A 60,948-nucleotide genomic window follows, 5' to 3' on the forward strand; every position below is an offset into this window, starting at 1 on the left:
ACTACGGCGTCCGACATTGTTTTTGATATATAAATGTAATTTCAATAGAGAGAATGTTGGAGAGGAGCAGGTCTTGCGGCGAAAGCTGCAGAGGAGAAGGATGAATAAAATAAAAATGGCATAAAAACGGCTCTCACACCATCCCAACAAATAATAACTACACTGGACTTTTGCTCTCTGTCGGTTGGATCACCTTCTGACTTTGTGACATGCCTGGCTATAAGATGAGACTGCTGTTCACTCATGACGGACAAATATGGACACATGTGCAGACGCACAGGTAATCTGTATGTACTGTCTAGAGCTGGACTTCAGCTCTGTATACTACCTACTGCTGTAACATGTTATGTCAAAATGTCATAAGTAAAAGAAAATGTTATGTCAAAATGTGAAATGCAAAAGATAAGAAAAGATGATGAAGATTTTATCCTGTGGGTAATGGGGGCGGGACTAGATAAGCTTTGGCTTCTCCCGCTTTCCCTTTCGGCCATGTGTATTGTATTATTTGAACAAAGATGAACTGTGGTGATGATGATGATTTAATTGACATGCCCGAAATAAACAAACAAATTTAAAAAAAAATGCTTCACTTGTTTTTTGTTAATATATGCACATCATTTGCACACAAACACACACACTTCTTCTGCCTCTTCTCCCTATTTTTTGCTGACTTTCTCTGAATGTTTAAACGTGTGCACTGCATCTCTCTGTCTTCCTCACTTGCTTTTACATGTGTTTCTTCTTGTTTCATCGTTAATGTTCAGGTTTAGGAGTGTATCTTCTGTGTCTCTTCAAAATACTGTACTGCATCTTGGTCAACACCTGTAAATTTAGAGCCAAGGGATGATGATCTTCTCCTCCACAGATATTTATTCTCCATTGCTTAAGGCTAAACCGCCAAAGTTATGTCACTTTTTTTCTGTCAGGTTTTCAGTAAATCACTCTGGTGATAAAATAACGCGTTATTAGTCTCTAGCAGTGTATTATCCATTACACAGAGACCACAAATAATTGGCTGAACTTCCATGCTTCAGAGTGGTGAATTTCATTGTGAAAACATTTGAGCTAATGTCCATCCAACTGAGAGAACATCAAACGGTAGCCTACCCATCATCTACCATGTTCAGCAGTTTATATCACATCTTGTTGTCAACTTACTGACAGTTCAAGGGGCACAATATGTTTATTATTGTTTGAAGCATATGTTTTGTTGATAATGTTCTTACTGTGACCATAATTAATGCAATAATACTAGTTGCATATTTCACTTTATTGCACCAGAGAATAGGTGTGTATTTATGTAATAGCATTCTGGCAATCTGATGGACAAGTCTGGGTTTGGAGGTTGCCAGGAGAACAGTACTTGTCTGATTGCATTGTACCATGTGTAAAGTTTGGTGGAGGGGGGATTATGGTGTGGGGTTGTTTTTCAGGAGCTGGACAATTCCATGATCCCAACTTTGTGGGACAGTTTGGGGATGGCCCCTTCCTGTTCCAACAAAAACAAGGTCCATAAAGACATGGATGAGAGAGTTTGGTGTGGATGCATAGAGTCCTGACCTCAACCCGATAGAACACCTTTGGGATGAATTAGAGTGGAGACTGAGAGCCAGGCCTTCCTGATCAATATCAGTGTGTGACCTCACAAATTGGAAGAATTGTCAAAGATTCCCATAAACACACTCCTAAACCTTGTCTTGAAGAGTTGAAGCTGTTATAGCTGCAAAAGTGTGGACCGATGTCATATAAAACCATATGGATTAAGAATGTGATGTCACTTAAATTCATATATGAGTCAAGGCAGGTGAGCGAATAGTTTTGGCAATATAGTGTAAATGCTTTAAATATTCAGCCATGATCGACTATCAGCACAATGCCAGCAGAGGAGACTTTAAGTCAGAGGGTGTGTCTCCTGTTTGACTTTTATCAAAGCAGAAGTTGGTCAATATTAACTACAGTTAAATTGTACAGACAAACACAGCAGCTTTGTTTGCGATGAAGATAAATTTCTTGCAAACACACCCTGTTTTGTCTGTGTCTACAGCGAGCCAGTTAGCACCTGCTAGGGCCAATCCCTTTTATACAAGGGTTTATTCTCCCTCTGTGCACATTGGAATCAAAATCATGGCAAAGCTCTGGCACGTTGTGTATCTAAGTTTCTGGCATCTTCAAACACTTAATGTTGCAGCTTTCAATGTGGACAGCCAGCATGTGCTGCAGAGAAATGGAGATCCAGGAAGCCTGTTTGGATTTTCTGTTGCCTTCCACCAGCAGCTGATGCCGGCCAAGAAGAACCTGTGAGTGAAATGTTTGACTAAGCTTGGGTAAATTAAATGAAAGTTCTTTGTCTAATTAAGGTATTTTCTGCAGATTGCTGGTTGGAGCTCCACGATCAAAACCCCAGAACCAAGAGAATATTACGGGTGTTGTTTACCAGTGTGATCTTATGACAACATCCGAGCACTGCCAGCCCATTGAGTTTGATCATGAAGGTTTGTTGTGTTTTATCTCAAATTGTATCTTGTATGTTTAATGTGATGTAAACAATTACAATGCGTACATGTCATTTTCTTGAGTATATTCATTCTACCTATATACACTAGTTAAAACCAGCTCAGTATCAACCAGCTACAAGAGTGAAATACATTTGACTGCAGAACAAGTTCTACATTTTTTGATACGTGAAGTATATTTTGCAGATATTTTGCATTTTCTCGAGCAGGATTTTATATGCAGGACTTGTCCTACTGTAATATCAGTACCTTTAAAAGGGGACATATTATACTGTTTTTGATCAATTTCGCACAGCTTTCAGAGGTCCAACAACACTGGATTCTATATGCATCGCCCCAAACCCATCCATGGTCCTGAATTTCAGCTGTCTAAAAGTTGCTCAAATGAGCTCTGCTGAGCTCTCCTTAGAACAGGCTGTTTCTGTGCCTGCACCTTTAAATGCTAATGAGCTCCGTCTGTCATCACCTACTCGGAGAGCTATGGAGACGATGCTTAAGCTACACGGCAGCATGCGGCAATGTTTATGTGGATGTATCGCTATGGCTCGCCTATGTGGCTCAGGTGAAGTTGTTGGGTCCTGTATGGTTGGGACAGATCCTTTTACGAGGGTCAGTGTCGAGGCAAAGCCAGCTTTGTACTGACCCACGTTACTGAAGCAGTCCGATGTGAAGTGGTTAGCACATACATAGAGCTAACACAGACCGTAGCCGGCACATACATTGTAGTTAAAAATGAAATGCAAGAGACCAGACCCGGACCGCCATCCACGGCGCTGTCGGACACACGCCCCCGGGTTCTGTCCGACCGGAGGCAGCAGTGAAGAAGCACCAGAGCGTGTGCGACAGGGAGGACTGTCTCCAGCTTCACCCGCACCGGGATTTTTTCACGGAGCACCAGCCGGATCACCCAGCGCCACAACTGGTAAGTCGGGCTGCATTCTCCGCGCTCTCCAGAGCGCCGTCAGTCAGCGCTGTCCGCCGCGCTGTTGGTCGGGCCGCGCTGTCGGTCGGGCCACGCTGTCAGTCGGGCCATGCACGCTGTCGGCTGCCGGTCGGGCACGCTCTCCGCTGGCTCTCTGCTGCGCTTGCTCTCAACATTGTCGGTCAGGCCGAGCTCGCTCTGCTGTCGGCTGTCGGCTGGGCTGCGTTCTCAGCGCTGTGTTGCGAAACGCCCCCTCTCGGATATCTCCTATCATCGTGCAGAGGACTTCGGCCTATGCAAAAGACCCTTATGGTTACGTCAGGAAAGGAGCTGAATCTGAACAGCCTGTAGGAGCACCGTTTTACCGGAGGGTGGGCTGCAGAGACCATGCAGGAGTTGACAGGCTCAGGGAGGATCAGTTTATAGGTGTAGAGACCAGAGAAAACCTGTTTTTCATAATATGGCCCCTTTAAGTAAAATATACTTAAAGGAGTCATCACCAGGAAATCGCAATTTCTCTTGTTAAAACATGCATATCTGTGTTTGACCTCAGTTGAAACTTGCCTGAAAGGCTGGAGTTTGAAAGTGGCGCCGTTTTTTCGCTTCTGCTCTTTTTCCGAACAGGAATAGCACACAAGGGTGTGCATTCCTAAAGCACGAGATTTTGATTCTGCGCCTTCGGTGACGTCACCGTGGCGGCTACTTGCATAAGCCCACCCCTCTTTCACCACCCAACCCCGCCCCGTCCGCTACCTGAAATCGCCGAAGCGCCGCCATTATGTTTTGGAGTCTGCATGCAGGCAAGCCCCCCCCCGGCTCTGTCCTTCCTGCGGCGAATCAACGCGCGCCTCATTACATATTATACAATGCACATCCGGACCAGTCAAAACCTCGCGCGTAATCTCGCGTGATAAAATCGCGGTACGAAAAAGGGTCAGAACAAGCTCAATGTTTGATTAAATTTTTTTTTTTTTTTTCTAATAAGTTTTACGAATTGATCCAAAGCGATCCAAGGGGGGTTGGATACGTATAAAACCAGGTTATGACTCCTTTAAGTACTTAAGAGTACTGTTTATGTTTGAGCTTTACCTTTTTATTTTTCTAGAGTTCCTCGATAGTAAAGGCATAAACAATCAGTGGATGGGAGTTAGAGTGACGAGCCAAGGTCCTGGTAAAAATGTGATGGTAAGCAAAACACTGCACGTTTAAAAAATGAAGAAAAAAAATCTGTGAAAAGCCAAGCAGTCATTTTATTTTCGTTCCATGAAGGCATGTGCTCATCGATACCAGCAGTGGAGCCCGAACCCGAGCCTTTACGTCCCTCGCTTGGTGACGGGTCAGTGTTACCTCCTAGGAGATAACCTCCAGGTTGGGAAGGAAGAGAGGACGTGGAGGAGGGTCGTTTGTGACGCTGAACACCTAATCAAACGTCCAAAGAACCAGGACTGGTTTGCATATTGCCAACAGGGTCACGGAGCATCTTTTGCAAAGGACAAGGCATCTCTTTTATTCGGAGCACCAGGAGCGTATCAGTGGAAAGGTCAAATAAAACTCTGAGCAGCACCTCCAGCTGTTTGTTGTTTTTTTATCAGCCCAAATTAAAAAGCATGTACAGTAAATGCCAAGTCATTATTAAAGATGTATTGAAATTAAGCTTTTTAAGATTTTTAGCATTTAGCATTTCAGGTTTAAAGATCAGTTATCATTTTTATACATTTACTGTTTAAACCTTAAGGCAGGGATACTCTATTTACTTTATAAAAAAACAATCATATTTATCAGATAAAATGAATACGGTCCATCATTTATTTATTTTGAAGTGATTCGTTTTTTTTTAAGGGAAAAAATGTTTTTTATGCACATGTAACTCACAGCCCCAAACCCGCTGGTGCCTACTGAAGATGTAAATCTTTACAAAAAAAAAAACAAATATCAAATATATACTTTCAATTTTTTTTTTATAAATTGTTTGGTTATTTTCACCCACAATGACAGGCATTACAACTTAAAAACATGTTAAAACATATGTTCAAATCCTGTATATTTCCCCAAATAAAACCTCTGTTTGCTCGCTGTTTGAAGGAATCGTACGAATGGAGCTCTTGGACGACCAGGACTTCTCCGGTGCAGATTCTCGTGAGACTGGAGATATTGACCAGTTTAATCAGAAACTCATTCCACTCCTAAGAAACAGCTACCTGGGTCAGTTTTTATCTGGTCTGACTCAGTACCAAAGTATATCTGTATTGCTTTTGTAGCATGTAACTTAATAAATACACGCAGCATCATATTCTGTCCGCCAGGATTCTCCACTGACTCTGGTATGGCCCTCATCAGACAGGGTGAGCTGACCGTCGTATCAGGGGCGCCCCGAGGAGGCTACAGCGGTCAGGTGACAATGCTTAAGGCAGACCCCGTGGCAAAGAGAAATTTGTCTGTTGAGCTGGTCCTCTCTGGTCCGGGCCTGGCCTCCTCATTTGGCTACGATGTGGCTGTTGTGGATCTCAATGGTGATGGGTAGGTTTACTTTAGACTTTCTATTCAAATACTTACTGCTCTTAAAAGTTAAATCCCATTAATAGGACTGTCTGGACTGACGTGATATTTTGTATGGCTATTCATAGTTAACAGAGAACGCGATTTATTTAATTTCACACAATGATTTGCCAGGTTTCTGTGGAATCTCCTGCAGATGTTCCTTAGTGGATGAATCATGACAGTTTAGGGACCCCATGATTTTCTGTGTGGCACAACCATTTCTTGTCACTGGCACAAAAGAAATATCCAAATAATAAGGGCCAGTCTCTGATATTTGCTTATCGCGTCAGAATGTATACACCCTCTCAATTTTGCTCTTTGAGCTTTATTCGAGCAAAACATTACATGTAAATTTTTCACCACAAAAATCTAATAGCCAGTTTGCAGTCAATGCTCTGTCCTTTACTCCTGTGACAATTTAAGATGTTATATTTTTAGCCGTACTAGTAAGGATCTAAAATGATATATGAAACGTATTTGTAATTGTGTTATTCAGAGCATATCACTCATTGTACTGCCCTCGCAGTGCGTGTAGCTATGCAAAGCTAGACAGTCAGTTAACGAAACGGATAGAAGCTCCCCAAAAAACCACAAGGCTTGAACTTTTCTTGTCCTTTAATGGAGTCCTCTATTTCTCCTTCTCCGTAAAACTGAAATTATCACAAACAGAAACACAATTTACTTACAGTAGCATTTATGAATACATTTCAATTAGCATCCATAGGTTAGCAAAATGAAGAGTTAGCATATAAGCTACTGACAGCTAGCAAAGTATATTTAGTGTAAACATAACTAATCATGTCTTAACCATAAATACACAATTACATAACACTATTCACATGCTATACTCACAGATATATATTCCCCAAGGCAAAAGCGTCCAACAATATTATTTGGCAGTCTGTTTAGCCGTCTGTGCTCACTTTTACACCTTTTGCATGAGAACTAGCATGTAACGGAAAAAACACAGCATAGCTGGTAGGTTGACGAGCCGAGCGCTCACTCCGACGCGATTTCGCTGAACCAAAGAGAAGACCACTCACTCTGACGTGGTTTCTTTGAACCAAAACACACACTTTTTTAGACCTGCTTAATTATGAACTTTAACTTAACATTTCAACTCTTAAAGACAGTACACTCCCCGCTTGATATGATTACATTATATCACTCCAGATACACACAAATTTAAAGGGGAATGTCTTCTGGAATCCAGACTGGAAACAATACACATTAAGTCTCTGAAAGAAGGACTACGATCTCTGAGACCGGCCTTAAGAACACCTTAGCTGTCCCATCCTTCACAATCCGCACCTCTATTTTGCGGACTCTGTTGTCACTGCTTGGGAAAGTCTTAACAACCAGTCCCATTGGCCACTCATTCCTGTGGGCTTGGCTGTCTTTCAGCAAGACGACATCTCCTTCTTTGACATTCGGTTTGTCTTTTGTCCACTTCCTGCGGCTCTGTAGCGTAGACACTCATTCCTATCACTACTTCAGCATTCTGCCACAAAAACATCACGACTTGTTTGTTATATTTATCATGAGACTGCCGTGAGTGTTGTGCATTGTGTGTTTTGGCATGTGGAGTTGGGAGGACCTCGCTGTAGGAGCGCCGGAGTTCTTTGTTAAAGATGGTTTGGTTGGAGGAGCAGTCTACATCTATATCAACAGCAAGGGGAAAAACTGGGAGAAGATTGTGCCAATTCAACTTCTCGGACATAAGGAGTCCATGTTCGGCCTCGCAGTGGAAAACATAGGAGACATCAATCAGGATGGTTATGGAGGTTGTAAAATCTGGACGTCTAATGTATGTACTGATGTAACCGACAGCTGAAAGTAATAAATGTACCATCTCACTTTAATACTAGCTTTTTCTACTCAACACTTCAGTGATTCAATGTAACTTTTGCTGAACGGCGTCCTCTGTGGACACAAGGGGAAATGACAGCATATATACTAATACTCAAACAGAATATACATGCACACAATATATATATTTTTGACTCCACTTTGGGACTTTTATTTATATATATTTACTATCTTTGTCTCCAACTTGTGAAGTTTTCATCCCCCTTTGTCTTCATGTTACTCTCTGACAGATATTGCCGTGGGGGCACCATATGATGCTTCGGGTCGAGTATACCTTTACTACGGTTCATCAGATGGCGTCCACCAAAAGCCAGCGCAGGTGAGGTTATGAAAGCGTCACCAATTCAAATCTGTGGTTGAAGGGCAAAACCAGACCTTTACATCCTCATATTTTGACCCCTTCAGGTACTCTCATCAGCGTCCGATAAAGTTACTCTCTTTGGATATTCTCTCTCTGGCAACTTGGACGTGGATGACAATCATTACCCTGATCTGGCTGTGGGATCTCTGTCTGATTCTGTCTTTGTGTATAGGTACTTGCACAGCACAAACACAAAGAGAAGTATATCATTTAGATGTTTCCTTTTCAGTACAGCAGGCGCCTATTTAAATTAAAAATCATTTTTGTTGTCTCTGTTTCAGATCTAGGCCAGTGATCAGTGTCAGCAGCTCCCTGAAGGTAACACCGACTGAAATAGACATCACAAAGGAACAATGTGACAAACGCACATGGTAAGGTGTACAAACACACAAATGTCAACATGGTCCAACTGCAACCTTTTTAGTTTTTATCCAATTTGTCTTTACACAAACTTCTGTAAAGTTATTTTGCAGTTCGTGCGTGCTTTACCTACACGGCCCATCCTGCATCGTTCAACCCCAAACTGGGTATGTTTCTTTTTTGTCAGCTCGGTATTCTTTAAACTAAATTTAAGGGTTTAGGTTATTTAATATCATTGTAATATATGTGATTTTGGAAGTAGATGTATGGGTATTTTATATTTAGATTTTATTTAAGTATACAGTAAAAGTGGTAGTGGTCAGTTGATGTCATCTTCTGTTTCTTTCACAGTCCTCAACTACACTTTTGGGGCTGATGTTGAGAGGGAGAAAGCGAGGCTTCCTCTCAGAGTGGATTTTCTTGGTTTGTCTCAAGGAAAACTGGAGCTGCCTGGTCAGAAGAGTCAAGTCTGTACTGACACCCAACTCGGACTTCTGGTACTGTTTCATGGTGCAATGCCCCCTTTTTTAGAGGCTCCAATGACTGCACACACAAAACCAAGACAAAACTCTTCTGTTGCAGCGTGATATTAAGGACAGGCTGCACAGTATCCCAGTCTCCATCACCATGTCCCTGTGGAGCTCCGGTCACACAACCAGCACAAGTGCAGATCTGCCCGTTGTTACTCCTGTCCTCAACCTCTTCCAGCAAAAGAGCACCGTCTCAGAGGTATGACTGTATGTCTTCATCATAGCTCTTTGTCAGGGACACTGAGAGTATTAAACTCCAGGGAGTGTGTCTTTGTATGAGGAATATACTGCATGATAAGAGGATATTGGAAGCTAATTCAAGATTTAATAAATCTGCACTTTCTTTCCACAGATTATTTTAATAAACAAGGGCTGTGGCAGGGACAACATTTGCCAAAGTAACTTAGAGTTACAGTACAAGTTCTGCTCCAGGAAAAGACAAAATAATCTGGATATTTTCAAATCACTCACCAGGTAAGGAAAAAAGCTGGGTAACTTTGGGTCCTACTAGACAGAGTTATATGTTTGATTGAATCCGAACCCTCTGAATCCCCGCTGCACACTCACATGGGGTTATGTCATATCTGTAGAGAGGATGGTGTTGCAGTCATCACTCCTTCTGAGGAAGACATAGCTTTGGAGATCACGGTGACTAACAGAAACGGGGATGACGCACACCAGAGTCACTCAGTCATCAGCCTCCCGGATACTCTTCATTACACCTCCATTGTCTTCAGTACAGCATTAGTAGGTGTACAAGTACTTCGTAGGGGGATAACAGTATTTAAAAACATGCAGTGTGGCTAATATGAAATATCAGCTGATTAAGGAAGGGAACTGTTGTGGGAAAGGTTGAATCGTAACATTATTGGGATTACTGTGCAATGTGTTTTTGTGAGGATTACATAGTTGTGTAAAACCCACTGGGCTCTTTTACTCGGCTGCATTCAAAACTGTACTTAAGTAAAAGTATTTCAATATATTAAAAGTACTCATTATGCAGAAAGGTGCCTTCAGAGTAGTGCGTGTATGTGTTCATTACCCTAATTATGCTAATTTGAATTAATTTACCTCAAACGAAGTCATCTTAACTTAGAATACATCATTATTTGTTTCATAATTTGTTTATCAATATATCTGCAAAGTAATAAAGTTAAGTACAGTAGTTAAGACAATGTACTTGATTACTTTTCACCACTAGGATTACCTAAACACTTCTTTGTAATTCCAATACAGACGACTGTCCTTTATTTGTTCATAGGAAACCCAAATAAGTTGTACAGCCAATGACAACGGAACACTCATAGACTGTGAACTGGGAAACCCTCTCCAAAGAGACGCAGAGGTGAGTAGCACTTTGCAGTTTTCCTCTACGTGTTTGTACTACTAAAGGCATGTGCTGTATCATCTCGTTCCCTTCAGGTTACTTTTTATGTTGTACTTGCAACATCAGGCATCTCACTGAATACAAAAGACGTCAACGTCACCCTGCAACTGGAAACGTGAGTAGGATCAGTGAGATATACACGCTGGTGGTGATGACGAATAAATGTCATGTTCCTCCTGTGATGCAGGACGAGTATGCAGACGATACAACCGGTTGAGGCTTTAGCCAAAGTCATTTTTGAGCTGGAGCTCCAAGTAAACGGGTAGGTTCTAGATTGACAATTGCTTTTGTCATTCAACAGGGAAAAATTACCCAGCGTTTTTGTGTATACTATCTTGTAGTGGAGAGTGGCTTTTTTCTTCTTTTTTTTTTTTTTAAATGCTTCTAATGATCAAAAAATAACCACATTGACATATTTGTTGTCAGACTAGCCAGGCCCTCTCAAGTGTCACTTGGGGCAAACTTGAGGGGTGAGAGAGCCATAAAATCAGTGGAAGAAATCGGAACTCCAGTTGAATATGAATTTAGGGTGAGCTGTCATTTGTTGCTCTCTTACTGAAATTGCCTTTTTTTCCGCAAGTAAAGGGAAACTATTCTAATATATTCTTGTTCTACCAGATAACAAACTTGGGCAGATCACTGAAATCTTTTGCCAATGCATCACTAAACATCCAGTGGCCAAAGGAGAACTCTGTTGGGAAGTGGCTTCTGTACTTGACTCAGATTAGCAGTGAAGGTGTACAGTCTGTCCCCTGCTCACCTGTGGATGAAGTCAATCCGGTAATAAACACGTGCACCTTCTTGTTTTATTGTTCAAAATATAAACAATGCCTGTAATAATAAAAACGTCTAGCCTGATGTCATTTGGAATGAAGAGTTGGCATGACCCCACAAGGAAAAGGTGTGAAGCTGAACACGAAGCTCTCTCTACTGATGGATTTCCATTTCTTCCAAAAAGAAGGAAATACAAGACCTTGGTAAGAATGTGTTTGTTATAGTTTGAGTGGAATTATTGGTGGAAGAAAATGCTGTAGCCAATTTGAGTTTGCTTCCACTGCCCCATGTGAGAGTCGGGCATGTTGTGCTCCCTTTCAGACCTGCTCAGATGGACTAAAGTGTGTGCAGATACGCTGCCCTCTGCTGGGTTTGGACAGTACTGCAGCGATGATTCTGTATTCACGCCTCTGGAACGCCACTTTAACAGAGGTGTTTAATTTTTTTTGTTAAAATGCTTTAAGATCTTGTTTCCAAGAATGATTAATAATGACTTTTAGATGTGTGGCTCTGTAGCCGGCTTGTCCAACAACATTACTCATTTTGCCTCTCACACTCAGGATTACAGCTCTTTGAATTACCTAGACATTGTCGTGGATGCTACACTCAGTTTGACAAACTTTCCAGAGAACATTGGACTTAAACCAGAGAAGCCTGGGACGAAGGTAAAACCATAAGTTTAAAATAAAGATTTGGTCGTGTCTGACATGGCAAACAGGTGAACACACTGACATCTCTATTTCCACAGGTAAAAGTGACAGTGTTCCTCGAGAGGAAGGCTGAATATTTCACCAGAGTTGCCTGGTGGATAATCTTCCTTACGGTCATCGCATTGCTCCTGTTGTTGGCAGTTCTTGGCTTCTTGTTGTGGAAGGTAACAACAAAATCCATCATTAATGGTGTTTTATTCAGTTCTGTGGTGAACTAACTGGCTAAGATAATGCTGTTACCATGTATCCAAGTTTTGTAAATCTTTAGCACTTTGATGCAAAATTCAATTTTCTTTTTTACTTCAGGTTTTCTGTAAGTCTGCAGGTTAATACAGCTGCATTGCTAATATTGTGAAATACATGAATTACCTCATAACTTGAAATCAAATGGTACAGATAACAGTATTATGTATTGTATATTGAAAGTATTGAGCCATTTGTCACTATGCACTATGAATTTACTTAACTAACTTTTGTACAGCGAATGTATTCCGTCAATATGTTATTGACTCGTATGTTTTCCGTCCTTGTCAGCGTGGATGCGTCACCTGCCTCACTCAGAACAAGAATCCCTCGGGTGACGGAGACCCGAGCACAGAGACCTCCCACCTTAAGGGCTAAAAGGAAACACAGGCCTCAGCGGTATGAGACACATGCCATGAACACACTACGTTAAACGTTTGATTCTGGGTCAAATACTATTTACTTCTAGCGTAGAATTACATGCAAGAATAAAACGTGTCGACATACAACATTTCTTGTTTCTTTTTTAATGAAGCAGAAAATATCACTCGTTTGATAACAAAAAACGGTTACGACGACATGAAAAAGGTTGTGCTATACTTTCACCATGAGGGAACGTGTGAGTGGTGAGGGTGGATGAAAGGTTGGACTCAACAACAATTTACCTGGAATTAGATGAAAATATTGCAGCCCTGTCCTAATCTGACCGCTGCTCATCCAAACCACATAACTGCAATACTGTTGCTTTTGAAATACTGTGTTTTCATTTGTGTAATGTAATACTGTGTTTGTGGTGAAGTCTTGAACAAGGACCCCACTGACTTTGAAGGCCTTCATTCCAAAATTCTCTTCGACATAAAAACTCAATTAGGTTGCTAGTGATTAAGAGTATTAAGTTCATGTTTTTGGCAAAATTTTAGAATGAAACCCTTCTTTTTTTGTACAGGTGCAATAGCCCATTTGACTAAGTGTACTTCTGCTACAACCAAGTGAATTTCACAATTCCTCATTCAAAATAAAAGTCTCCCTTCACAGCATCTTCACATTCTTTTGATACCCTCCATCTGTTATCTATTAACTGGCTTTCAGCATATTTGGAGAAATAGGTTTATTTGCTTTCAAGAGTTAGAGCTGGAGCTAGTAGCTGTTAGCTTAGCATAAAAAGGGGGAAACGGCTAGTCTAGTTCTGTCCAAAGGTAACCAAGCCCAAGTTAACTGCATATCTTGTTTAATTTGTACAGAAGTCAAAGTATAAAAATGATAATGCATTTCAAGACAAGTAACTTCCTGGAGGCTCTGCTGGTTACTTGGTTCCTGTTACCAGCCATGAAATTGTCTGGTATAATCGTATAAAACCATAATTTAACTTGCCTTGTGCCTTGTTTTGTTTTAATTTGTGAACATTAAAAGGTGTTGATAGGCATACTTAGTTTACGTAGTAGCCTTAGCTCTTTCCCCATTTCCAGTCTTTCTGCTAAGCTAACAGTCTGCTGGCTGCAGTTTCACATTTACTGCATGAGTGCATCCATTAATCTAACTCTCATCAAATAAGTGAATATTTCCCAAAATGTCAAACTAATTATTTCAGGTCACTCTCCTTCATGTCCATGGATGACCACTTCACAAGTTGTGTTTTCTCCCGATAGAACATTCCTTGATTTTTATCTCCACCGAAACACAGCAGTGTATTAAAATTAAGAGCCACCGTCTGTGTTTTGACAGCATTTGTCTTTCCGTTAACATTCAATCCAATGTTAGGCTGTAATCCCTTTTTCTTACAATTAGGAAATAAGTAGAAAAGCACGGTATTAAAAAACATCCCAACATCTTCTCAACATGACTTCAGAGCCTTGAACATACAACAAACATTATGAAACTATCATACAAACATACACACATTCACACACACTGCTCCTTAACAATCTCTGGTTGAAGCTCAAACATCTTGTGGCCCAATATGATATATAATTAAGTGTTTTGTCGTGATTGGTTCAATAACAATTTTTAAATGATTGGTTTACAAAAACATTAATAAATACAACTTGATTTAGCTTTTTTTTTTATCCCAGAGAAGGTTAAAGAAATTGTTCTTTTAAAACATAATATCACAACTCTTGCCTTAAAAATCATACGACCACTGAAGTATTATTACAAATAAATTAAAAACATCAATATATTACATGAATTAACACCTTGTCACCACAAGTCACCGCAAATTAGATACATTCAAAATAAGTCCCTTGTTTGGTTTCAAGAGTCACACTATTGACTTCTTTTAATCTCCAAGCCAAAATAGGGAGGTTCAATTAAGCGAGTTAAATAAATCTTATAAAAAAAGAACCACAACTGGACTGAAATCAAGATCAGTGAAATTAATTAACTTAATTTTATGAGGAAGGCAGAAACCAAACTCATTCAGATCGAATCAGCTGCTTACTGAAATTGTGGTTATTAACCAGCATAACTAACCTCCGTCTCACAGACCCCCGAACCACGGGATCACGATCACCCAAACATGCTGCCAATCTGCTGTTGTACTTTTTGTTTTTTTCACCTCCAAAGACTTATTTGCTCAGGCTGCACACCCTTCAGGATCAAGACTTCAATAGGTCAAATGAATGACATTAAAAATGTGGCAGTACTGATTAAGATATTTGTAATAATGAATGTCTGGTAATACCTCTTTTGTGGCTTGGACTAGGAAAATATTCACTTTAGCCTATTTAGTTAGTGCTGTAAACCAATTATTATTGCTAAATTAGCCTGTTCTTGTCTCTTTTTTCTGCTGGTGTAACCTAATGGAATGACTTTTTTACCCTTAATAATGTGCTTAAGACTCCAGCATGACAGAAAACCCTCACCTCCAAGCTGTAATAACCAGCTATCTCCACATGGGGGCAACAGTTACCATGAAAGGCAGAGACAACAAAGGAACCAGGGAGAAAGAGAGCTGGCTGGTTGCAGATCTGTCCCTTCCGTGACCGTTGTTTCTGTTCCACTTGGACCCGTTTCTTTCTCTGACTCGAGGTGGCTTAACAGGGTTGGATGCAGGATTGCGAGGGGCTTTGTTGTAGGGCGGGGAATAAGGCCCATAGCCGGGCCCGTCGTCATTGTACCTTTCACCCTGATCTCCACCTCCTGAGCCGCTGCCCTCCTCACCTGGAACAAGGAAAAAGGTCATTCTGACTGGTCTGATGGAAATCAAACAAGTTGAATCGGTGCATCACTTAAATACTCCTTTTGGGATTATATATAAATCTATATACTGACTGTCCATGAAGTCCATATCCTGTCCACTCTGAGCGTGTCTCAGTTTGTTGGTCACCACCCTCAGCTCCATGATCAGCTGTCTGGTCCTCACGTCTGGCCTGGCAATGTCCACTTCCACCTCCGGGTTGTTGATCTGGCTAACCAGCCCATCACCCGTCACATCTGGGAGGTACCTGAATGGCGGACACACACACAAAAACAAAAACGTACAAAAACATCATGGATGCACACAAGCGCAGGTCTTTTCTAAGCAGCGTGAGGTGACTTCACATGGTGTGGCTTCAAATGGGAGCAGGGAGATTTAACTAAAACAGAATGAATGAGCATCACACAACCACAAGTGTTCAAGGTGTATTTTGTTAAAACCCAGCATCATTGCAATGAAAGGCTCTCAAGGGGGAGCAACTCACTTCAAAGTATCCTTGACTTATTCAAGCTTAAAGCACCTTTGAATTCCAAGCAAATATGGATTTTCTGAATTAACTAACATTAACAAAAGAGTAAGTGAACAGTTTTTTATGTTATGCCAAATAAATCAGTGTATTGATGTAATGATCAGTAGAGATGCACCCGATGCTTCATTATGGATGAATAAAGAGACCTGTATAGCATTAGGTTAATTCCTATGAAAGTTGCTCATTGGAGCATGAAATAAAAATACCCAGATTTTCCAGCGATCTTCCACACAAAAAATGAGCATCATAAGCGTCAGTGAAAAGAAGGGCGTTGGAGGAGGATGCTGCCAAATGTCCCAATCTGACAGACATTTTCTCAAGAGGACAGACACAAGTGGCCGCTGGTAAAGAGAGATATGGGAGTAATCACCAAAACAACTGTACGTACCTCTCTGTTAAGGAGAATGATGTCACTTTTTTATTTATTTGTTTTATTTAAATTTTAAGCCAGCATATCGTTGAAGTGAAATGGGCTGTTATTTATCTTACTACATCTGGCCCCGTCCAGCTTCTGGTTAACAAAGATAGCTTCTATAATTCGAAGTAAACTTTACAGCTAAGAGTTTAAGTAATCTTAGTAATTGCTTGCAGTGGTTGTGACGGTAGCAAGGCTTCGGTAGCATGCCCTGCTTTATGGTCTATTTTACTCTAAAAGGAACCATAATTCACTAAATGGACATCATGCTGCATCGAAGAAGACTTTAAACAAGAGATTTGGGCCATAAACTCATGGTTACAATGTTTACTGAGAAAATAAATCAAGCGAGAAGTTGGGCCATTTTCTCAAAGACTCCCATGCATTCAGACATATTTTTGCAACCAGATGGGTCGCCCCCTCGTGGCCAGCAGGCAGAATGCAAGTTCAAGGCATTTCCACATCGGCTATACACCATATTTTCTTAAAACTACATATATGCCCCCAAATACATGTTTTATAATAAAGTCAAGTGCTGATAACAACTAGGTAATTTATTAATTCAAGTTTCACGCATTAGCATCGATATATTGTAATGTGCGTGATACGTCATCATTTTAGTAATATAATTATACGAGTATAACGTTTTATATCATCACATGCTTGGCTGCAGTCCCACTTTGCAATTTCACCTGCTATGGTGGGTGTAGTTTAACATAAAACTGTTGCCTAATGCAGCTGGAACATCATAGTCCCTTATGCCGAGTTGTTTTTCTCACAGCACAGTCTCTATATCAGTCCAGATATGTGGTGTTAGACTGTCTCTTGTGTGCATGAAAGCAAACAGTCCAACGCAGGGAGCATGTGGGTGGCTTATGGTGGCAAAATTAAATGAACTAAGTTCTATCGGTACCTCTGCACCACCAACCAGTCGTCATCCACCTCCACTCAACGCTACCCTCTGCTCTGATCTTGCTCACCTCCCACGGGTCTGCCCATTCCAGCAGCGATCCTCATTAGTGACGTCGGCGGCCATCTTCTCATCGTTGCAGATGGTGTGTGGGAGGGACACCCAGAAGCCACGCATGGGCCTCAGTCGCTCCTTGAGCTCGGTAACCTGCGTGGAAGTGGAAAGAAATTGGTAAAGACTCAGATCTGGTTCTAAAGAGTCCTTGTTTGGTATGGCTGGCTGGTGAAAGCATATTGAAGCTGCAGCGCTGACGTTGGCCCAAGTCAAAACCTGACACAACACTGCTCCTGGGTCAGTTCTAAAACCACATGTCTTTTATGTCTTATAAATAGATATGAATGCCTGCCATCCTCTTTCTCCCTCCTCTGCTGTTGGTGTCATCTAGTTTAATTTATTTTCCAGTTCTTCCATCTTTCAATACCACTGTGTGATCACAAGAGTCCTGTCTGGGCTCTGACCGCTGCACTCTGCATTATTACTTTCTGCTACCAAGCTTAGTTTGTTTACTGTTCCTCATCCTCTCTTTGCTTTCAGCTCAGTTGCTATGTCTGAATCCTGACTCATGCACAGTACAAACATTTGACATTTTTTATTGCAGTTCCAACATCATATTGAAATTGCACTCAACCCAAAAATGACCTGCTCAAAATAACATTTTTGAATACAAAGTTAGCAACTAGCTGATGGACATAGTGGAGAATTTAGCAGCTAAAAGCTCAGGTATCTTACAATTTGAGTCCAAGACAGAGGTAGAAAAGAGAGTGAATACTTGATTTTTATAAGAGAATATGTTGTGTCTGGAGTTTGTTGTTCAGCCACCACGCAGCCAAAAATCCATCACTTTTAGATTCACTTTATCAAATGTTATGAATGGATGAGTTCACACAGGATATGTGTCTTCCTCACCAGTCGATCCAGGTTGGTGCCTGCAGCCGTGGTGGGTTTCTCATCGGGGCTGTAGGTGCGGAAAGGCCTCCTGTTGCCCCCTGACTCTTTGGGTGACCGTTTGGACCGTCCTGGAGCTGGCCTGGGGCTTCCACAACCTTGGAACACCTGAGGTAAACAGCAAAGCAATACTAACGTTAACAGTGGTGTAATAAGCATAATTTTAACGCACCATGTGTGTGATACTTCAAGGAAAGCTCCACCTTTGAATATTCTTGCAAAGTTATTCTCTAGACTTAGCTTTTTTTAAATTTGCCCTCAGTTGCCTCGAGGCCGTCTACTTCCTATTTTCGATCATTTTGAGGCACCCCTATGATTCTAGGTTGAAGGCGACTATCACGAACTGCCACCTTGTCCTGTAATGTCTGCGATTCCACCTCTATTGCATTCTTCCCCTCCTTGGTCATTTCCTGTCATCTCTCTACCGTGTCTGAGAACGTGTCTACACAGAAGTGGTTGCTCTTTTTGAAAGTCAATTTCATCTTTACCTTTTCCGATTATCCGTTGCCACGTTGCGGTGGCAGCAGGCTTAGCAGGCCATTCTGTTAATGTTCTGTTTTCAAGCTAACCTTAGTGTTGGTGTGGCAAATCAATGAACTGAAAACATTGTCGAAATTGTTCTCCATAACCTCCGCAATCACACAATGTTTGTGAAAGGTGGCAAACACACAAAGCTGAGCTGTGAAGGAAAGAGCCGCCACCTGTTCCACAAACCAGGAGCTTCTCTGTTTCTAACGAGGTGTGGGTTCCTCTCTGATGGATTAGCTGCCGGAACAGTTGCCATGTTTTAATCATAGTGTGAGGCTGTCATGCTCTCTGTGTATAATTCCTGTCATTTCTACTGCATGCTGTCTCATTAATATTATCACTAAACAATAATCACGATTATAGCTTTGACTTGTAAGAGTGATTTTTTATTTTTTGTAAATGATGCTAGTTATGCACTCACAAAAGGTTCAATACTAGAAGTACTACGCTAAATACTATATTTCTGGGGAACCAAAAAAAGAATGCATCAATGTCATTTTCAATTCCCATCATGTGTGTTTGTGTCCTCTTCCTTGCCTTCGTGGAAATGCTGACACTGTTTTCCTGCATGTGCATGATGGCCTCCGACACTTTCACAGAGATGGAGTCGGCTGCGAGCTCCATGTTGAACGGCCCCTCCAACTTCTCTGAAACCTGGTACAGAGCATCTGATGGAGGACAGAGGGAGATACAGAAATAGGGATGACAGGTTGGTAAAGTCTGCTGTGACTCGATCACCCAAGCTCTCATTGTCTGGTATTGCACGCAAATTCTAGACCGTGAAAAACATCAAGACAGTGGTTTCCTGTGTCTGGATCTATCACAAGCTAACCAGCTAAAAATATTTGATTTACGGCTGCGTATGAGGTTTCAGGACTGGGAGATTAAGAAGCGGCCCAACATCACACAAACAGAGGTGTGAAAAATAATGGTTGGATGGAAAGGGTGCATGGGGGGTAAAATGGGTTCAGGTGTGGTAGACACGGATTGAGTGATGTAAAGTAAGAGGAAGCACTGTGCATGGAAAGGGAAAAAAGGAAGGAACATATGGGTTTGATGAAAGGAGAAAGGAAACATAGGAAGACAGATCAATTGTGAAGGAGCAGAGAAGCATGAATGATTAATGAAGGGGGAATTCATTAGGGGGGGAAGGAAGTGAAAGTAAAATGAGAGCATGAATGGAGTCCACTTTAAGGTATGCTCACTTAAATAATGATAATAATTCAAAAAGGCTTTTAAATGTAATTTGGGCCGACATTTTCCCCCCCGTAAGGATCTGCTGTTATGAAACCAAAGGCTTCTTGTGGTTCTTTGAAATACGAGTATGTCATGCATCTCGTGCACCTGGCCCTAAACCCACTTCAACAACAACAGCGTATTAGGATGTATTGGTCACCCTAACCCTCACCCACCAATAAAATTGTTCCACTCAGTGTCCAGGTCGCCCTGATTGGCTAAGCAGCCCTTCATCACATTAAGGCACAGGGAGTGGCAGGGCCGCAGGGAGGGCATGCCTCGACACAGTGGGCAGTACCACTGACGCATCAGGCCACGGACGCACTCTGAATCTGCAGTCAACTGAAGCACAAATTAACAATATTAGAAAGGTGCTCGTTATCCAGAGCAGCAAACAACTATTTGCAATGTAAAGATACAGATTTCACGGTTGTCAGCATAAACACACCAAATGTGTCTCAGGTTGTTTCCCGTTGCAGTGTATGTGAATTAAATGAGCTGGCAGGAAGTAAACCTGGTCCCGAGCCGTTGACTAGCAATGCAATTTTGTCCTGAGCAGAGAATTAAGTTGCTCTCCCTCTTCTGTTGTGCCCCATTGACCCCTCATTGCCACGGCTCGGCACTGAGCACACATCAACGGTGGTTCCCGCTGATGACGTCGCCCGACCCACAGCGTTGCCACAGAAGTGTAACGCCCACCCTCTGGTAAACGCCGTCACTTCTGTCACAACTGTTGCCGTTGTTTGTAGTGTTAACACCTTTAGCTGCTCTCGCCATGTTTGTCTGCTCTTAATATTGTCTTGATAACCTTTTACTATATCAGGTTACTTCTTGTTGGTGGCTGCGCTTTTGGAGTGCTTTGACTGTTAAGAAAACAGCACTTTCTTATTTTAAGGACCAAATCTGTTATTTGCTGATACTAAAAAAGGACAAAAGAGTCAAATTGTTAAGTTGATTAATCGATAGACAAAATATTTATCTGCAACCATGTTGAGAATCAAATAATGGATCATTTTCAAGCAAAATGCCAAATATTTCTTTGTTCCAGTTTCTCAAGTGTGACGGTTCAATGCTCGGTTCAATGACAATTGATCAAAAAACAAATAAACAGATAAATCATTACTGAAAATAGTTGAAACAATTCTTTGCATACAAATCTTGCCAGTGCAGTTTTAACAGCAGAATGCAGCACACTGGTCAACTCACCTTTGTTGCTTTGTTAACAATATCCCGACCAGTAGCCAAGCCCTGAGATAGAGCTCTGGCTGCAATGAAAGCCCTCGACACCTGAATTTAATAGGAAAGAGACCAGAACAATATTAGTCAATTGATCATAATCAATCATTACTGGAAGTGATGCTGCATCAAGGACATCTTAATGTATTTTTATCATAAGACACATACTTGTACGCGCAGTCTGCGGGGCACATCCCCAAACGGCTGCAGCTGCTCGGCATGTTTGCTGACACACTCCAGGTAGTCTTCACTAAACTGATACTGGGGATTAACCAGAGAGAAGACTCGCTCCACCAGTCTTGACCAGAAATCTGAGAGAACCTCTGATAGACTGACACTGCCTCCTGTGGACACAAGAGCAACTGTCAGCATATGGTATCTAACAGTGACAACACATAAATCATGTTACCCTTGGGATTTCTGAAAGAAAGAGCATACTATTAGCACCTTGTACTTATACAGGAAATAGTTCACCCCAGTTGCCATGTCAACCAAAAACACTGGGAGTTAAATACCCCCAAATAGCCTCGTACCTGACAGCTCTACAGTGCATATGCAATTCCAAGGATTGTCAAGAGATGTACCTAAATGGTTGGGTTACAGTACTGGTAGGCAAACCTCCGGCACAATGGTGGCACGCTGTAGCTCAACCAAAGGCACATGAGCAATAAGTGTGCAAGGGTTCTTCATATCAAAAAGGCTGCCGACCCCTGGGCTACAGTGAAAGTGTTGACTTCAGACACTGTTCAAGCTGTTGGGGGAACTTTGATGAACATAGTTTTGGATATTTAATTCAATGCCTTTTTTGAAAAGAAAGCCAACTTTGAACTCTTGAGCTCATCACACCGGTTTTACACCGGTTTAGCCACACTCAGCAGTCCCACCACGAGTCCTTTTTACTGACAAAGCACTACCAGTTACAGGGAACAACTCTCTCTATGTCAATAAAATGTTATTGTACCCTGTGCACCGCAATACAAGTCTTCTAGGTGCAAGCTGCCACAGGATATTATAATCAAATAAATGTCAGAATATATTGACAACTGCATAAAAGTAAAGAAGTGTCAAACACAAAAGACAGTTTCTGCTAATTTAATATCAATTATGTCTATTAAACACAAAGAGAGAATAATATGTTGTGTTCACGTTTCCCTCATTTACTCCTTCCTTTAAATGCTTGTCAGTCTATGTGCAAGAAGCAACTGGTAAGCCGATGCTGTTAATGCAACTCTCCAATCTGTAGTCTGCAACGCCGCCTCAAATTAGCCATAATAGTCGTTTGGCACACAAAGACAGATTGACTAAGTAGCAACAGCCTGCAGACAGTCTCGCCAGCGAGCGGCTATCATGCCCAAACGGAGCGATCCGGAACAGAAATAGAAACATCCGTGGGATTTCCAATTCTCTCTTTATTTTTCTCCAATTCCTCTCGGCATTTTTTGTTTCTCAATAGACAATACTGATTATTTCCTGCCAAGCAGAGAGGCAGTGGAATTACCAAAACTGGGATGTGGATAAAACTGCCTCTGCAACAAGAATCCTCACAGCTACTTGACTACTTAACCAACCATTGCTTTTTGAACACTTCTGTGCACTGATGCATTCATGGTGTTGATGGAGACTACAACATTCAGGTTGCCTGCCTGAATAATTGTCTCCTTAAATGAGAGTGTTGCCAATTCAGACTCTGTCTCATGACTTTCTTTTTGCTAAAACGTCCAGTCCTTATTTCATTTTTCCTTTTTATTAATCCTAATCTTTTTTTGGGTCATTTTGCACATGGGACAGGGAGCATGGGGAGTGAGAAGGGAGGGGGCATGCAAAAAAAGGTAGGAATTGAGGTTCCTATTATATGCTACGTGTCTCCTAAACCACTGGGACGCCCCTGGTTTCACTGTTTTATGCCAAATTCAACCCAATTGGTATCACTTTGCAGGACCGTTAGACCATCTGAAATGCATCATATTGAAGTGAGGTAAATAATGTGATGGAACTTACCAGAATAATATCTTCGCAGCTCCACAAACAGCTCCTGAAAGACGTGTGCATTCTGGGTGAAGAGACGGCCATAGGTCTTGGTAAACATCTGGTTCATAGACTTCTCTGACAATTCTATAAGCTCTCTGAAGAACTCTGCAGACAGACAGGAAAAGCAGAAATTAGATTTGTATTTGTCACCCGTCTTATTCTCTTCCAGAAGCCAGGTTTCCACGTACTGTACGTAGGAAGAGGCACCCCCTCTGCCTCAAGATTAACAGCTCACAGGGACAGTTACATCAGAACCTGCATCCGGTAAATGAGTAACAATGTGTATTCTATTTAGGACTTTAGGACTCATATGCAGTCTCCCACTCCTTCGGCATCTTTAAATGATTCATCACGTACATTATATAAAAGGATGATGAAGAGAAAAAAAAGGTGATGGCAGTCCAGAGCAGGTAGGAGGAGAAAGTGTAAATGCAGCTCACTGCTGTGGCTGCTACAAAACTGCAGCCGTACATACAGAATTTGAGACAACGTGGGCTGAATTCTCTGAAATGCAGTCTCTAAAGCTGTCTGGGTAGGTTTCCCCACAGTGATCATTTGTGTAAAAGGACATTCCACTGATTTTACACATGAACATGAAGTTTATAACGTCTTCTGTGGATCTGGAGGGAGTGAAAACAAAATCCCTGATGATGCTGTCTACAGATTTATAACAGAAATCACCATTACAAACTGGTGAATGGCCACATTTTTAAAACTGCACATTTCCAATTAGAGACGCTTTGTAGCTGCGTTGTAGTTTCTGTAGTTTAACCCGTGCTAGGGACTAAATGTCAAGATATCTCGACCTCTGCTGCTTGAATCATTTTTAAAATCTGTCTCTTGTGAGCGCCCCAACTTTATGAAATTGCAATCCGTAATTGCTGGAGTACCTCTTTAAATCCGGCAGTTCTTATGTGTTGATTAAACATAAATAAGAACCATGTTAGGATCTCTGCATTATGCACTGCTGTGCTTTTAAATTCCAGTTGATTTTGTGACTCCAGTATCCGTCCATCTGAGAGGAACTGTGCAATCAGAGATCCTAAATAGGTTTTTGATCAGCTAGCACTCATCTCCACCAACTCGATAGCGACGAGGTGAAGCCGGCTCCCTTTTTTTTCTCTTCAAATGTCCCCACTGTCGGATTCAAGAAAGAGCCGTTTTGATAATCCAAAACATAATCCTTGTAATGAATCAGTCTCTCACCATCAAACCTGCGGTGCCTCTGGGTGAAAGTAGTCAAAAGGAACTGGCTGTTCTCCTCGACGGCTTTGAGGAAGTCCCTCTCGCTCTGGAGGGCCAGCGTCTCCTCCATCTGACTGGAGCAGCAGGTGTAGTCTTGAGGACAAAGCCGCAGGTGCTCACCTGGAGGACAAAGTTGAACCAGGCCAGAAGAGAAAGACAAGTTATGTTGCATGTTTTAGAAGGTTCTGTTGAGAAATTAGGTTATTTGGGGTTAATGGTGACGCATTTTTCTGTTTTTGTGGCTAAAAGGGGCTACATTAATAAATGTTCTATTAATACCCGAACAAAAACCAAGGACTGTTCTAAATAATGTCAGTAGGTTTCTTTTATCAGGTCAAAGCAGATGTTTTAGTGAGAAAGTAAATTACTCCACTCATCAGTCTGTTCTGTTACCTTGGGGAAATCTTATCAAAGATAAGGGTGTGATAGAAAATTGTAATTTCCCTGCATGAATTATTCAGCTTCAATCTGTCTTTCTTTGTCAGCTCAGGTTGGGTCTTTGATATGTCAGAAGTAATGATATGCAAAAGACAAGCAGGGAAGAAAGAGGAAAAAACAGCACTGTGACCGGCAAAAAAGGTTTGAATTTGTTGTTTTTTTTTCAAATTTTACATCCAGCATGAATATTGCCGCTGTTCATACAGTCGAAACTCTCCCAACTCCACCCTCGCTGATGTTCCCCTCTGCCTCTTTTGTTCTCTCTGTGTGTCTCACTATTAGCCCTCTCTCATCCCTCTATTTCCATTTCTAAACTGCCTCTCTTCATCCTTAGCTCCCCGGCCATCTGCTCCCCCCTGGCCCACGGGACAGTGAGCCAAGACTCAGGCAGTGATAGCCCAACACACACACACATACACACACACACACACACAAAATCAATCAATACTGCAGTTGTCTCAGTAACTCACACACAGAGCTAAATTGCCACAAAATAAATCATCACACACACTAGAGATCTGCAATTCAGCAAACATATATTTCCCTCATAAATTGTGCTTCTTTTTTTTTTTTACATGAAAGCTCCAGATCTGTCTGAGGCTAACGCACAAGCCATCATTTCAATGATTTAAAAGGCAAAGCTGAACGTCCAAGAAGTAGTAGTCTACTTCTTCAGACACTCAAGTGCTCAACCCTTTGCTCCCTGCAGGTCAGACATCCATATTTAAACACATGCCCACCTACTTCCCCTCTCCTCCATCCCACCCCTCTCACCAAGACTTCAAATCATCCTAAATCCAACAGTTTTGTAATCAACGTGATGTTTTAATTTCGCAGATAAGATTATCACTAGAGAACAGAGCCTATGGGTATATGTAGGGGATTTAACTGTGAGCCAGTAGGCAAAGACTAATTAGGGGCGAGGTTCTTTGTTGCATCGGTGTTGGCAATTTGCTCATCCCCTTAATCATCCTATTTAAACAGCACCGAGGGGAGGAGGGGGCGGGTGTAATTTGTTTTAAACCACACTTTGTTATTTCTCTTGAGGAAAACTCACCATGATATGTCCTATATTGCGTCTCTGGTGGTTATTTGTGAGTTTTGTACTTTTAGAAATCACTTCTTCGTATTTTTTCGTTTTTTTTCCTCTCCTGTTATCTTCTAGTATTACCAACTAATGTTGCCATAAATAATTTGTGGTGGCGGGCAGTGAGTTTTCAGCGACCTTGCATATTATAGTATTTTCATCCCCAAAACAGAGCAAGCTGAAGCACCTACAGTTCTGCTGCGACGTATTACATTTTATTATACTATATATTATAGGCACATATATCCTAACACTTGAGGATGGGACTGTTGTGCACGAGTCCCCTCAAAACTGCCTGATTGTATAATGTATTCATCTTCACCGCCTGCTTGATAAGAGTCTTACCGGAGATTTGAGTCAGCGGAGCGGTGCCAGTGCTGTACCCCTTCTCCGCGTACACCTGCCGGGTGTCGGCGCAGCTCCTCCCCGCAGCCGCCACGGGGCTCCGGGTCCCCGACAGAGCACAGACCGCGTAGAGCACCACGAGCAGCGGGTACCTGGGGAAAGTTAGCCGGGTATCCATCCTCGCGGCAGGGCTCAGAAGAAAAGAGAGCAGGGGGCGGGTGGGTCCTTATAAAACCAGACGGGTGCGTGCAGCACCTTTATAAATGAATTAATGAATGGCCGGGTTAGATGCGGGCAAAAGTACAAAATCCCAAAACGTCAGTCGTTTAAAGCGGTCATAGTTTTCTCCCATAAGTGCGATAAACCTACGCATCCGGGCTGGTTTTTATATGGCATATATGTCCCCATAGACTGTCCAGTTAATGTGTCCTTCCTGGGTGATCCGCTGTTGTACGTAAATGTAAAGGGAGTATGAATGGGGCACTCCCGTCCCTCAGCCACATCCAACAAACTGAGTCAAGCGCGCAGGAGTCGGCAGCATAGTACCGGAAAAGTGACTGTTTTCAAAATAAAAGCGAACAGTGTTAAGTCTTCAAATTTAAATGTGATTTATTATATATTGGATGATCAACATTAAAATGTAAGTTTGAAAAAAAATAAAACAGGCGGAGAGAGCTTGACCTAAGCCTGTTTTTGAAGGGCCCCAAAAAAATGTAGCACCAGTTATGTTTGATAACCTGTGGCCTAATATCTAGGAGTCTTACAGCACTCATCTTATACCCGCAGACACGTTAACCCTTTCCTTCATTTACGTTTGAGAAGCGTTCTCGCTGCATACATGTTCTTCACTTCAAACAGGTGCAATAATGATAAGGTTAAGGCTATAATAATAGCAAATAGTCCTACAATAAACTGTATTATATTCAGGACTAATATCCCATCGCGGGCTTAACGTTTTATGTGTTCGCGTCATTTTCACGCGCAAAAAATTAACTGTGAAACGAGGGCAATAGGTATTTTATTTTAGAGGTACGGGCCAGAAGTTGTGCGTCACCCCGGCAGGTTTGACCGTAGCCCGTCAAACACAGAACAATGAACCGTGCTGAGGAGGACCAACAGGGGAGAGTTGGGTGAGGAGCCTGCGGTGGCGGGGCGGGTAGCAGCTGAGCCGACCACCTCAGGGTCCTAAAAACTGGATACGAAGCAGACAGACTTAACGATTATACACGGATGCAATTTAATATGAGTAGGACATATCCGTGAAGAGGCAAATGAAATGGAAATATTTTACAGGTGTATTCGTAGCCTATATATCCAGCAATAGTTAAATTCATAATTGTAATCGTCTAAAAATCAATGTGGTTTTATTGACGTGCTTATTTTACTACACTGTGCCGTCTACAACTACTTGTTGTGTGAATGACCAATGAAAATAAGTGACCCTCTGGAAGGACCAATCATCGCCTGAGCTGAAGAGGTGCTGGCCAATCGGCACCCAGCATTACTTTGCGTACTTTACGCGCCCTTGAATCTCATTATGTGTTGAAGACGAGAAGAAATCAAGACACGACTCTCAGAAAGAAGCGTTACTGATCGATGTATTATATTATCAGGTGGTATAAATATGCACTTAACATTACTTGCTAGTGCTGTTTAACGTTAATGGTTGATTAAAGTTGTAGTATTAGCTTATAGCCATATCTATATTGAACGAATCGTCAGCTAAAGTTAATGGGCGGTCTGCCTTAGCAACACATTTGCTTCAGGAACGGTAGCTAGCAAACATGTCGTCCTGTTTGTTTTATGTCGTAGCTAGCTAACGTTGACTAATGCTAGGGGTAAGCTAGGGTTAGCTAGGTTTGGTTTTGTAGCTAACGTTGTATTTTCTCCCACACAGTAGCGTGGTCTTACCACTGAAAACGTGCTAGCAAAGACCAGCTAACCTGCGGTTCAAAGCCACTACTAACCGCGGTCTCTTTTACTGAAAATGTCAGCTGGAGACTCTCTTTCGGACAGGTAAAGTCAAACAAGCCGAGCTATTTGTTTTTAATCGGCCATCTTAATGTGGGTTTTTTTTTGCCAAAAAAGCACTAGTTCAGTTATAAGGTATAACCCTAGATATTTTGCAAATTAAAATGTTTAACAAATGATGAGAAACTGTGCTCTTTTCACATATCTCAGTCCAAATTCAAAGTAAATGCATTGGCAGCATGTGTATAGCAGCAGCCAAAACTATCTAGAGAGAGCCCTAAAACAAAATCCAATGCACAGTCAAAACTGTGAAAGAGGATTAAATGGACAAGGAAAAACTGCATAAATACCATAATGATAATAATTTGAGGGACACTCACTCACTGTCCCGACTGTTGGCCACTCCAACACAATGATACAATAACGAGGCACACAAATGAGTAAGTCTTGTGCGCAAATCATAAGCATTTTTTATCATGATACGTGCCTGGCTTTGTTAGCTTAAATAATAATTCTTTGTTGATGCTGAAATTTGTCTTGATTCAGTTTTCTTTCTTGTCTGCTAGTCCTGAGGAGCTGGATGACTTCTCAGATTCTGACAGTGACTATGTTGTCACAAGTAGTGCCACAAAGCGGAGAAAACAGGCATTGACTGAACCTCTGGTAAATGTGTTTGGTGCTCAAACCAAACCTCAAGCAAGTTACATAATTGTTGATCATGTTTAAGTTTTTATAAAATATAAAAAAAAAAGCTTAACCAGAGTCATAATCACTGCAACTCCGTTGTGAGCCTTATATTGCAATGATTACCATAAATTCAGTTGACAACATCAATTCACTTTCTCTGCTGCTGAGCTGCCCTTCCATCTCTTTCATCTCAAGCCACCCAAGAGACTCAGGCATAAAGATGCAAGAGTGTCCAGCCCCATCCCCACTTCTCCAGACTCCTCCCCTCAGCATCCGCACTCACAGGGGACGTCCAGGCAGACCTCATCTAGACCTGTGACGAGAGTGAACGAGGGGAACAAGAGCATCAGTGCAAAGGATATGTATGATGCTATCTGCTCTGGAAAGAGTGCCATGGTGGTGAGCAAACCGTCAGCTGAAGAGCAACGGGGGAAGGGGATGTAGCGATAAACACATGAAGGGAGGGAGGTGCTGAAGGAGGAATGTGTAATGAAAAGAGAAACAAGGCTTGAAGAGCAACAATGAGAGAGATTATTATCTGCTGTCAGTGGCTGACTGATTTGACCCTACAGAATTGGCTTTGATATGCGAAGAGGATGTAATGTTTTCACAGGGTTGTGTAGTCAAAGATTGACAGCATCTGTCACAGCAATTGTTGTGCTGTGCCGAGACTCTTGTGGTTAAAGACTACAAAAAAGGATTGCATAACAATAGAAAGACAAAAAAGTGTGTTGAACAGTAATAACAAAAGAGCCTGCCACTACAGTGTAGAGCAGCAGCACAATGCAGATGGTGATTGTGGGTGAAGGCCCACTTTCATAGGTGAATTCAACAAATGTGGCAAACTGCAGTTCACAAAATTTAAGTCTGTTACACAAATATTTCTCTGTTTTTACTATATTTTCTTTATTTTTACATAACATTATGATATTTAACACAGCATATGTTCTTAAGTAGCTTCGATTTATATGTAATGGTTCCATGGTTGCCAAAAATGATTATGCAAAGGAGATGGTGAATAAAACTGGAATTTAAAATAAGCAGAATATGTAAATGAGGGGGCATACAGACCCACATATGCTACTGAGATACAAAGCCAATGCTAGGAAGAAAGGTGAAAGCTGAAATCGATAAGGTTATTTAAATGATATATTGTTGTTCTATCCATCCACCCTTTGATCTGAGTGCACTGTTCTCATTGGCTGCTGCCTCCCTGTCAATCTTAAGACGGTGGTGGACGAGTGGCTAGACAGCTACAAGGAAAGCCGAGAGGCGGGGCTTCTGGTGCTCATCAACTTCATTGTTCAGTCCTGTGGATGCAAAGGTCAGAGTTCAAGAGGGAGCCCAAGAGAGGGGGATGGAAGTCAAAGTTCAAGAGATTATCTTTCCAATTTCATCTCACGCAATGATCAGCAGTGAACTATTGATCTCCTAATATGCTAATGATGCAATGTGTAGCTGTTCTGTTAATCCTCTGTTTATTGACAACACAATGTATCAATATGTTTGTGAGAGTGGAGTGAAAGTGAAAAGAAATCATGATGCCATTTAGTTCTGGGGGTGAAATACAAGAATCAGACTTATTGTATAATTATACATTCTATGTTCAGGTGTTTCACTTTGATTCCTGATGTGGGACATTTAATTATTTTGTTCAGGTGTCGTTAGCAGAGAGATGTTGGACAGCATGCAGAATGCTGAGATCATCGGCACACTTACCAAAGAGTTCAATGAGGTAAGACATGTTTACATTTATTTAAATAAATCCTAAATAATAATCAAGATAATTATTACAGAACCTCAACCCGGCTTTGAAGTCACTTCATTTATAGTCTTTTCCATCCCTTCTTACTTCTTCTGTCTCAAATAACTACTAAGCATGGTGGGTGATGGGATTCCTTCTTTTTTGTTTTTTTTTCCCTGTCATCCTCCAGGATTCAGTCCGCTACCCTCTGTCCAATCCAGGCCCCCAGCTGAAGCGTTTTAAAGCCAGTTTGTGTGAGTTTGTGCAGGTTCTGGTGAGATCCTGTCGCAATAGCTTCGTTTTTGATGAGTACCTCTTCCCCTCCTTGCTGGCCCTGCTCACCGGCCTGTCTGACTCCCAGGTCAGAGCCTTCAGACACACCAGTACCCTGATTGGTAAGCACATCAGCATAGTACTCTCATATAATATACTAGGAAAGGGGTGGAAACCTGCTCTCCATGCCGTGATAGCATAGGTTTTTCTCCTGTGTATCTGGGTTGCAGAACAAACTGCTCCATTCCGCTGACATTTGTTTCATTTGCTGGATAAGTTATTTTTCTTTTCCGAATGTACTCCTCCAGGTTTTATTGTTTCTCCTTGTTTTCTTTTGAAGTCTTCAGTCAAGAAGATATCGCTAAATGTCGACTCTAGCTGTACCTTTTGTGGTGTAGCATTCTTCTCAATTAAAATGGTAAAATCAAAGTAAATATAACGTGTTCTGTTTCTGTAGACTGTGCAGCTTTATTTAGTATTTCAGATTTATCTTACATCAAAAGCATTTGGATATGATTCAGTTATAATTTTTCAGTGAACCTGGTGGTGAAGTAGACCATTATCATATTTTAACCTACTTGACATGGGAAACAATACAATCAAAATCCTGTGAGACGCAGACACAGATGACATCAAATCAGTTGCGAGTGAAAAACACGTCCGATACGCTTCTGCGCTAGACATGGGGGAATGTTTTGTGGAAAGTGGCAGACCAGAAGTGGTTTTATCCAAAGGGTGAGAGGTGGGGGATTAACATAAAAACAGGGAAAAGATAAAACATACTTATATACGCGCCCTTACTTACAATAGATAAAAAATATGATGTTATACAATATATACAATGCATAACATCAGATGGAAAATAAAACTGGATGACTGAATGATGGAAATATTAACATCAATACCATAATTAGTCATTTTTTTCATAGATAACCGTCTATCCCCCTCTGAAATGCAATGCTGTCAGTAGTATCGAGCCTTGCCAACCTGCATGCTTTTTTCTATTAGCCATGAAGTTGGTGACTGGGCTGGTGGATGTAGCTGTGCTAGTGTCTGTTCAGCTGCAGACCACCCAGCGGCAATACAACATGGAGAACAGCAAGGAGGTGCATGACAGAGCCTCTGGCAAACTGGAGAAGCTGGAGGCCTCCATCAGTGAGGTGACATATACACAAACACTGCCATGAGTACAGACAGCCACTCTCACATACAGGTCAGGATATTAAAGCAGTCCGTCTACATTGGCTTTATAAGAAACATCTTACCTGTGCTGTTTTTTTTCCCCATGGGAAAGGGCACAGTGGAAAATACAACATTTTCCTTGCCTATCAGACACATGTTGTTAATTGAATGTTCCGTTTGAAATTGTCTTCGTCGCACAATTTCCTTCCCCAAACAAAATCAGTGAAAATATATGTTTTACTTTCCAACCCGTGTGATGAGTAGAGACGGGTTAGCCAGAATTCATGCGCTTGTTGTTTTCACACCTTGGTCACAAGCATTATACCACACAGACATTCTGAGGTATAAATATGGGTACCTTGTATCACATTCCAAGTGTTATTAAAGGGTAACTTTTTGGATCCTAGCTTCCCATTTTTTAGTGTCTAATAGACTAATGGGGACCACACTTTCTGGTACGAGTGAGAACGCTGTAGACAGCGTCCACTGACAAGCTGCAATGTAATCCCATCGAGGCAAGCTGGCACCATCATTCACGTCCGCAATGATTATTCTTATACGTGTCTGACAACATTATGGAAAGAGTCGCTCAAGAAGAATTCTCGTTCTGTGACTAGGGTTGTTGTGTTTGTGTTGGAGTACAGAAAGTGTAGTTTAGTGTTATCTAAAATATTTGTTATGCCATGGAGGAATATTTTGATTTCAACAATGTGGATGTGTTTTTTTAATTTGGTGGCCGTCGTATTTATTTAAGTATACAAATAAAGAGCTCGGACTAATTGAAGAGTGGACGAGGAGGCAAAGAGGAGCAACAGGCAGAGTAGGGTGAACCAGCTGCTGCAAGGCCGCGAAGCTCACGAGACTGGTAGTGTCCTTGTGGCTGCTGTGTCACCCTATGCCCAATGCTGTGAAGAGTGGGACCTATTGCTGCCTGATATTCAGATTTCATAACGAGGCTTCTCCTTGAGTGGGACTTAAACACAATCAAAAACAGACTGCATCAAGCGAAAGGCAAAGAAAAACGGTAATTTCTCTGTAGGGTCCTTTCTGCAATAAAGCAATGTCGGGATGTCCCTGACTAAGGATTTACATCGTCAAATGTGATTGGTCAAGTCTTGCTTGTAGTTGACTGATCATCAAATCATCATTTTCTGCTCATTGATTACTCTATTTAAGCTTTATGCTTTATTTATTGAAAAATAGTCAAAATAACATTGACCAAGTTACATGCAACGATCGCTTAGCAGCTCATTTCATGGTTGCAGGTTACAGCATGAACCTTCAATGCTGTAACAATTAAAAAATAATGTCTCCATTAGTCCACTTTGCCACAATAACATGGGAAAATAGAACCCAGGTTGAAAATCACAGAAGTTATTGCTTAAGATTGGTAAAGTATTGGGAGTAAAACAAACTATTGTATGATTTGGTGTGTGAATAGTTTTGTGTCCATGACGATATGCATTTATAATTAGCACAGTCCCTGTAACATCCAACATTAAGGCCCTACTTTTTGTGCAATCTGTATTCCACAAAAATGTGCACGTTATGTAGTGTATCAATATTGCCCTACGTCCCTAGTTTTATGCGTATGTGTTATAGCTGCGGGAGAACCGAGAGGAGGTATCCTCCATGATGAACGCCACGTTTCGTGGTGTGTTTGTGCACCGTTATCGAGACCGCCTGCCTGAGATTCGGGCTGTGTGTATTGAGGAGTTAGGCATGTGGCTGAAAACGGACCCCGAAGACTTCCTTAATGATGGTTGTCTTAAATACCTGGGATGGACCCTGCATGACAAGGTAACACACACACACACACACACACACATATATATATATATATAGACACACACAAAGGATGAGACAATAGAAAATACATGAGTGTGTTACTGTGATCTGTGGTTCCATCCCCGCCTGTAACAACATATTCTCTGTCACAGAGGAAGCAGCTGTCTGTCTGCAGGCCAGCAGTGGAAATAGAAATGAATGAAAGACTGCAGTATATAGGGAATTATGCAGCTTTTTTATTTTATATTAATGCTTTGTAGTCTTTGACAGCCGCTCACACCAGGTGGTGTTGTAGCATATCTGCACACACAGACACCAGAAGGATTGCATACTTCCACTTGCACAAAGAGAATTGTCTAATATGAACTGGCCTGGGTTTCATTCTGTATGTAGGTTATAGAGTGTGTTACTGTACTCTCTTGTTCTTTCCTTCAGCAAAGTCCAGTGCGTCTGCAGTGTGTGCGTGCCCTGCAGGGTCTGTACCAAGAGAAGGAATTCATTGGCCGCCTGGAGCTTTTCACCAGCAGATTTAAAGTGAGTCATCCCACTGGATTCGAACCCCATTTAATGCCCAAGTACTCCCTTCGTGTTTCTGTCTGTCTATCTGCACAGCATCTCTCTTTAATCTATTGTTCCAGTTTATTGTGTTGTTTCTATTTTGTTGCCCCCCCCCCCCCCCCCCCCCCCCCTTTTTGCCTTTCAAAAAAAAATGTTGTGATGGTCTCATCCTTCGTCTGGGCATGTGTCTGGATGCATTAATTGCTGCCAATTACTGATGGTTAATAAGCTTTTCTCAAACACATAAAAATCCTCCTAAGCCACATGTGCTGCTGCAGATAAATGGTTTTCGTGGCATGGCTTAGCACCTAATCAGTGCATTTGTGTGCCTGCTTGCATGTCTGTGTGTGCGGGTACATTAATGTGTGTCATTTTTATGCATTGTTGTCTGCTGGCATGATTTATCACCATTTTTCTCATAGGAGAGGATGCTTAGCATGGTACTGGACAAGGACCCAGAGGTGGCAGTGGAAGTGGTCAAGCTGTTGCTGCTGATCCAACAGTGAGGGGTTTCTGCGTCTCTGATGGTTTCTCTGTGCCTCTATCTGCAGCATGCAGTACAGGAAGCTCATTTTAGTAGATGTCATAATACCAAATATAGCACATTTTATGTAATTTCAGGCGGATTTTCTTTGTTGCATCGGACATTTTGAGCTTTATTTACTGAGAAAATCTATTAAAAGGCAGTTTTGAGCATTAGTGCTTTCAAAATAGTCCTGAATGAGAGACAGAAAAGGACAAAATCATTTTATCTCCTGGAAAAATAACCAAATATACTGCAAATATATCCCGGTTGTCCTCAAATAATTCAGTCCAGTTTCTCAACAATAGAAGTGTAATGGTTACTCATATCTGTGATGACACTCGTCATGAATGCTGATGAATCACAGCACGTTTGGCCAACATCTTGGACCACTGACTCAAGTTTCTTGTTAGTTAGATGATTAATTAACAAAAGAGATGACAATATGGTAATGGCTTTTAAAAATTCAACAGATTTTTTTTTATCATGCACAAAATGCTGCAAAATGGTTTAGTCAGATATCATAACAAATCACCAGACAAGAGTAAATGCAGTGCTTGATGGCGAATTGTTTTTATGTTTCATGTCTTGTCTTGTGTGTGCACATATGCAGGAAGACAGAGGAAGGTCTGAGAGAGCAGGATTGCGACCACATCTATCCCCTGGTTTATGCTTCAAACAGAGGCCTGGCATCTGTAGCCGGCATCTTCCTCTTCAACAAGTACATTTTATCCTTCGTTTTTGCATGTTGTCAGACTAAAGCCTTGTTCAGTCTGCCAGCCCAAATGTGTTTTTGGTATAACACGATTTATTTTAGAAAGTCTGGACAACAGAAAATACACATGAAATGTGATTTTTGTAAATTGGATCCAAACCACATTTGGAGGTGGTTTAAAATGCAATTAAAACTTATTTCTACAAATGCGCCTCTGTTCGGACTTTGGCCGCTCAAATCGAATTTCAAAGTCTCCGAGTCGCAGTGTTTCACATAACAATGTCAAATCCAGAGTGACGGAAGTGCTGAGCAGAATCCATGCTGCTTCCAGCAGAGCCCTATAGAGGACAACATGGAGAATAACAGGCCATGGATAGACTCGCGACTTGACGTGATTTTTAGGAGGGCAACATGACGGACCTCCATTTCTCATGCTTCCGTGTTGGAAAGCCGCGTCATAGCTATGTAGTTATTGAAGTCGACTCTGCGTGGTTACCACAGAAAACCTTGCAGATAGGTTGATGACACAACCTGATCTGATCATTTGCAAATCAGATTTGCCTGTAGTATGATCGTAGCCTAAATGTTGTAGTTGTCTACTTAAATGCACCTCCATACCTGTAGCTTATCGTATATTCAACAAATATATTTGAAAATTTCTGTCATCAAAGACATTTCACTGAAAAGAAACCGTAAAACCTTTTTTCATGAAGTTTCACAACAAAGCTTGGACGAATAAACCTATTTACTTAAACATGCAGTATCTTTTCCATGTAATTTCTTTATTTTTGGTTAAAGGCAGAAAGAGTAGGATTTGTCTGTTGTGGTTTGTAAACATGTAGCTTTTTAAAGTAATGTTAAATGTATTTTTTGTGTGTGTGTGTGTGTCAGGTTAAAAAGCGTGATTGACAGTGACAACGAAGAGAATGAAAATGCAGCCTTCTTTCAAATACTCATATCCTTCTACATCCAGAGTGAGGTACTGTCTTTTCCATCCCTGTCTTTCCTGATCTTATAATCATGGCTATTAGGTTTCATGATTAACGGTAGACTAACTATGACAATAAGTATACTGTTCAAAATAAGTTTTGTTTTGATTTCCCAATAAAAAACGTTACTAGCAACAAGAGTTGGAAGGACAACAAAATAACAAAAATAATCTTTTTTTTTTTTTTTCGCAATTAAGCAGATGAATCCAACTTGAGCCCAAATCTCAAGTCTGCAGCTCTGGGTTGATGCATGTCGCATCTTAAATTGTAGTGGAACTCTTTGAGTGATGGACAACATGATTTTGAAGTTTTGTACCAAACGTTTTAAACTGTAAACCATCCATTGTGTCGGGTAAACTAAAGGATGGTCATTATAGTTCCGAAACGCACTTAAATTGTAAAGTTAATCCAAAGCAATTCAATGACTCTCTTGACAGTTCCATGAGCATGCGACATACCTGGTGGATAGTTTGTGGGGTGTGGCAAAATCCGAGCTGAGAGACTGGGAGACTATGACGTCATTGCTGCTGAAGGAGGCGGGTGAGGAACAAGATATGACTTACATCCTAGCTGCGTCATAGAGCTCAGATTAATACTTATACAGCATAATCATTTATATAACTAGGGTTTGATTTGTTGTTTGTTCTTGTGCTGCTCCCTCGCTGCATCGCATCTTCTCAACCATCACCCACTCAGTTCTACAGCTGTCTGTGCGTCTGTGTTTGTTGTCAGGCCTGATGTATGAGGAGGAGGGCGCGCTCATAGAGCTCATGATATGTGCCATCAGACAGGCAGCACAGGCAACCCCACCTGTTGGAAGAACTCAGAGCAGGAAGGTGGTGACGCGCACATACAGTTGCATGATATTGTTGTTTATGTTTTACGGACAGTGGAGCTTGGGATAGAAATATTAGGCTTTGTTTTTACTTCAAATGAAGTCATTTATTACAATATGCGACTTTGTAACGTTAAAATGTCGATCAGGTTTTCATCCTGTTTCGACATAGAAAGTACACAGCTTATATCAAAGTGCTAAGACACATTTTCATAATGTAGCTTTAATTATTCAGTGTTGTGAGGAGGGGATTCTTTTATTTCATATTTTCTTGAGCAGTGCTGTTAATTCACTGATCTGTGGACAATACTGTGAACATATAGGAGACATGCACACTTTCTTATGATATCTGATTGCTTTTTGTCGTCACCCATGGTTGGACTGCTGGCCGTTCACTGACCATCGTGGGATTAGCTCATGAGCCTGAAGGATAGGAAGGTCCAGGAACAAGACAGGAGACGTGTCACCACACATTTCATCCCATTACTGCCGCAGCTGCTGGCCAAGGTACATGGGCATGAATCACTGTAACACTGATGTTATAATATGTTATATTGTACACTGAAGGTTAGAATAGCTAAGGCATATTGGTGAAGCATCAACATCATTGCTCACTTACTTACTTACCTACTTCATTCATTTCATTATATGCTTACCTATTTTACCCCATATTACATTGAGAATGGAGGGGAAATGACTATGCCTAGCATATAAATGCAGTACTTAATTTTCATTTCTTGTTTTTTGATGCTGACCTGCAGTACTCAGCAGATGCAGGGAAGGTGAGCCAACTGCTCAAAGCTCCTCTCTACTTTGCCTTGGAGATGTTCAGCAGCGTACCAGGGCTGGAGAAGGTAGGTTTGGAGGAAAAGCTGAAACATCTCTTTACAATCTCCCATTTAATAAATCCCACTGCTACTTAACCTGTCCTCCCTCAAACTGCGCCCCATCACTCTCTCCCCCCTTTGTCAGCATCTGGACCAGCTACTGTCTCAGATATGTCACATAATGGAGAAGCACACAGAGGTCACTGTGCTGGAGGCTTGCGCCAACCTGGTCAGCGCCCTCTGCGCCGACCGCTACACCTTCTCCTCCCGCGCACAACTGGCATTCAGCCAGCTGATGGATGACCTGACCGAGTGCTTCAGCATCTACTTAAGTGACCTGGTGAAGGTGGGAGAGCATGGCAGCAAATGTGGCCGGTTGTAAAATGCATGCACTTTTTCTCCAACCCATTTATGTCGGTGATGGCAGGCACTATGAACACTATATAATTACACTATGAAAACACAGGATTGTGCTCCTGAACACCAAAAGAAGGCAAAGAAAACTGACGAAGACTTGATTATAAATCACAATGTTGCTTTTAATTAATTTGTTTGTTTTTTTAAGTAAAATAAGCCAAAAAACAAACAAACATCTCAAGAGTGTGTGTGTCTGTTTGTGTAATCAGGGTACTGCTGATGACAATGAGGCATACAATGCCACCGCTGTTTTGAAAAGGATTGCAGCCCTGAGCCAGTGAGTATGTTCTTATGATACACATGGAAGTAGTACTTCAGACTATTTCTTACACAGAAGTGTGCGTCCGTGTTGTTGTGCGTGTTTGGTGTTCAGTGCCAAAGACCCGACAGGCTGGAAGCTGTTCGACTCTTGTCTTGAGCTTCTGGAGAGCAGGATGGAGTCCAGAGAGCTCGACAATGAGGTCTGTGATAAAGCTTTGGACAATCTGAGTAGATTTATTTTTTACATTTAAGTCGCCTCTGAATGTTTGTCTAACAACTGACAAAATGAAATGTTGTTTAATGTTGCAACTAGGATATTTTCACTTTGATTTATTTAATTCTTGTTGCTTTGAAACGGTAAGTAAAAATGATTACCTTTTTTCACATTGCACTGCAATCTCTACAAAAGACGTTATAATTTTCCTTTTGTATCATTTCAGCTGGTGGTGTCGGCTCTGAATTGTGCTGCCCATTACCTGATGTGGGCTAAAGTGAATGCAGTTAACTCCACTCCAGCTGAGGTACTCATCTCACTGATTATATAGCAGCTATAATATTGCATCCATTCTTTAAATGGAGCCCCCTAATTCCCCCCAATGCTCCAGGAAGAGGGCACTTTAATAGCATATATAGGTTTTCATCCCTGAAATAGTGTCCGTCAACAAGAATACATAATTCCTAACTAGAAATGGAGATGGAATTCCTTTTCTTTATGTCACACTTATTTACTTAAGTAAGTTACTTAAATAGCGGTAGTAAACACATTTGTTGCTTTCAATTCCTAAATCCCATTTGGTTGATAAACAACTTAAATATAGAAGCTGAATTTGAGTTCAGTTCCCTCCCAGATGATGAAAATATCCTGCCTTGCCCCTTGTTCCTGTCCCTACACACATAATTATAAAACATTAATGATCATGTTTGAGTCTACCTCTGCCCTTTGTCCCTTCACCATCTGATACAGAGGGAATTGAAGCATCTGAAGAAGGAGGTACAATCGTTCTGCCAAGTTTGTGAGACATGTCTGTCTCTGAACGAGACTGAGATCAGAGATCAGGCAAGTAACGTAGTCCCATATGTGAACAAAGAGTGTGTGATATCATTTTTGAACACTGTAGACTGTATGTAAGTGGTTAATGACGAGTTAAAAGGTTATTTATCATTTTCTTTTTGTGCACTAAAGAGCAGGTCAAAGTTATTGTCCTTGAGATTAGTTGCTCCTCATTTTGTCAGTGTTGTTGTTCTGCCATGTCTGAATTTAAATATACAGAGATGGTAAATTCTAATAATGGTTTGTCTCCTTCCATCCACAGGCCTTTGAGCTGTTGTGTGACTTGCTGCTCTTGTACAGTACAAGTTCAGCCCGCTCTGCACCCGCCCTTCAAACGCTGGTCCACCTGCCGTCTGATTCCCTGCGCTCTGAGATGGCTGCTTTCCTGCTGGACTACATCTTCTCTGACCTTGAAGATGCTGAGCTTGATGGTATTTTGAAGCCATGTGAAAGAATAACTTCCACTCTTGATAAATGTTTGCACAAGACTTTCAAAAAGCATGTTCGGTCTCTGTTGTCAGTCCCTGTTGACAGCCGTTTTCGAGTTATCCGTATGTGTGAGGGAATATGACCAAATATGGCACAACTGTCCAACTCAGAGATGCACTGATTTGGTGGTCAAAGGCCATGTGATCTCTCAAAACACATTGAGCCATAACTCAACAATGAATTTGCTAAATATGACAAATCAACAAGCAAAACAAACTAGTTCAGAGCAGGCCAGATGCAAATTAATTCTCTCTGGTTCACGGGGAAACCACCAGGGCAGACTGTAATGTTAGTCAAGGCAGGCAACTGCCTGGGGCCCCAAACAACTATACATTTATTATGATGTTTAGATATCAAAAGTCTTCAATTATATTACTATTGACTATCTAAATCATTGTACCCTGTAATTACTTCAAAAAGCCCCACAAAACACGTGAAAAGACAGTTCAACTGTATACAACTTCTCCATTTACATGACAAAGAAATATTGCTGGTTACATTGTAGATTAGTGTTTGATTCACAAAATATGACGATTCAAATATCATTAAAATTATCCAGAGTTATTTTTGAAAGCTCTACCTGGAATAGACGTTAAGTAAATTTACATATATTGTGCTGATAATGCCTCTCCTGGATTCTAACACTGCCCCAGCTCCCCCAGAGGACCCTCTCTTCATTTACGCCTGCAGATATAGTTTTTGATGTCTCATTTTGAGATCTGCTGCCATAACAAATCTTTTGTCTCGATTTGATAATGCACTGACAATTCCCAAGTCAAATACCAGTCTGTCATCACACATCTTGCTTGTGTCTTATCAACACCTCCAAAGTTTCCTCCCTTAGTCTCTCATCTACATCCTTCAAGTTAACTGTTGTTGTTACTGTTACTCTCCTTTCCCCTCAATTTCACACCTTTCCACCTTGACTCTCCTCTCTAGTTGAGGGTGAGGAGGAGTTGAAGATAACTCTTCTCCAGAGGAAGCGCAACCAGCTGGCTGGCTACTGTAAGCTGGTCATCTATGGGGTGCTGGACCTCAGTGCCGCCACTATTGTCTTCAAGCACTACAGCAAGGTGGAGATGGCGATAAGGCCTATATGGCATAGCTATAAGCTTAGCATACTATTTATACATTATGAGCACTCAGATTCCTATTCATTGACTGATTCCCGTTGGGTGAGCGTGTAAGCCGAATGTGTTAATAGTTAAATTGGTGAGTTTAGAAATTGTTAAATTAATAGTGAATGAACTGGAGTGGGAATACAGGGAATTAGTTTATATAACATGAATAATGGAGAGGATGTGTAAGAGAGTGGAAGATGATGAGAAAATCTGTTTAGAACCAGTGAGGTGATAAGAATGTGTCAGCGGTAATAAAGGTGAAAAGAAGCACAGATGACTAGAAGGGAGATGGTTATTCTTACACTTTTAGATAGAATACAATGCTGTTAATTAAATTGGCTAATGATCATACCTATCTTTTCTTTTCTGGTTTCTCCAGTACTTCAAAGACTTTGGCGACATCATTAAAGAGACTGTAAGCAAGAGCAAGCTCATAAGTCCGGTACAGAGCGCCAAGACGGTCTGTCTGAGTCTGCAGCAGGTATGCACAGGGAAGTAATCAATAATCATGTTTATTTCTGATCATTTAGATTGTGTAGTGTGAACCTTTGATGAATGCACAAAATACCTTTTAGGAATGAATTTATCTAAATCACTAAAACCAGTGCTTTAATTGCTTAAAGTCCCTTTTTCCCAGTAAACAAACAGCTCTCCTCCACAGAACCGCCTTATCCAGAATATCTTTTTTATAGTAATGTTTGTGTTTGTTCAGCTGTTCTCAGAGATGCTTACACAAGACAAGAGCAGTCAGGATCTCAGTGAGATCAGAGACTTGGCCAAGAGACTCGCCATGAGCTTTGGTATCGATCTTAATCGTGTCCGCAAACCACTTTTGGTCCTGCATACGTAAGTAACTAGCGTGTCTCCGCCAAACACATACAGACTTTCAACCCTTTTTATTTTACTATTTTTGTATAGCCGTTAGGGCAACTTTACAGCTCTAAGGGCCAGCTAAGTCTCAGTGAATGTAAAAGAAATCATTTGTTTTTTTTCTCTATTATATGATAATCAACAAATGTTGGTTACACTTGAATGGTGTAAATATAGCGGTTAAGTGTTTTTTACACACAAGTATATACACATGAGTTATACATTGTTTTGTTTTTTATGTTTGAGCTCTTGTGTGTGTTGTGTGTGCTCTTAGAGACGGTGTGCATTTTGCATTTCGGGACTCACTGGAAGGAGAAGAGCAGTACACGAATGTGACCTTCTTGGAGATCCTCAGCGACTTCAGTTTCAAACTCCTGCGCCAGGACCGCACCAGGCTGTGAGAATATAAAACTCATTCTTACACACGTTAGTCAAATATGATGATGATTATATGAGTTTGAACACTATAAGTGGTGTATGGAATAACAAAATCATAATCAAGCAACGGCGTTTCAGAGAATTTAACTGTTACCTTCCAATGCATTTGCTGACATCATTCCAGGATTAGATAGATGATCATTTTTCATTTCAAAGAGAATGGTAGATTTCTTGTCCAATGGTCACAAGCTAATAGTACAAGCAGCCTCCTTAATCAAGATTTAGAATCAATTAATTTCATGTAATAAATTTACACAAACCAACAAAAAAAAACTGTCATCACTTTCCAGGGCTGAGCTTGTGAAAACAGTGTGTCCCAGTGCTGCCCTCTCCTGGCCGTCAGTCCGACTATATCAGCGTTCCTTGGAGGTCCGCTCCTCTGCTAAAGCCAGAGGACAGGAGGGAGGTGATGCAGTCTCCTCAGATGATACACCAGTAGCTAAGCGCAAAAGGACCACTGCTAAGGGTATGATGGACACACATGTAACACAAAAAAATGTGTATACTTAAAAAGTTTTTTATATTTGATTCCCTTCCTAAACAGGTGGGTCAAAGATGAATCGTTGTTGTTGGAATTAGTGAAAGGAAGGTTTCCCTGACCCTCAAATGCAACTTAGCGAGAGCTGTGACCAATTCATATCTTCATTTAGGGATGCAAATTATACTTAACCTTATTTATTTATATAGTCTTTTTATTGTCAAGTTGCCCTTGTTTAAATGTTATTTTGTGGCAAAGCACTTTTAAAAGTTATTAAAGTTAATTATTATTATTATTATTATTACAGGCTCCATTCCCCCGCGACCCTGAATACTGGATAAGCGGTAGACAATGGATGGATCAGAGTTTATGCTCAAGTTTCAATGCTTTGTCAAGCGTTAGTTTTAAATAGCCTTATTCATCACAAAACAGAGAAAACGGGCAGAAGGTAATTCTGCCTGTTATGTTTGTTTTTAAATTAGAAACAGGCAAGTTGCATTTGTCAGCAATATCATTAGTCTCTTCCTCAAAAACTACACTGTCCATCAGTGGCGTCATTATCCTTTAATTCAGCAACAAAAGTTGTGGCATTGATCTTTCTATTTTTTCCTAATTCATCATAAAGGGAAATGGGGAAAGTGCCCATCACAAGTTTCCCAAAGCCCAAGGTGACTTCTTCTAATTCAGTTATGACTGACCAACAGAACAGATTTTAAGTTTTTATACTTTACTATGATATAGAACAGAAAATCTGCAACTCCTCCCATTTCAACAGCTGAAACCAGAGAATGTCTTGTATTTAAACGACTTTGCAGCAACTATTTCTTGCCATTTGTTAAGACAACATTCAAACGAGTGAGAGAGAGAGAGAGAAGCCCCATTATAACATTGATGTTGGTCCTACCTGCACTGCTTTTACTGTGAAGCACTTTTTGATTGTATCTGTGAAAAGCACCATATAAATACATTTTACTTACCTTTTTATACAGAACAGCAAGGCAGAATAATGGCACAACATTCCCGTCTTGAAACGGCTGTGTGAAAGGGGCTAGAGCAGCATCGCCGAGAACAAAACCATGATTCAAAGAAATTAAATTTTATTTTCTGATTGTTTGTGTTTGTAATGCTCTAGCACACACACACACACACACACAACTCTGAATCACCCTGAAGGAAGTTGGGGTATAGCTGGAGCTTTTTGAATGCAGCTGAATCGCATCCTGTCCACTGAGGCCTTTCTGCTCACAGTCACTATCACTCACACTCAAACAGACATGCAGACCTACAGCTCTTCATACAGTTATGACAATGATAGAGAGCAGAGGAGAGAGATGGAAACAGCATTGTAATTTCATCTCTACCTATTTATAAAGTCCTGACCTCACCTGTGCTGTTATTGGCTGGGGGTTACTCACTCATCCCGAACACAGCTAAATAATAATCAAAAGAAAATACAGGCCGAGGGCAGGGTTTTTGCCATAACTAACGTAAATAAGAGAGACATCACCACATGCGTCTAGTGGGTCATATGTGATGAATGAGAAGGATTACTTTTTATGAGTCTATACATTTGTTTTCATGGGATCACTTGCATGTGTGCGTGCGTTCGTGAGCGACTGTACACTGCATAATATTTTGGGTGGCCAGTTACGGCTGCATGCCCAAGGCCGTTGTGGTTACAGTGACTCACGCTGTCTCAAAACAGTTTTATTGCCTGTTTTATACTGTCATTGACTGCCTGCTGACTTCTCACTCACTACTCTTAACCGGCCCCCGGCTGGTAGGGGCCACTGTGATGACACAGCAGAGTGCATTGCTGAAGCTTCAAGTCGCAGTTATTCCCTTGAGACGGAGCCGGGATGTGCACCTACACAGAGCCGGTGCAGACATCTGCATAGATTACAATGAGATCTGTTGTGTGGGATGCAAGTGAAACACTCGTCTGATACAATTGCAGTCTAGAAGGGTAGTTTGTCAATTGTGGCTTGAATTCATTCAATCACACATTGAGGCAGAGATTGTGATTTTTATTAGATTTTTTTCAAAGTTCCTGCATAGTATACCTCTTTTAAATGATTATTCATTTAATGAAATTGTTGTTTTATTTTGGTTGATTTACAAATTGGCTGTTTTGTAAATGTACCTGTCCCCTTGTCAGTGTAAATATATTTGAATCCATATATATATATATACTTGCCCTGTAGTTTGTAAAACATTTCAAATGAAGTGTCACAGTTAATAACCGTCTCTTGTTGACTTCTGTTTCTTCCAGGTTCAGTGGCCAGCACAACCGGAGGATCCTGGTTGGACACCATAAGTATCAACAGTAACCTGCCTACCCCAGCCCTCACCTCCACTGTCCAGAGACAGCCAGCCAAGCAGCTGGCCTCCAGAGCCAGAGAACCTGATACCAGCAGCAGCCTCCCTGCACCGGTGTCTGAGGATGAGTTCTCCGTAGGGTAAGCCGAGTCTTGTCAATAACGCATTTACAATATCTACCAACTGTATTTCAGAGGTTCATACATTTTTGCCAGGCACCAGTCAAATGCTGGAAATTGACAAAGTCTAATTATTTTCTGTCAGTCTGCCAGCCAAGCGTTAGCTGCTCGGCTCTGTTCTCTAAAGGAACAATATTTACAGTGGGCAAAATAGATTCTTTTTTACAGGACAATTACTTATGCAACACACACATAGTATGTCTGCCATCTAAAATGTACCTGCTGCTGTTCATTCAGGTCCTGTATGAGAAAGGTGAAGCCAACCAAACGACGCCAGCTCTCCTCCAGCCAGACCGTTCCCACTTTGGATCAGCAGGAATTGAACTCCCACCTCACCTTGTAAGACTGATGTTAGAGGAGAATAAACAGAATGGTTTTGAAATTTAGAAAATGTGAATATTTGTCACATTTTGTGATGGTTATTATTAGGTAAGAATAATTACAAAAAAATCTACGGTTTTCTCTCCAGACTATCTCTGATTGAGGACGACGATGCAGACAGAGAGGAGCCTGAGATTGAGGATTACAACAGTGACTCTGAAAATGACTCTTCATATGTACTGGTAAAAACAAATCTTGGCACATGTTGGTCATACATTTTACAACAAATCACACACTCATCAGGTATAAGGAGGAGAGATAGTAGGGGATGCTCCCACGTTAGAAAAATATGTACATTTTAATGTTAAATGCAGAATTTAGTGCACTTTAAGAGCAAAAGTCTAGGTATTTCATGGGAAACTGATAGGAAACACTGGAGGATTGCATTTCTAGCAAGATCAAACTTTTTTCATCCTGTTTTTGCTCTGCAGCCTTCCACTCGTCACATCAGTGTCCTTGATGAGCTCTTTGACTGAGGGCACAGAGACCTGGACCACCTGGGGAACAGCCTTTTCCATTCATACATTCTTCAACACTGGTGTTTTCAGTGGTAACCTGTTCTTATACATCGCCGCTTACCGAGTTCACCTGTCAGATCTATTTCAGTCATTACTTTTGTTGGAGGGAAAGAAAAACAAAATCACTATGAAGTTTGAGGTTAAGCCCTGTTACCATTTCCCTTATGATTCATACATTTGTTCTGGGTTTTTTTTTATGTACTGAAGTTCAGTTAGATCCCTGTAAGCTGGCAGCAAGCTGAAAGTCTCTCCTTCTGTGTTCCACATTTTGAATTTAATTTTCCTATCTTTCACTGTTGTTGACAGCATCTTTTTGTGTAACACTTGTTAATTTAAATGTGTTTAAAAAAAAAAATGTGTGGACCAAAGTAACACTGAAAGTGTCTTTAATTAGATCACATGAAAAGTTGGTTCCGAGTGGGCATGACTGGGTGATGCACAAATCCTAAAAAATATACAAACGCAGGCTCAATGAAATTTAGAGAATGCACATTTAGTAAGATATGAGCAAATGAAAAAGAAAAATATAGTTAGTTTATGCTTTTGCCTTCTATCAAGCACCTGTTTTGAGAGAAGGCAGATATATCTGACCAATATCTCCAAAACAACATGCTGATAAATAGCACTACAGGTAAGAGGGGGAAATGTATATTTTGGACTTTGGGGTGAACTGTATCAATAACATTCAAAAATCCAAATTGCGCACTCATAAATTAAAAATCAGCCATCAAATTTTCAGTAATGAACTTGGGAATTATGTATTTTGCTGTAGGCTAGGCCAGGGCAGCAATAATGCCTTAAAATATGAGGCCCAGGTTAAGGTGGTGCAGTGCAGAAGAGCAAACAAATTGCATAGGACACCTCCTTTATCTTATTTGTAATTAGGTATTTTTGATGAAACTATATGTATGGACATTATGTCTACTAGTTAGAAAAATAATGTATATTTTCATAAATCAAAATGTCACTAAAGTGAGTTATATGTTAACTATAAGTTATTGAGTGGATGGTGGGGGCTTTAATACCTGAGAGTCTGAATAGCGGGCTTTAGATTACAGTATACACAGAGTTCATTCTGAGGTCACTGTTGTATTAAATCCAATCATCCACTTTCGCGCCATTCCTGACCAGAGGGCGGAAGTTGGTCGAGTAACGTGACACACAATTGCCCGCGACTTTCGCGCCAACACGAATGCCCGCCCCTCCCCGCGGAAAGAAGCGACGCGATTGGCTCCAGCAGACGTCAGACTCGCGCCACTTCTTCCACCGCGAACGGGGAGACTCTCAAGCTGACGGTGAATGAATACTGGTCTCCGGCGGCAGTGGAGAGACTAAACCGTGAATTTAAACCACACTTTTTTTTTAAATTTACTTTTCAATCATATTGTCACACCTGAGGCTCGACGTTTGCGGCCATGGCTCGAAAGGATTATGCAGCAGAGAAAGGTAAAGGGTTGACTTACACAATAACGGCATGGCAGCAACAGGTCGGCCTGAATTACTAAACTTAAAACTAAACGCGCTCTCTAAAAGTCTCCCTGGAAATGCGCTTTCGTGTTTAAGATCGTAGAGCGCGTTAGCCGTAAAGTCAGCTAATATAAATGATTTAATGAGTTGTGTTTGAGCAGTAACGTTACGAAATATGTAGTTGCTTCCCTTGTTAACCCTCTGCGTTCATTATACCGCGGCCCCGGACGTTAACGCATATTAGCGTTCATGTTGGTTGTGATAAATTGGCAAATGACTGATGCTTACTTTGAAGTCGCGCTAACTTTTCTGCACGATAACTAAACTCGTCGGTAACTTTTTACGCGTTCCCCGCGAGCTTGGGGCTCACGTTACACGGTGACCCGGATGGATCCGTTTAAACAAAGGAGCAGCCGCCACAGCGCAACCACATGTCCCGACAATAACTTTAACGCAAGTCCAGGAAGACGGGCTGAGTTTCTGTTAACGTCCACACACACCCGTTACTCTACGTTCAATGTGCACCTCGAAACAACCTCGCCACAACGTCAACGCTATCGATTCGCAACGTTGAACATAAAACTACGCTCAAAGGTTTAGTTTGACGGGTATCGTAGATAAACCGTTGGCCAACGAGCGTTCTAATACGCGGTTTCCGTGTTAAACAACGCTGCTACTAAACAAAAGACACCAGTAACTCCAGCAGCCTCATCGACACTCACCAGGCCCAACGCTAGACACGCGTTTCGGGCTCTTGGGAGCGATAGTTCGATACTAAACGTCCGCTTCGCAACGTTACTGCTAGCTTCCCCGACACACCTCAGTTGGCATGCTAGCCGACTAGCTACTCCTCTCAACGGCCCGACTGTCATTAACACGGGTTAGCGTGCTGCGTTCAGATGCGCAGGGGGTAAATACAATGCTAGCTGATTAGTGCCGTGTTGTGGGGCTCTTTGTCCAAAACTCAACATAAAGCAGCCTTTCAAACACTTTATGCCGATGTTCCACAAACATGTTTACATTAGTTGCATCACGCTCACTGTTAACAGTTAAGTTTAGAAGTTTTTCTCGGGGTGCGCCACCAGTCGGAAACCTCCAGCGTTAAATCATGTCAGCTTAGAGGTTGTAAGTTAATATTGGCGGATCCTCTAATGCTCCGCACAACTCGGCTAACCCAAAGCTAACGTTAGAAGATGGCTGGCCACGATTCGATAACATTCGGGCCTATTTTTATGAGCGGAGGGCGTCGCGGACGGATCCTCGGGTGACGAGGCACAAAAGCCATGTGCTGCTTTGTTTACAATAACATCCTCGAGCAGAGAAACGATAAACCCGAGCTGCAGATTTCCCGTCACGCCGTCTAAGTAAGTGGAGCATTTTATATAATCGCCCGGGTTAGTTTATTTTCTCGTAGCGTGGAATTAAATATTGTTCGCAGTTGTCTCTCTTTCGAGAAGAAGTGATGGGTATTTTTCTCAAAGGGAAAAAAATGGACACTGTACTGAGCGCGCCTGTTGTATTTACATTATCATCCCGGAGCTATCTGCTCCATAACGTCGGTTGCGTGACTCTAAAACTATGATGGGAGGTATGCCGGAGGTGGATTTGGTTGGCGTGCTACACCACTGGCAGTTTGAGCTCCACTGTTGGCAATAGTGACTCATCGAGATTACAGGATGCCATGTTACTCAACAAAGGGGGTCGTCGCAGGACAACAAATTAGCTCCCAGTCTCTAGGCCCGCTGCTGGTGGTGGTGTTGTTGCGCTGTGAACTCTGAAAGCAGCTTTAATATTCAGACAAACGAAAAGATAACATTGGTCTTATCTGTGTATTAATCTATAGTTATATCAAAATATAAATCAATCAATGTTCTTTTTCTGCTGCTTTCTGAAATAATGCTGATGTGTTTGTTTTGTTTCTTTTGCAGAAAAATGCAAAAGGTTCCTGCAGGAGTTTTACACTGAGGATGATAATGGGAAGAAGGTGTTCAAATATGGAGCTCAACTTGTAAGTATATAGAAATCGTGAATGGGTTTAGCTTTTTGAGGGCACTGTTTTGGTCACGACTAGGAATGTTTTGTTTTTTTTAACTTACATACTTATATTGACATTATCACACAAATCTGAATAAATTGGGTAGAGGAGTAAGTGAATGGCAGGTTTTTATGTCATATTGGCCAATTAAAAATTGCTAGTCTTTTTGTCCTTATTATTTTAATAATAATTTTAGTCCCATAAAATGACAACTTGAGACACTCCTGTAGCTTAAGGGACGCTACCATACCAGTGTTACCATGAAGCACAATGTCACCAGTTCAACTGGCCGGGGACCTTTTTGTAGTACCTCACTCAATTGTGACATGTCATCTTTTCACTATAGCTAGTCCATAATGGCACAACATGCTAAGAAAAATGTAAAAAAGTACCACCGTGACCTTTGCTGGTTCACACAACTGGTATGTTTTCCACATTTGTTAAATCTAGCAACTCCTAACTGCTTTTATACGGTGTATTGTCCCAATGTTCTTTAGAATAAAAGCATAATACAAAATGGAAAATATTTTCACTGATTAAAAAGTGGAAGCAATGCACAGTCTCACCACATTATGAACATGTATCTGTCAAAGCTGCCTACGTTTGTGAAAGTGTAGTTATTGAGCTGCATCTGTGCAAACGAGGCTGTGTAATTAAGTGACTTGTCTTATGTCTGTGTGTACAGGTGGCGCTGGCCCACAGGGAGCAGGTGTCCCTCTTTGTGGAACTGGACGATGTGGCCGAGGAAGACCCAGATCTTGTTGAGAGCATCTGTGAGAATGCCAAGCGCTACACAGGCCTGGTCGCTGACGCGGTCCACGAGCTGCTGCCAGAGTACAAAGAGAGAGATGTACGTGTGCATGCATGTTGACCCTGTATGTTTTTAAAGCTATTTGATTAGCTGTCATAGACGGACAGTACAACAATAGTCACAATATCTATCAATCGGTTTCACTTGTTTAAATAAAAGTTAATAGCGCCTTTATGTCTGGGAAATGCCTATTTATTAAAATATGCAAAAATGCTTTTATATCCAGACTGTGGCCAAGGATTCTTTGGACGTGTACATAGAGCACAGGCTGATGATGGAACAGAGGGGTCGTGACCCTGCAGACACCCGAGACCCTCGGAATCAGTACCCGCCTGAACTCATGAGGAGATTGTAAGTTGAATCGGGGAGGAATTTTTCTTCACATATTTTTTTTAGTTCTTACAGCAGTTTTGGTTCTCATGTTTGTGTGTGCGTTTTATAATCTGTCCACAGTGAGCTGTACTTTAAGTCTCCCACCTCATCTAAACCCAAAGTGGTGCGTGATGTACGAGCAGACAGCATCGGGAATCTGGTGAACGTTCGAGGCATAGTGACCCGCGCCACTGAGGTCAAACCAATGATGGCCGTCGCTACATACACATGTGACCAGTGTGGTGCGGAGACCTATCAGCCAGTAAGATAGTTTCAGTCCTGTAATCACTGTCATGTGACAATACGTGCATCCACCACGAGTCCCTTACAAAGTGTTTTTGTCCTTCAGATACAGTCTCCCACCTTCATGCCCCTCATCATGTGTCCCAGCCAAGAGTGTGTCACCAACAAGTCGGGAGGTCGACTCTACCTGCAAACCAGAGGCTCCAAATTCGTCAAGTTCCAGGAGCTGCGTATTCAGGAACATGTAAGGAACCATAAAGGCTAAACTTCACTCACTGTTGCCATGGGTTAACATTAGTTTTACTGTTTTTGTGATTCATATTTTCTCATGACTTTCTTCTGTTTTCCCCACAGAGTGACCAGGTACCCGTCGGAAATATTCCAAGGAGCATGTCGATTTACGCCCGTGGAGAAAACACCCGTCTTGCCCAGCCAGGAGACCATGTAGCCATCAGTGGGGTCTTCCTCCCTCTCCTTCGCACCGGCTTCAGACAGGCTACTCAGGTATGTCGGCAAGGAATTATAATCTATAGCAGGAACTTTAAGTCTTTAGCATGCAAGTACCTAAAATGCATCCTATCCTGATTTGGTTTTGTTCATTTCAGGGTCTTTTATCAGAAACCTACCTGGAGGCTCATAGCATCACACTGATGAACAAGACGGAGGATGACGAGCTCAGCAACGAGCAACTGACTGATGAGGAGCTACGCGGCATCACAGGTTGGTGCAAGTGTGTGTGATGGCTGGGTTTGAATTAAATCCCACTGTGGTAACCAGTATGAACCTGTGACCATGGTGATCCCAGTAACCAACGTGATTGTGTCCTCTGTTACAGAGGAAGGATTTTATGAGAAGCTAGCCGGCTCAATAGCACCAGAGATCTATGGACATGAAGATGTAAAGAAGGCTCTGCTCCTGCTGCTGGTCGGAGGGGTGCAGCAGGCACCCAAGGGCATGAAAATCAGAGGTGATAACCCACTCAAACACTTGTTAAACAATAGTCCAATTGGGACCGTTTACCACAGAGTTAAATACAATGTCCCAATAGCAAACTGAGGTCATGCTGTTGACTGCATTCCCTGAGAAACACTTGCATTACAAATGTTGTGCATATCACCAACCTTGTTCTATCAGTTTGTACATTTCTAAAAAAACAAAACCTTTGCCTTTTGATTGTATTTTGCCATAACTCTTTTGGCACTTCTACCCGAAGGCACCATAAACATCTGCCTGATGGGAGACCCAGGAGTCGCCAAGTCCCAGCTGCTGTCCTACATCGACCGTCTGGCTCCTCGAAGTGAGTACAGTCCTGTTTATTGGAAGGAATGTCCCGTGTCTGGTTTAATATTTTATCCAATAAGGCCTTTTCTTTCCATTAAGAGGTTACATGGTGAAATATTAACTTTTGTTATGATTGCCTGACCAGAGAAGAGTGATTGCTTTTTCTTTCTTTTCTATTACACCAGGGTTGTGTGTCTAGTTTGCCTACTTTTGTGGGTTTTTAATCATTCACTTTGACAACCTAATACCAATATCTGGATTTCTTGGTTTTTGATTCCAAAATAAAATGCATGCCACTGCCATTTCATCCAAGTTTGCTCACTTCCTCTTGTCCCCTCTGTGATCTTCAGGCCAGTACACAACGGGTCGCGGTTCATCTGGTGTCGGTCTGACCGCGGCGGTGATGCGTGACTCTGTGACCGGAGAGATGACTCTGGAAGGTGGAGCCTTGGTGCTCGCTGACCAAGGCGTCTGTTGCATCGATGAGTTTGACAAGATGGCCGACGCCGACCGTACAGCCATCCACGAGGTCATGGAACAGCAGACCATCTCCATAGCTAAGGTAAAGGCAGCGGCACTAGTGGCTTAATTAGGTGAAATGTTCAAATCTAACACATTTTGTTCATCTAATGTTCTTTGCTTATTTCCAGGCTGGCATCATGACCTCCCTCAATGCCCGCTGCTCTATTCTAGCAGCAGCCAACCCCGCTTACGGCCGCTACAATCCCCGGAAGACCATTGAGCAGAACATCCAGCTGCCCGCTGCCCTGCTCTCCCGTTTCGACCTGCTTTGGCTGATCCAGGACAAGCCGGATGCTGAGGCTGACCTGCGTCTGGCCCAGCACATCACCTACGTTCACCAGCACTGCCGGCAGCCGCCCACTCACTTCACCCCAATCGACATGAAGCTGATGAGGTGATGATTTGCACTACGTTTTTAAAATGTTTAAGCACTCGCATCTTTCCAATTTCTTTTTAAAAGTATATCAAACCTACCAACTATGTAAAAGGCAATGTTTAACAAAAAAACATTTGAATCCCTTTAGGCGTTACATCGCTATGTGTAAGAAGCGGCAGCCTGTGGTGCCGGAGTCGCTGGCCGATTACATCACCGCTGCTTACGTAGAGATGAGGAAAGAGGCCCGAGTCAGCAAAGACACCACCTTCACCTCCGCCCGTACCCTGCTCTCCATTCTCCGTCTGTCCACTGCCCTGGTGAGAATGCTTACACCTTAGTGAGCTGTGGGTGGCAGGAAACTTTCACAGAGCGCTGCACGAGTTATATACACAAACATTTAATAATATCTTGAGAAAGATTGCAAACTTCATTGGTACCATCAAATTTCAAAGGTGCCAAAATAGCGTTATTTGGGTTAAATGTTAAAGTTATCAATGGAAACTTCATCAGTAGTCCAGTGTGTGATAAAGTGCTTACAGTGCAGGTAGTGATGATAACCTTGCCTACTGCAATGTGAGCACTTCTTTCCCACGCTGGACAAACGATCTCCAGTCGGGCACCAGATAGCTCCGTGGTAGAGTTGAGGCCTCGTGTACTGAGCCAAGTCCTCACTGCAGCGGCCTCAGGTTCAAATCTGACCGGCAGCTCTTTCTACATGTCATCCCCATCTCCCCTCTTACCCTATCTCAATAAAGGCAAAAAGGCCAAACATTTTCATCGTGACTCAGCAATATCAAATCTGAAAAAAGTATTCATCTGCTTGGTAATTTGTATTTTGTTCTTGTTTGAAATGACACCCATTTAAATCCCATTTCCTGAATTGAGTGTTGTATAATCTGGTGTCTGCCTCTGGGTGTCAAAAGTGCTGTTTGTGCAGGTAGCAGTCATCCACCTACTGCAAAACCAGCACTTCAGGCTGACAGGTTGGCAATGTGCTGCACGCAGATGTCCATAAGGGGGCAAACTGCAACCATCTGTGTGAAAGACAATGAGTTGTACAGAAGAGAATCAGGAACCTATTTATTTGCACATCGACGGAACCCTGCATTCCCGATGCTACAGATGTTTGGATGACTATACCAGTGATCTGCAGAACCACATTTGTCTGGTCCTGGCCAGCTTTGCAGGGTGGGCAGTCAGCCTGTGTCTATTAGGAGCAGCTGTGCAAACCCATGCAAAACTGACCATGGCCCGAACAGTCAACGTTATGAAGACTTCATGTAGAACAATGTATTCAAGTTTATTTTTAATTTCAACCTGTAGAGAGACTAGCTGGTGTTGAGAGGCGGAGACTTGGGCAATTGCCGGCCATCCCAGAGGGCATTGCACTTGTCTCGGTCTGACAGTGCCGGCACAACGCAGCCTTCGTAATAACAGATCTGCTGTCAACTATGATCCACGTTTACCTGATGTCATTTCCATCTGTATCACACACCCACTCTTTCCTGTTGTTGCCCCTCTGCAGGCTCGTCTTCGCATTATGGAGACTGTGGAGAAGGAAGATGTGAACGAGGCAATGAGACTGATGGAGATGTCAAAGGATTCACTGCAAACCGACAAGTCCAGCACAGCAAGGTTAGAGTCGATACTTTCTTAATGTTTGTTTAGCTGCAGCTTTGAGCGACCGGATGCCGTCCGACCCAGAATCCCCTTTACGAGTGTCTCGTATGCCTGTAACAGTAGCTGCATATCCGGGAGGAAGCTGTAAAATGTCTCCGGGTTTTTATAGCGCTTTCTTCTCACGGACGCATGTTCACTGAGGCAGGTGTTGATGAGACTAGTGATGTTTTTACACCCCTTCCATATGCTCTTCTTTTGTTTTTGTTTTTTAAACTCACAGGAGGATTTTTACAACAATGTGAGGAAAAGAAAAGACAGCTTTCTTTTTTTCATGCCATCAGATTGACAAATGTGTACTTTAACATCTGAAGCAAATACATTCTTGTCATTATTCTCCATTAGAGGAGTGGTTGTACATATTATGCTTATCTGCCTCCTCGCTGAAAGATTCATATTGAAAGGGCAATAATGCAAGAAATGGTTAGCTTACTGATTATGGGGAAACCCACGTCTGTTCAAAGGTAACAAATTATTTACCAACCCCTTAAAAAAGGGTAAAAATGATCCAACTCATTGCAAGAAACGTTTCCTATTCCTTACTTTCTACAGGCTCCATTTTAAAACCTTTAATTGACCTCTCAATTAATTCTCTGCAGGGCTCAGCGTCCAGCAGACGTCATCTTCTCTCTGGTGCGTGAGCTCTCCACGGAGGGCATGGCCGGCCGCGGCGGAGCCAGCGGCGTGGTTCGTATGGCCGAAGCAGAACAGCGGTGCGTCACCCGTGGCTTTACCCCGGCCCAGTTCCAGGAGGCCTTGGAGGAGTACGAGGAGCTGAACGTGTGGCAGGTCAACCAGGCCCGCAGCCGCATCACCTTCGTCTGAAGAACCCTGCAACACGTTTTTTTCATGCTCACGATGTTTCAGCCACTTGCGGCGGGAAACTCTTTGTGGGCTTTCTGCAGACTTCTGGAGGTCTGCTTTGTTTTCTTCCTGCATTTTTTGCAACACAAGTCAAACAGAACCTATTTACGCCTACTTAGCAAGAATCCCTGCTGTTGAAGATCCGTAGCTTCGTTTTATGTTAAGATTCCTGTTCACCAGTAAATCTCTTGTAAATATGTATGTCTGTGTGTAGCATCTGCAGTTTAGAGCTTAAGCTTCTCGATTCTTTGACACGGAGCATGTCTGTACATTTTATACACTATTATGGTTTAATGTTGAGCCTTGTGTGGTGACACATTGTTCTAATAAATTGATGGTCCATGACTTTTCTTTTATGTGGTTCTTTTGGAGCTGCCATCTTGATCTAATCGCTGTGAATTCTTAAACATTCCTTGCTCGTAAAACATAAACATATAGAGCTGCAACTGACAATTATTTTAATTTGTTTGGTCTATACATTCGTGAAATTTCCACATTCTAAACGGCCCCAGGCTGTTTTCAAATATTAATGGTTGTAGTTTAGAGCTGCAATGTTAATGCAAACTCCATTATGTTTCCCAATTAATCATTTAGAAGTTTTTTTTTTAAATTCCTATTGCTAGTTTTGTCCAACAAACACTTACAAACCCAAATATTTCAGTTTACTGTTGCATAAGACAAACGTGAGTTTAAATGTTTAAAAATGTAGGTGCTGGTTGTCTTTTGTGTTGTACAATTACTGATTGATTATTTTGTGTGAACGTATCAAACTGCAAAGCTTAATGTGTGCATTATGTTCGTATGACAGCATTGTCAAGAATCATGTCTTATTTTACATGTAATCGTTAAATGGGGAAAAAAGCCTTTTTGTTCAGTGAGTTTGAAAACCGGCTTAAAGAGTCTCAGCCTTTTGGAGCCGACAGCCATTTACGTCCTTGCACTCATTAATGTACATTTAAGGCCGTGCAGATCGTCATCTATGATTTTTACCATCTTTTTGGCTGAGAAATTGTGTTAGTAGGCAGCATTTTTCCCCACAGTTGCAGTCGTCCCAGCAGGTGATGCTTTCCTTCCAGATTTAATGGGGAGTTTCCATTTGAAGTCTGTTCTCTTTATGGCTTTGCTGCAAAAAGTGCAGGGGCTTTTTGTTCTTAATTGGCAGCAAAGGCTCCATATTAAACAAAAAAAGAGGCGGAGACCTGTTGGACAGGAGATAATGTTTCAAGGGGTTTGACACGGAGATCTGTATTTAACCCGCTCTGCCCTGTTGGTGCAGTGAAGACAGCTTCCTGAGCCAGGTGAGTGAAACAGTGGGATGATCTTTGTCATTTTGAGGCATTGAAAGTGATGGTTAAAACTGCATTTACTTCAGTTTAAATGGTATAACTTCTGTAGCTGCTTTGTGTTGCATTTCATACTGATTTGTGTGTTTTTAGAACCAAAGTAGGACAATGGGTTTACCTGGAGACTCGGCTTTAGATAGAGAATGTGAAAATCTTAATATATTATGCATTTAAATTCTAAGAGGAAAGGCCTCCACTTCAGTAAGAAATTATGACCAAGAAGTTACTTTCATACCCTTTTTTAAATGTTTTTTTCTCATTTTCTGTGAGTAGTGTGAAATTTGTTTTAAAACGAATGCGATTTATATTAAATAATAGCAATGAATAAGCTTGAACGGTCCATTTTCCCTAAATGATACACATTTTTGCCACTAAACAAAGGGGTTCGAGATGATTTCTTCACTATGGTTGTTGGGGGCACTCTGCTGTCTGATGCTGCTCCCAGGTAAACAAATAATTCTTTATTGTACAACCGCTTCAACAAAAATGTGTCAAAAGCAACACAAAGAACAGCCATGAAATTCTTTGTCTCTTCTTTCAGGCCTGCTGGAGGCCAAATCTTTCTTAAACACCATGAAGCAGGAAGGTAAGTGCAGATCTTAAATAACTTCAGAGTGATCTTAAATAATTGTTATGTTGTAAGTGAATGAGCTTCATCTCCTCCGTTGGCAGAGATGGTTCCCATCAGTGATGTTGGCATCGACTCAGACAGAGCAAACGGCTTCCTGAGTCACTCCAGACTGAAGCGTAACGCGGACCCAAGGTGGTACAGAGGAAACCCAGACTTCCAGGCTTACTACCGCTACTATAGCAGCATCGGACACACCGAGGGGGTAAGCTATGTTACCTGTAAAGAGATCCCACTGTGTGAATGAATGCACACGTTCTTACACCGGGATCTAATGTCTCTACACACAGACGACTGGGTCCCCAAAATGTTAAAGGCCTCAGAAATTGTTTTTGGAATAATGTATTCTAAAGAAATGTTTTATATAGTAAAAAACATTCCCATATCCAAGTAAATGCATTGTTTTTGTGCTGTATTACTTATCTGTGATGCCCCTCCAGAATCTCGTCTTAATGATCCCATCAGCACTTTGATGTCTGCTGTTTAAAGTAACAAACTCACTACAAGACGTTTGAAGTTCTGACACAGAAAAAAGACCAACGTGACAAACTGTATCTTACGTTGAGTTTTGTCCGGATACCAATTGTAAAAGAAAAGCATTAGTATTGTAATATATACAGTGTATATACAATATATGCTGTATAATGTATATCTTTTTGTGCTTTTTTGGGTGGTGAGATTAGACCGATCACACTTAACTCAAACCAGGGACGTTCTGATCACATGGTGATCTATCTTGAATATTAGTCTCAAGATTGGGGTTATGGTGTATTCTCAAATCATTCGTAAAAAAAACTCAAAGTGAAAATTCCTTAATTTTGTCCTTTTGCCCCTCAGCTCTATGAGATCGACAAGCTGAGGATGCTCTACCAGCAGATGAGGCACCTGGAGCAGACCTATGGTCCCAACGCTTCCTACTTTCAGAGCAAACTGGGAGTGCCGATGGTCATGTGTGACCCAGCTACGGACAAGAAGTGCAAAGTCGCTCCTCCACCTCCAATGAAAGGGTTCCAAAAGTCTGGAGAGCCCCAAGCAACCCCTCCTCCTCTCCCTCCTGCTCCGGCCATTTCCCAGGCTGATGTCCTCTACTTGTGCAACAGAGAAGACCCCCTCTGTAAGCCCCACATCGTCTACTTGCCCTCCGGCTCCGTGCCTGTGCTCTGTGACCCCCGCTACCACCCTCATTGCACCCCTCAGAAAGCTGCAGCTCCAGTCGCAGTACCCCATCTTCCTCCCCCGCCACCAAAGAAGTCTGCCCCACCTCCACCTCCGCCACTTCTTGTCAAGAAGTCTCTCCCGACCCCCGTCCGCACCTTCAAGGGCATGGAGTATGACTGTGACCCCTACTGGGACCCCGATTGCCTGATTGACCACCCACCCAGGCCCATCAAGGGGAAGACCGTGGTACTCCCACCACCACCACCCCCTCCTGTGGAGGAGGAAAAGGCCAAGGAGCCCGTGGAGGAGGCAGCTCCCCTTGCTCCCATGAAGAAGAAAAGCCTCTACCCATACTACTACCCGATGCCCTACAACCCCAGAGATGAGCTGTACGACCCATCCCGCTTCCATTACCCACAGCCTGCCGCTGAGGAGCCAGCAGAGTCGGGCCAAAGCCAGTGAAACATTCAGGATGTGATGGATGGAAGAAGGTGGTATTACTTTAAATGAAACGGACTTCGATTTAAAACCTCTACGCTGAACATTTTCACATTTTGAGGGATTTTAACATCTTGTAGATGTACTGTCATGGAATACAACCTCTAGTAAAGCATGGAAATGTTATTGCAGTTTGTTCAAATGTTATTACACATGTTAATGTATGAATGTATTACCATCATTACTGTCAGCAAGTAAAAAAGCAGTTTTCAGTCAACACAAGCGTACATGCAGACATGCAAATGATTTTGACAAATGAGGTAATAAAGTGTCACAAAACAGTTCATCAGCAGTGAATGCGTGGTATTATTTTGTGTGTTTTTTTAAAGCTACAAGAAGACAAAGGATAGAAAACGTTTGCACTCCTTGTGCCACATGGCAGGTCGAAGCAGACTAATAAAGAAGAAGTGCCAACTTGCAGGCTGGGGGTCATTATGTCTGGTTCCGCTGTACATTTAATACCTATAAAAGACGCTGACTCCTATTAGACCTCCAACTCAGGAGCCATAACTCTCCCTGCCCCCTTTTCCTGCTGCGAAAGCCTGTTCAAACCTCCGAAGGCTATCGAGCAGCAGGAACACAACTTCAAAAGACAAGCTAACGGCAAACTCCTGACAATAAACCCATTTCATTTTAAGGTGCAGAAGCTCTGCG

At 41.9% G+C, this 60,948-nt stretch overlaps 5 protein-coding genes across 5 annotated transcripts; 4 read left to right on the forward strand and 1 right to left on the reverse strand.

The window, feature by feature from the left end:
• Positions 1–2,124: 2,124 nt before the first annotated feature.
• LOC311013717 (integrin alpha-6-like) lies at positions 2,125–12,632 on the forward strand (the record flags this gene model as incomplete). The annotated part of the gene is made up of 25 exons (XM_084009877.1): positions 2,125–2,297; positions 2,371–2,492; positions 4,541–4,620; positions 4,705–4,975; positions 5,518–5,637; positions 5,739–5,952; positions 7,561–7,757; positions 8,073–8,161; positions 8,248–8,375; positions 8,485–8,574; positions 8,666–8,730; positions 8,915–9,060; positions 9,146–9,292; positions 9,446–9,567; positions 9,684–9,840; positions 10,355–10,438; positions 10,516–10,595; positions 10,668–10,742; positions 10,907–11,009; positions 11,099–11,271; positions 11,334–11,457; positions 11,576–11,686; positions 11,815–11,919; positions 12,003–12,128; positions 12,499–12,632. 25 exons carry the CDS (start codon positions 2,125–2,127, stop codon positions 12,583–12,585), a joined length of 3,189 nt encoding a protein of 1,062 aa, XP_083866003.1. The 3' UTR covers positions 12,586–12,632.
• Positions 12,633–12,734: 102 nt separating this feature from the next.
• gpc2 (glypican 2) lies at positions 12,735–26,606 on the reverse strand. The gene is made up of 11 exons (XM_084010525.1): positions 26,406–26,606; positions 24,497–24,655; positions 23,261–23,395; positions 21,431–21,606; positions 21,233–21,313; positions 20,203–20,368; positions 19,328–19,458; positions 18,224–18,370; positions 17,328–17,464; positions 15,478–15,650; positions 12,735–15,366 (listed from the first exon to the last, which is right to left on the reverse strand). The coding sequence occupies exons 1-11, from the start codon at positions 26,581–26,583 to the stop codon at positions 15,089–15,091; spliced, it is 1,761 nt and encodes a 586-aa protein (XP_083866651.1). The 5' UTR covers positions 26,584–26,606; the 3' UTR covers positions 12,735–15,088.
• Positions 26,607–29,353: 2,747 nt separating this feature from the next.
• Positions 29,354–47,336, forward strand: stag3 (STAG3 cohesin complex component). Its single transcript, XM_084009592.1, has 29 exons — positions 29,354–29,462; positions 30,291–30,387; positions 30,722–30,798; positions 30,998–31,202; positions 32,089–32,240; positions 33,865–34,062; positions 34,486–34,584; positions 35,031–35,110; positions 35,745–35,852; positions 36,738–36,825; positions 37,273–37,375; positions 37,568–37,671; positions 38,085–38,177; positions 38,432–38,524; positions 38,643–38,843; positions 39,124–39,191; positions 39,288–39,375; positions 39,616–39,696; positions 40,140–40,232; positions 40,489–40,657; positions 41,655–41,788; positions 42,216–42,317; positions 42,549–42,682; positions 42,981–43,103; positions 43,435–43,610; positions 45,895–46,081; positions 46,358–46,459; positions 46,590–46,683; positions 46,933–47,336. Exons 1-29 carry the CDS (start codon positions 29,424–29,426, stop codon positions 46,975–46,977), a joined length of 3,333 nt encoding a protein of 1,110 aa, XP_083865718.1. The 5' UTR covers positions 29,354–29,423; the 3' UTR covers positions 46,978–47,336.
• Positions 47,337–48,295: 959 nt separating this feature from the next.
• Positions 48,296–57,012, forward strand: mcm7 (minichromosome maintenance complex component 7). Its single transcript, XM_084009616.1, has 15 exons — positions 48,296–48,465; positions 50,415–50,494; positions 51,207–51,371; positions 51,559–51,683; positions 51,786–51,966; positions 52,054–52,191; positions 52,302–52,451; positions 52,553–52,667; positions 52,783–52,914; positions 53,161–53,244; positions 53,579–53,790; positions 53,879–54,144; positions 54,275–54,443; positions 55,652–55,761; positions 56,403–57,012. The coding sequence occupies exons 1-15, from the start codon at positions 48,435–48,437 to the stop codon at positions 56,626–56,628; spliced, it is 2,184 nt and encodes a 727-aa protein (XP_083865742.1). The 5' UTR covers positions 48,296–48,434; the 3' UTR covers positions 56,629–57,012.
• Positions 57,013–57,945: 933 nt separating this feature from the next.
• On the forward strand, positions 57,946–60,273 carry and4 (actinodin4). The gene is made up of 5 exons (XM_084009149.1): positions 57,946–57,965; positions 58,392–58,455; positions 58,552–58,596; positions 58,683–58,843; positions 59,476–60,273. The coding sequence occupies exons 2-5, from the start codon at positions 58,401–58,403 to the stop codon at positions 60,256–60,258; spliced, it is 1,044 nt and encodes a 347-aa protein (XP_083865275.1). The 5' UTR covers positions 57,946–57,965; positions 58,392–58,400; the 3' UTR covers positions 60,259–60,273.
• Positions 60,274–60,948: the final 675 nt, after the last annotated feature.

Source organism: Eutrigla gurnardus (assembly GCF_963514095.1).
Source record: "Eutrigla gurnardus genome assembly, chromosome: 5".
Taxonomy (NCBI): Eukaryota; Metazoa; Chordata; class Actinopteri; order Perciformes; family Triglidae; genus Eutrigla; species Eutrigla gurnardus.

Excerpts from the sequence above, each read along its gene's own strand:
- gpc2 (XM_084010525.1), bottom strand. The coding sequence starts at position 26,583 with ATGGATACCCGGCTAACTTTCCCCAGGTACCCGCTGCTCGTGGTGCTC. Across the intron at positions 24,656-26,405 it reads TCCGCTGACTCAAATCTCCG|GTGAGCACCTGCGGCTTTGT; the intron begins GTAAGACTCTTA and ends TTTGTCCTCCAG. Across the intron at positions 21,314-21,430 it reads CCCGCAGACTGCGCGTACAA|GTGTCGAGGGCTTTCATTGC; the intron begins GTATGTGTCTTA and ends TATTAAATTCAG.
- stag3 (XM_084009592.1), top strand. The coding sequence starts at position 29,424 with ATGTATGATGCTATCTGCTCTGGAAAGAGTGCCATGGTG. Across the intron at positions 31,203-32,088 it reads ACACACCAGTACCCTGATTG|CCATGAAGTTGGTGACTGGG; the intron begins GTAAGCACATCA and ends TTTTTCTATTAG. Across the intron at positions 37,376-37,567 it reads ATTGCTGCTGAAGGAGGCGG|GCCTGATGTATGAGGAGGAG; the intron begins GTGAGGAACAAG and ends GTTTGTTGTCAG.
- mcm7 (XM_084009616.1), top strand. The coding sequence starts at position 48,435 with ATGGCTCGAAAGGATTATGCAGCAGAGAAAG. Across the intron at positions 48,466-50,414 it reads GGATTATGCAGCAGAGAAAG|AAAAATGCAAAAGGTTCCTG; the intron begins GTAAAGGGTTGA and ends TTTCTTTTGCAG. Across the intron at positions 55,762-56,402 it reads GACAAGTCCAGCACAGCAAG|GGCTCAGCGTCCAGCAGACG; the intron begins GTTAGAGTCGAT and ends AATTCTCTGCAG.
- and4 (XM_084009149.1), top strand. The coding sequence starts at position 58,401 with ATGATTTCTTCACTATGGTTGTTGGGGGCACTCTGCTGTCTGATGCTG. Across the intron at positions 58,456-58,551 it reads CTGTCTGATGCTGCTCCCAG|GCCTGCTGGAGGCCAAATCT; the intron begins GTAAACAAATAA and ends CTCTTCTTTCAG. Across the intron at positions 58,597-58,682 it reads AAACACCATGAAGCAGGAAG|AGATGGTTCCCATCAGTGAT; the intron begins GTAAGTGCAGAT and ends CTCCGTTGGCAG.